This window comes from Agelaius phoeniceus, chromosome 15 (assembly GCF_051311805.1).
Source record: "Agelaius phoeniceus isolate bAgePho1 chromosome 15, bAgePho1.hap1, whole genome shotgun sequence".
NCBI classification, from domain to species: Eukaryota; Metazoa; Chordata; class Aves; order Passeriformes; family Icteridae; genus Agelaius; species Agelaius phoeniceus.
In genome coordinates, this window is record NC_135279.1 from 570,979 (window position 1) to 631,926 (window position 60,948).

The 60,948-nt window shown below is 54.1% G+C and overlaps 1 long non-coding RNA gene across 1 annotated transcript; it reads left to right on the forward strand.

Moving 5' to 3' along the window:
- Nucleotides 1-35,616: 35,616 nt before the first annotated feature.
- LOC143695293 (uncharacterized) lies at nucleotides 35,617-59,887 on the forward strand. Its single transcript, XR_013184405.1, has 4 exons — nucleotides 35,617-35,721; nucleotides 52,352-52,462; nucleotides 53,720-53,848; nucleotides 59,697-59,887. It is a non-coding gene; the product is annotated as an uncharacterized LOC143695293 (long non-coding RNA).
- The last annotated feature ends 1,061 nt before the right edge of the window (nucleotides 59,888-60,948 follow it).

The following is a 60,948-nucleotide window of genomic DNA, read 5'->3' on the forward strand; positions in this document are numbered from 1 at the left end:
CCTCCATCCCTTGGCCCCTGCCCAGGGGTCTGCAGGTGGCCCCAGCTCTGCTGGGGGACAAACCAATGAACCAACAAAACTATTTTTGTGTGATCTAGCTGCATTTTTCCTATTTCTTTTTTTAAAATAACCATGATGGTGTAAGCTCCAGCTAGCAGCACACAGCACAGATGATGAGCAGCATTCCTCTTTGCAAGCTGGTATTTTGAAGTGCAATAAAAACAAGAACAAATTCATTGAAAATGCCCAGGTTCAGAGCATTCTGACCAATCTCCTGAGCAAGGGCAGCTGGTTGCTCCTAATTATAGATGAGAAGAGAAACAGATTTTTCAGTCCCCTGGAGATTTGATGATCTTGGTGTTGGGTTGCAGCAGTTGTGGAGGACTCTGGTCCAGCAGGACTCTCGGGGTGCAGTGGCAGCTCCAGTGCCCGCTGTGAGCCAGAGGAGCTGCAGGCTCCTGCCCTGGATGCTGCACTCCCATCCTTCCCCCCAGGGCTGTCCTGGCATGGGGCTGTTCCAGGCATGAGCTCACCAGCCTGTGCAGTAAATGCAGGTCATTCATTCTCAGCCTGCAGCAAATGCAGTGGGACAGGAAAGGGAGGAGTGGCAGCGTCTGGGCTGTCCCACCTCGAGTTACAGCTTGAGCCAAATGAGAGAGGCAGACACGGCCTGATCCCCATTGCAGTGCTGGTCACGCCCAGCCCTGGCTGTGAGGAATATTCAGGGATTGCTGAAGCACTTCAGCCTCAGAGGATAAAGTATTTCAGCCTCCCTGACCACAGAGAACATCTCTAGTTACCAACCAGAGAAATACTCTTCAAACAAAACCGTGTGTTTACTCCAAAGGTAAGAAGCTCAGGTGGTGGGAGAGTAAGAGCTATTTTTTACTTTTTTTCCCTGAAAAATGAAACAGTCCATTTGTACATTGATTTATCAAGCTTATCCCAACTGTCTTCCAGCCAGGATTCACAATCCCAGCTTTTTGTTTCTCTGCATGCTCCAGCACACAGATACGGCTTTCAGAGTGGAAATCAATACATCTGCAGGACGCCTCTGGTGCTAGCAGAGTCCACAGCTTCTTTGATTAAGCTCTACTAAAGCATAATTATCTGGAACGCCCTGCCATTTCCTTGGCACTGCTCACACAGCTTTCCTACCAGGATGCATTTTATCAGGGCACTGGAGCCCACACAGCACCTGCTGCAGAGAGCAAATGGCCATCCTGGGGCCAGGAAACGCTCCTGGAACACCCAGCTCTGAGCTGAGGGGAGAGCAGAGCTGTGCCTGAGCCTGGCCCTGTTCGGGCTCACCTGGGCTCCCCCTGGTTCCTCCTGAGCCCAGCACTCTGGGCTCTGCTGCTGCTGCTGCTGGGCAGCCCAGGGTGATGCCAGGGGGCACCTGCACATCCCAGCCTCTGCTCAGGAGGGGATGGATCTGGGATGTGCAGGGGCAGCTGCCCTGGCCTTTGGGGGGACACCATGGGCCCGTCCTGGGCTCAGCGCCCTCTGCCAGCCCTGCTGGTTCCCCAGTGCCAGGGGAGCTCCTGCCTGGCAGCCCAGGCTGTCCTGCTCTGAGGCTGCCATTCACACCACATGGCATGGAAACAGAGAACTGCAGTGTGCCAGTGTGCCCTGGCATGGTAACAGAACTGCAGTGTGCCAGTGTGCCCTGGCATAGAAACAGAGAACTGCAGTGTGCCAGTGTGCCCTGGCATTGAAACAGAGAACTGCAGTGTGCCATTGTGCCCTGGCACAGTGACAGAACTGCAGTGTGCCAGTGTGCCCTGGCACAGTCACAGAGAACTGCAGTGTGCCATTGTCCCCTGGCACAGTCACAGAGAACTGCAGTGTGCCATTGTCCCCTGGCACAGTCACAGGACTGCAGTGTGCCAGTGTGCCCTGGCATGGTAACAGAACTGCAGTGTGCCAGTGTGCCCTGGCAGCTCAGGCTTGCTGCAGCAGCAGCAGCAGCCACACAACTGCCACGTTACCATTTCAGCTGAGTCCAGCCTCCCCCTGTTCTCCTCTGCTCCAGGGCTGGGTGTAAAATCCCCCTCCTCTCCTGCACTGCCAGATGAAGCTGCTGCACAGGCTCCTGTGCTGTGCCCAGCCCTGCTCCCCTCCATCTGTGCTGCACCTTCCTCAGGTCCCTGCAGCTGCAGGGGCAGCCAGGGAGTGCCCTGCACCATCCCTGCTCCTGCCCTGCAGCCCTGCCCGTGGCCCTGTTTGTTGTGTTTGCAGACATTTCCCAGGGTGGGTGCTTGGTTCTAAAGCTCCTCACTTGCTTGGGAAGCCCTTTCCTCTGTCCCAGGAGCTGGGTTTGTATGTGAAAGCTGGGGCTGGACCCAGATGAGGCTCCCTGAGCCCTGTGCTGTGCAAGTGCCCTGGCAGCAGCAGGCAGGGCTCTGTGCTGGGCACATCCTCCCGCTCAGCTGGGCTGGGGAGCTCCCTGCCCCTGCCCCTGCCCAGCTGCACATCATCATGAGAGCCCCACTCAGCAGCCCTTCATCCCGGAGCAGAGACACCTTTAAATGGCCCGAGGCAAGGGAGCTTTGCTTGTTTGCTCCCCTGTGCTGGGGCAGCCCTGGGGCAGAGCTGGACGAGCAGCACTGGGGCTGCTCAGCTCAGCTGCTCTGAGCCCACCCAGAATGAAAGCTGGTCTCTGTGCCAGCTGATCTTGCACATCCAGAGCAGCCAAAGAGAACACCAGGAACCTGAGGATGATCTTCAGCAGCCCCTGGTGAAGGTATGTGCAGACAGACAGGAAAGAATTCCCTAAGAACTGCTGGTGGGAAGGGAGAATTTACTCTGCTGTGTGAGGCTGGAAGACACAAGGGCCCAGTTCAATGAACCCCAGCTCCTGCTGGGAGGATCTGTGTGTGCAGCTGGGGACAGCAGGGGCTGAGCAGGGGCTGCGGTGAATGAGCCCTGCAGGGCTGGTCCCAGCTGAGCTCAGGGAGCAGGTCCTGCTGTGTCCCCGTGGGTCACCAGGGGATGCTGGTGGCCCTGCCACAGCCTGGTCCTGCTGTTCCCTCAGGATCCCTCCGCTCCAGGACAGCCCAAGCCCCCTGAAGCTGTTCCTGCCTTCTGAGTGTGCCTTTTAGAAGCTGTTCCTGTCTCTTCCCTTGACTGTAGCCCTCATCATTTTAGGGAACATCAGGTTGTGTTTGGGATATTCAGAGCTTTAGTAGTTTCCTTCTTGGCCTTTTCTCGACCCTTTTCTCTTGGGTGAGTGTTATGCAGGGAGAAATGCCATTTCCCTTTTCACAATTTCTCTAGCTGTAAACACAGTAAATGGCAACAAGCTCTGGTAATTCTGGTTAAAAGCCCTGGAGTCCTGAAGTGAGCCCCCAGACAAGAGATTGAAAAGGCAACAATTAGGGGAGGAGAGAGAGGGACAAAAGGGATGCAAACAGGTCCCTGCTGCAGAAGCAGCCAGTGAAAGCCTCACAGGAGCACGGGTTCAAGAGGCTGGGGGTTTGTGGATGTTTTTGAAATATAAGCTTAATAAATATTAGAAATCATCTCTAGCCACATGCTAGGTTTCTCCACTCTGTTATTTTTTGACATTGGATCTTGGCCCAGATCCTTCATTCAAAGCAAGACAAACTCTGCTAATCCTTGTTTATAGCTTGGGAGAGACAGTACTTTGTGGTGGTTATATTTGTGAGGGATTATTGCTTTGGTCTGTGTGCTTTCAAATGCTGTTCCTTGCTCCTTACAGGCAGCCAGGGACGATTACAGCAATGAGAATGCTCACAGCAGCTATTTCCAATGTCTTTCCATTTGCCAGTGGTTAACTTTCCCATGGCCAAGTAAAAATCTTTGAAGGAGAACCAAGAAGTGTTTTACAGTTCCATGCAACAGCAAAAGCTCTCGGTAGCTGAAGCTGAGGATGTTTGAGACAGAAATGCAGATTTTCTTAGAGGCCCTAGAGCAACTGCTGACACCTGTGGGTGCCCTGGGCCTGCTGGTGCTGCTGGGGGATCGTGGGGTGTCAGCAGCTGCTCCTCATGCCCTGGGGCTTGGAGCCCTGTTTCAAACACTGCACCTCCTTCTGCATCCCTGGGCAGCTCACACCCAGGTACCAGTTCATGGCCATAGCCCATGATGCATTTTGCACAAAAACAGACCTGGGGAGCAAATGCAGGGAGTGACGTGGGCCCCACCTGGCTGAGCCACTCCTCCCCTCAGGGTTCGTAAAGCTCTGGTTGTGCCACAGAAGCTCAGCACCCAGGGATTGCAGAATAATTCGGTGGGTCTGGAAGGAAACATAAACCATTCCTGCTCTTCGAGGCCCTTTTCTCTGGCAGGGTTTGGGCTCATGGGCTCTGACCACTGGGCCAGACCTGGACAAGGAAGGGACAGAAACTGGTGTATTATGGGTAAAAATGTGTTATTTTTCAGAGGCAAAATTCTGTGCTCCTGAGGGTCTCTGAAGTCTGTTTTTGCCCCTTGTTTGGGAGAGGCTTTGAGCAGTTAAATGGCTCCTGAGGGCAGTTTTCCAGAGGGTAGGGAGCAGCAGTGCCACACCATGTCCCGCGTGGTTCTGGGCACGGCTTTGCCCACCCAGCGTTTCCTTGGGAGCCTTGAGGGCCTGGGCATCCTGGTGGGCACCAGGCTGGACATGAGCCTGCAGAGCCAAGGCCTGGTTGGCCAGTTTGTGGTGTCATCCAGCTGGGGGAACAGGCAGAGCTGGGTCCAGTGGAAATCCTTTCATGCAAGGACTGTGCTTTTGTATTGATTTTGTAAAGCACCAGTTAATACAGGAATAATAGCTGGGTGTTTATTCTTAAAAGGGCCAGACTGTTCTGCCAGGAAAACTAGGATTCGCAACAGCCTTGAGATATTTTTCTCATTTTGTTCACAATATCAATGATATTTGAATTAATATTCATGTTGGAATAAAATCTGAGGGGGGCTTGGTAGTAAACCAGTAAACAAAGCAAGGAAAAATGGCTTTTTATGGTTGCATAAAGATGCAAAATGACAGGGAGATCGGGAGCTTGTTTTCTTCTGTCACATCTCCCGAGAAAGCAGAGCAAGTGTTGTGTGCCTGTGTTTTGTTTTGCCTTTGCCCAGGGACATTAATTATCCTCCTGCAGCGCAGGGGTGGCAGAGCTGTGTGTCCCCACGTGGAGCAGGGACACTGGCAGGGCCATGAGCCCGTGCAAGGCAGAGCCAGGCACGCCCTGACCCGGGCTGGCATCAGCTGTGGGGCTGGCAGAGCATGGGCCGTGCTGCTGGGCAGGGTGGGATGGTGCCCAGGGCAGATTAATTCCAACAGAGCTCCTTAGTGCAGAGCAAACGGCTCTGAGGAGTCCTGTATTTGCTGTTGAAGCAAATCCTTACCAAGGAAGGCATTTTACAGCAATTAATGCAAGCTGAACAAGGATTGTTCTTCCAGCTGGTCAGTAGCTATCACAAACCACTGCAGCTTGTTGTTGTTCTTATCTCACTTCCTTCAGGTAGAGTTCTGTGCACTCACAGACTCCCACATTGCTTTGGGCTTGGGAGTGACCTCAAATCCCACCCAGTGCCACCCCTACCCTGGGCAGGGCCACCTCCCACTGTCCCAGGGGTCCCAGCCCTGTCCAGCCTGGCCTTGGCACTGCCAGGGATGCAGGGGCAGCCCCAGCTGCTCTGGCACCCTGTTAAATCTGTTACCCCTCTGCCCTGTGCCTCCTGGCTGCCTTCTGCATGTGCCCAAGGCCATCTGCTCCCTCTGCTTGCCCAGAGGAGAAAGCAGCTGGTGAATTGCAGCTTTACTGTTTGTGTTCCCAGCTTGTACCTGTGGGAGAAGGGAGGAGACACAAAAGTGATGGAGGAGGTTTGTTCTGAAGGATATTATCCTGCTTGTCTTCTACACTTTTTGGGGTTAATGAAGATGATCATATGCAATTTTAGATTGGAAAAGGTGACCTGGAGGACTGGGAGGAATAGGCAATTCCCTGTTTCTCCATCTCTATTTGCTCACCCTTAGGGGTCTCTTTATGAGGTGGAACTGGGCTAGGAACAAGAATCCAGGGTTATGCCATCTGTGCACACCTCTCATGGGATTCAGCTGCTTTTGCTCATTCACAAAGTTAAAAACACCCCAAACCCTGCCTTTTCTTGTTTCTGCATTGAGGTATTGCCCCAGTGCCTTGTTCTTTCTTCCCTGCACTTGGGAGCCAATTAACATACCCCCAGGAAAAAATGGAAATAAGAATTGCAGCCTAGATGAATTTACCCATAGAGCTAATAACAGGTCTGGTTGCTGCTTTTTAATCTGCTTTGAAGAAGAAGAAGGACACTGAAGGAGTTTGTCATGTGGCCACAGGAGAAACCTCCAGAGACCTTCAGGAGAGGAAGCAGCTGAAGATGCTGGTACAGGCACCCAGGCAAGGTGTGGGATGGAGCCAATTGTGCTCCACACAAACCTGACAGAGGCTTCATGGGTGCACTGACAGGCTCAGCCAAAAGCTCCACTTGCCATTAATTCCAGCTCATAAACTGCAGAGCTGCTGCAGACTGTGCTGTGGAGCAAAGCTGCTTCGGGGGCTTCAAGGAAAGCAGTAATGGCCAGAAAAGCAGAAAACAGTTGTAACTGCCAGGAAATGATAAAGCATGCACATCAAGAGCACCAGAGCACAGTCAGAGGGTGGTTAAGAGCTGGGAAGTGCCCCCCAGCTGGCCCTGGCTGTGGGTCAGCAGCACCAGGCTGCGCTGGCACTGTGGGGGCCCTGCTGCACTGGCAGCTCTGGCTGCTGTGCCCTTGGGCTGGGGGCCAGGCTGGGACACCCTGGGCTTGCCTGGGGCTGGGCAGGTGCCTCTCCTGTGGTGCTGCAGGGGAGCCCCAGTGCCTGAGCCCGTCTGGGTTCTGCACCCATTTGGGTCTCAGCTGCACACAGCCTGGGGGGACACTCCCCACTGGCTCCAGGCAGCACATCTGTGCTTCCAGGGCTCCTCAGGGCTATTCCTGACCCCCCTGCTGCAGGGTCCTGCTGGGGCAGTACCAGTGGGGCTGCCCCAGGTGCCTGAAGGGCCCTGCTGTGCTGGGACATTTCCATAACTGGGTTCTTGGGTCCAGACCAGGACTGGGAGCTCTGCACTTCAGGGGTGCTGCTGACAGACTTCTGCAGAACAGGAGCTTAAGCTTCCAACAGAACTGTGCCATACTGGACAGTGAGAGCTACCCCACAATCCCAAAGCCTGGTTCCTGCCTCTGAGGGTGTGCTCTCTGGGAGCTGGCTTTAGCAGTCATCCCTTTGCGTGGTTGTGGCAGAAAATTCCCACCAGCACTGAGGGCAGGGAGGCACCATCCCTTCCTGCTGCCCTTCAGCACTCAGTGCAAGGTTATTGCTGCTGAACAGGGTGAGGAAAGGCTTCCTTTGGGAGGCCCAGGGAAAGAATCCCTGGGGTTTGAGTGGGGGCAAGCAAAGCAAACATTTCCTTCGTGGCAGATGTTCATGTAACTGCTCTGAAATTTGCTTATTTTCATCTTGTGGGATTTCCAGTTTCAGAATTAATTCCCCAGTGTGCAGTCTCGGCTGTCAGAAGCTGGGGTAGAAGAAAAACACAGGTAGGATTTCTCATAGGGGAAAAAAACCCTACTGACTACTGAAAATCTGACTGCCAGTCCTGCCAGTGCTGTCTAGTGTGCTCAGAGTTAATATTTTTTCACCTTATTTCCTCAGAAATATGACTGTTATTTTTTCCCCTGGTTTCATGAAACCAATTTGCATCTGAGATGCATTTTCTGGGACCTCGGCAGTGATGGGACTGGCATTGCCTCTCCAAACAGAGCACCATATGCTTCCTTCTGTGTGTGTTTGTGCCTGCAGAACCCTCCCAGATAATCTCCCCGGCTGAGTACATGACAAAGTACCAGAAAGGCGTTAGCACACAAATGCTGACACTCCTACAAAAGGGGAGAAGTGATAAATGCTTTCCTGTGCAGAGGAAAAGATAAGGATGTATTTTTGGGAACCAAGCTGATGGTTGCAATACCTGCGAGTATTTTTAAATGGAGATTGGGAATGTAAGGGAAGGTAGATAGAGGCTATCATTAAATCTGCATTGGTTTATTTGAAAAACAAACACTGTATGTTTCTTTCAAAGCGTCTCTTATCAGAGATGCAAAGGAATTGCATTGGGGTTTTCAAATGCATCTGAAGATGAAGGGCCTTATTTCCTTTCGCATGAACTTAGCACAAGTGACTCCCAGATCAAACCTGGGGCTTTTCCTCTTAGAAGTGGAAATTCTTGTTTTTCAGTCAGGCAAATAACAACACCAATTTCAGAGAATACACATTATTCAGTCACGCAGGAAAAACCCACCACACCTGAGGAATGGCTTAGTAAGAAAAGTGTTGTTTTTAGAAACCTGCCAGGCTGCGTTGGTCCCAGTTCTGAGGTTTTAGGGCTGTCTGTCCTTTGGGGAGTGCTGTGTGGCTTTGGTGATGTTTGTCTGGCTCTCCTGCCTGCCAATGGCTGGAAATGAGATGTGAGCACACATTGTGATCGGCTTTGGTTTAACCCGAGCAGCTGCTGCAGGGACGCTCTCGGTGCAGTCCCTGCCCAGCACGGGGACAGCTGCTGCTCCTGGCCCGCAGCCTCGGGCAGCTTCTCCCGGAGCCTGAGAAGATCTGTGGGGCCAGGAGCAGCAGTGGGAGCTGTCCTGGGGGTGAGCCCTGCTCTGTCCATCCCCTCCTGGCCAGGAGCAGCAGTGGGAGCTGTCCTGGGGATCACCCTGCTCTGTCCATCCCCTCCTGGCCAGGAGCAGCAGTGAGAGCAGTCCTGGGGATGAGCCCTGCTCTGTCCATCCCCTCCTGGCCAGGAGCAGCAGTGGGAGCTGTCCTGGGGATGAACCCTGCTCTGTCCATCCCCTCCTGGCCAGGAGCAGCAGTGAGAGCAGTCCTGGGGATGGACTCTGCTCTGTCCATCCCCTCCTGGCCAGGAGCAGCAGTGGGAGCTGTCCTGGGGATCACCCTGCTCTGTCCATCCCCTCCTGGCCAGGAGCAGCAGTGAGAGCTGTCCTGGGGTTCACCCTGCTCTGTCCATCCCCTCCTGGCCAGGAGCAGCAGTGGGAGCTGTCCTGGGGATGGACTCTGCTCTGTCCATCCCCTCCTGGCCAGGAGCAGCAGTGAGAGCTGTCCTGGGGTTCACCCTGCTCTGTCCATCCCCTCCTGGCCAGGAGCAGCAGTGAGAGCTGTCCTGGGGTTCACCCTGCTCTGTCCATCCCCTCCTGGCCAGGAGCAGCAGTGAGAGCTGTCCTGGGGTTCACCCTGCTCTGTCCATCCCCTCCTGGCCAGGAGCAGCAGTGGGAGCTGTCCTTGGGGATGAACCCTGCTCTGTCATCCCCTCCTGGCCAGGAGCAGCAGTGGGAGCTGTCCTGGGGGTGAGCCCTGCTCTGCCCATCCCCTCCTGGCCAGGAGCAGCAGTGAGAGCATTCCTGGGGATGAGCCCTGCTCTGTCCATCCCCTCCTGGCCAGCAGTGGGAGCAGTCCTGGGGATGAACCCTGCTCTGTCATCCCCTCCTGGCCAGGAGCAGCAGTGAGAGCTGTCCTGGGGTTCACCCTGCTCTGCCCACCCCCTCCTGGCCAGGAGCAGCAGTGAGAGCTGTCCTTGGGGATGAACCCTGCTCTGTCCATCCCCTCCTGGCCAGGAGTGAGAGCTGTCCTGGGGATCACCCTGCTCTGTCCATCCCCTCCTGGCCAGGAGCAGCAGTGGGAGCTGTCCTGGGGATGAACCCTTCTCTGCCCATCCCCTCCTGGCCAGCAGTGAGAGCACTCCTGGGGATCACCCTGCTCTGCCCATCCCCTCCTGGCCAGCAGTGAGAGCTGTCCTTGAGGATGAACCCTGCTCTGCCCATCCCCTCCTGGCCAGGACTGTGAGCTGTCCTTGGGGATGAGCCCTGCTCTGTCCATCCCCTCCTGGCCAGGACTGTGAGCTGTCCTTGGGGATGAGCCCTGCTCTGTCCATCCCCTCCTGGCCAGCAGTGAGAGCATTCCTGGGGATGAACCCTGCTCTGTCCGTCCCCTCCTGGCCAGGACTGTGAGCTGTCCTTGGGGATGAACCCTGCTCTGTCCATCCCCTCCTGGCCAGGACTGTGAGCTGTCCTTGGGGATGAGCCCTGCTCTGTCCATCCCCTCCCGACTGCCCGGAGGGTGGGCCCGCTGAGCAGTGTGAACGAGTGATGCTGAATGCCCCTTGTGTCCCCACGGGAAGGTGCACAATGCTCATTGACCCTCAGTGAACGCTCTGCTTCCCGTGCAGGGTTAATGGTCGCGCTCCCGGGTCAGTCACGGGCCGGGCTGTCAGCAGCACCACGGGGGAAAGGCTCCTCACAGGAGGTGTTATTACTTTGTCAGATCTGCTAAAGGAAGAGACATCACCTGGGTGTTGGCAGACTACCACGAAGAGCAGGTCAGCGTTAATCTCCACGGGCAGCAGGTAGGGCTGTACAGGTGCTGCTGCTGCTCTTCTGGCCACTCAGTCCTTTGCTAATTATCCAGGCACAGAGCTTTCCCTCCCTCCTTCATTCTGCTCAGCTTCTCCCATCAGGATCGTTTATCTATCACAGAAACACTCCCGGTGCCTGTTAAGAGCAAGGGCCGCAGTTTTACATTTGTAATCTGTGTGCTCTCGGTCCCAGTTTGCCTCCTGCCGCCGCTCATTACCGCGGGCTGTGTTCATGGAGCCACCCGAGGTAACGATGGGTCCTCCAGCTCTTCCTGGGAGCCTGCAGCCCGTTCAAACAAACAGCCTGCTTCTAGGGGTGCCCCAGCCCTGCTGCACCCCATTCAAACAAACAGCCTGCTTCTGAGGGGTGCCCCAGCCCTGCTGCACCCCATTCAAACAAACAGCCTGCCTCTGAGGGGTGCCCCAACCTTCCTGCACCCCATTCAAACAAACAGCCTGCTTCTGAGGGGTGCCCCAACCCTGCTGTACCCCATTCAAACAAACAGCCTGCTTCTGAGGGGTGCCCCAGCTCTCCTGCAGCCCATTCAAACAAACAGCCTGCTTCTGAGGGGTGCCCCAGCCCTCCTCAGCTGCTGACGTGCTGGGGATCATCTGTGGGTGCAGGTGCCGTAGAACCATGGAATTGTTTAGGTGGGAATTCCCTCTAACACCTCTGAGTCCAGCTGTCCCCCAGCACGGCCAAGGCCACCACTAATCCGTGTCCCCGGTGCCACATCCACAGGTCTGTCACACCCCTATAGGGATGGGGCCTCCACCACTGCCCTGGGCAGCTGTGCCAGGGCTGGGCAGCCTTTCCACAAAGGAAATTCTCCCAGTGTTGGAACTGTCCATCTGTGCACGCTCGGGGCACTGATGGGATCACCCTGGAAACCTGAACAGCTCAGCCCAGCACAGGCAGCTCCAGCTGCCAGGAAGGCAAATGTCTGAGCTGCACTGCCAGTTCTGGTGGGCAGAGCAAACAGCTGCTGTGTGAGAGCTGAAAGCAAAGTGGGAACGTGGCTTAGGAATGCTCCCATGGCTCCTGTTCCACCCCTGGCTCCTGCCAGCCCGTGTGGGCGCTGCTGCCCAGCTGCCAGCCCTGGGTCCCTGCAGGTGCCCTGGCAGCCACAGGGCCGTTCCTGGGGGCTGTTCCTGTGACAGGAACATCACAGCAGCGAGGAGAGAGCAGTCGTGTTCTCAGAAGTAGACAATTATGTGAGATGCTTCTGTTTCCATGAAAGACAGCAGCAGCTTAGCCAGGAGCTGTAAAACTTCTTGAGTTCAGAAGTTGCTTCATTAGTGAATAGCCCCAAAACCTCCCTGAGAAGGAAGTAATTTGGGCTTCAGACGAAGCATTCAAGTAATTTGAAATACTTTCATTTTGAAATTAATTTTATTGTAATTTTGGAAGGGTCAAGATGCACAGACTTACCCAAGTACAATTTTCTTCAAACTAAACACTCTGGAGAGTTTAAACAGGGGTTTTACAGTCACAGCAATCCCGTTGTCTGTAAGCACCAGGCATACTAATGAGGCAAAAATTCCCTGAAATAACAGCTGATCTAACTGCAAACTCGCGAATTCTGAGGGTGTGGGGCATAATCTGCCCTGAGTGCAGAGGGAGCAGGTAAGTGGGCTCTGCTGTGCAGTGCCAGGGTGGGGAGCAGGGCTCTGCGGATTTCTCATAGGGGAAATTCTCATGGGTGTGTCCCCTGCTCGGAGCCCTGTGCAGCTTCCCTGGGGCTGGAAGAGCTTTCAGAGCTTTCCCTCTTCCTTGGGAGGGAACTGCCTGCAAAGCCTCAGGCCAGAGCTGCCTGCAGAGCTTTGGGGTGCAGGTCTCTGCTTCTGCCCCCAGGACACGTGAGCCTCCAGAAGCTGAGAGGGGACAAGGGTGTTCCTGCTGCCTCAAACTCTGCAGGGCTTTTCCTCTTCTGTGCTGCACAGTGACGGTGAGTAAACAGCCCTGCAAAGGTGCAAGTGCTGTGTGAGGCACAGGCTGCACAAATGGATCTGTCCCTTCCTTGTGGGGAACTGCCCAGTGCCTGGCAGTGCCTGTGGGCTCCTGCTCGGGCTGGAGGCCCTGGCTGCCCAAATGGATCTGTCCCTTCCCTGCAGGGAACTGCCCGGTGCCTGTGAGCTCCTGCTCAGGCTGGAGGCCCTGGCTGCACAAATGGATCTGTCCCTTCCCTGTGGGGAACTGCCCAGTGCCTGTGGGCTCCTGCTCGGGCTGGAGGCCCTGGCTGCCCAAATGGATCTGTCCCTTCCCTGTGGGGAACTGCCCAGTGCCTGTGGGCTCCTGCTCGGGCTGGAGGCCCTGGCTGCCCAAATGGATCTGTCCCTTCCCTGTGGGGAACTGCCCAGTGCCTGTGGGCTCCTGCTCGGGCTGGAGGCCCTGGCTGCCCAAATGGATCTGTCCCTTCCCTGTGGGGAACTGCCCAGTGCCTGTGGGCTCCTGCTCGGGCTGGAGGCCCTGGCTGCACAAATAGATCCATCCCTTCCCTGCAGGGAACTGCCCAGTGCCTGGCAGTGCCGTGGGTTCCTTCTCCGGGCTGGAGGCCCTGGCTGCACAAATAGATCCATCCCTTCCCTGCAGGGAACTGCCCAGTGCCTGGCAGTGCCTGTGGGTTCTTTCTCTGGGCTGGTGGCCCTGGCTGCACAAACAGATCCATCCCTTCCCTGTGGGGAACTGCCCAGTGCCTGGCAGTGCCATGGGTTCCTTCTCCAGGCTGGAGGCCCTGGCTCATGGGGACAGCTCTGTGAGCCCAGCCCGTGGATCCAGCCCAGAGGCTCCCCCAGGGCAGAGCAGGCCCACTGCTGTCCTGGGCTGTGGCAGGATGATGCCCTGTGTGTCACTGCTGCCGAGGGGCAGCTGGAGCACCGGCACTCCCTGCCCTGTCCCAGGTGAGGGCCATTCCTCAGGGAGCAGAGCTGTCCTGGTAACTACAGCCTCTCCATGAGGAGCTGCTGGCAAGCACTGACGTGGGGGACAATGAGGACCAACTGGTGGCATTTTCTCTCCTAATTTTGGGTTTCTGACAGCTGCTTTCATGCTCAACTCCTCCTTAAAGCTGACCTTTCTACTCCAGACTCCTCCATCCGTTTTTCTGATGGTGCTTGTCTGATTGAGCTGTTGCTGACAAATGTCAGTGGGAAAAAAGAAAACTACCAGAGCTCTTCCATGTCTTGCCTGCTTGAAGCTCCTGCAAGCCCCACTCAGTGCATTTGTTGTGTTATGATGTTACTTCAAGGGTTTGTTTTTTAGGGAAAAAAACCCCTTGGTGTCCTCAATGTCACTGTTTTGGTCACTGGGTCACTGTGCTGCTGTTGGGATGCTGCTGGAAGCACAGGGAGACATCTTTGGGAGCTTGCAGGGCTGCACAGGGATGTGCTTGGGGATGGGGTGTGTTAAATCTGCCCCTTGGCACAGACTGCACAGGGCTGCAGCCCCTCAGTCCTTGGAGCATTTATCCAAGGACAGACATGAGTCACGGTCGCTTCCTCTCGGCACAAGGACATTTAGGAAGATAATAGGTGGGAAAAATAACAGTTGATCCTGAGGCTGAAACTGGAAGCTGTTTCTGAATATAAATTAGAATGTGACCTCAAACTGTCCTGGTTCCTGTCTGCTTGGCAGTGTCTCTCCTTGCCCGAGTCCAGCCTTTGTTTTTCCTTTGTCCCTCTGTCACTTCCGTATTGGAACCCTGTTATTTGTCCTGTGACTGGCACAAAGCTGTGCTTGCACAAAGCTGTGCTTGCACAAACCTGTGCTTACACGTGCAGGACAGTGCAGGCTGTGTGGGTACAGGTGCTGTCCCTCCTGCTCTGTGTGACAGGAAAATCCCCTGTTAATGCTGCGGGGTTGGCACGGGCCTTCCCTCTGTTTGCCATGGGCATGGCCGGTCTGTGTCTGTCATGGAGTCCCTGAAACCTCTCCCAAGGCACAAAAGCAGAACTTTCCATGGATGGGAGGTGTTGCAGCCTCTGCCAGCTCCCTGCTGGTGCAGCCGTTCCCTGGCGCTGCCCAAGGAGGCCATGGGAGCAGGGCAGGGTGGGCACGGGGCCTGGCAGTGCCAGTGTCCTTCACCTGCACACAGCAGGAGGGGTTTGCTCTGTGTGCACAACCCCTGGGCAGGCCCTGGGAATGGAGGGGAAGGCAGGGCTGGTGAGGCCTGGCCCTGCTCTGCTTGCTGAGGCTGCGGAGGGCGGCACGAGGGTGGCAGTGCCATGGAGGGCCTGGGCTGGCCTTGGCAGTCCTGGTGTCATGGAGGGTCTGGGGAAGGTCTGGGCTGGCCTTGGTAATCCTGGTGTCACAGGGTGTCTGGGCTGGCCTTGCCCATCCTTGTGTCACCGAGTGTCTGGGCTGGGCCTGGGCTGGCCTTGGCAATCCTCTTGTCACCAAGTGTTTGGGAGCACAGCCCGGCTCCCCCCGCTCCTGTCACTGGGCATCAGCAGGGATTTCCATGAGCTCCTTGTGCTGCTGCAGTACAAGCAGAGTGTCAGTGCAATCAAACAGTCACCACAGCCCTGCTTAATCAGAGTGTACAGTTTATTTTCCTACATAGTAAATTTGCTATGATCTAGGTCAGTGCTTGCGACACCAAATTCCCCTTCCAGAGTTGTTTGTTACGCTTTAAAACCCCCACAAAATCCCAACTTACAAGGGCTTGCAGACTTCCAGGTTGTAGAGTGGCCCTTGCTGGGTTTTGGCACTGGGCTCTCCAGGGGAAGAGTCTGGATTTCTTTTTCTGGCTTACACTGACTGTCCTTTGTTTTGCCAAGCTCAGGGTACTGAATTTGCTTTTGCCCCCACAATTTCATTAATCATGACCTAGCTCTTGTTTCAAATCAGAGAGATGCGAGGAGAGCAGTGGTCAATAAGCACAGGCCAAAGGAGTAACTAGGAATATTGATTGGGATGGAGGCCTGAGGTAATAAACTGCTGTCTGGAAGGAAGGCTAAATGCACACGGAGGGCCTGGGTTGCTCTTCCCACAGGCTGTTAGAACTGAGTAAGAATTATTTTTTTTTTAATTTTTTTTAATTGAATCACTTTGCGGTAAGGAGTTACCAAATTTTCTGTCAATGATACACTCATTCTCCAAAAGTAGGACTTGGCATTTTTTTCCTCCCTGAGGCTTGGTTCAGAGCAGTAGCCTGGTGTGCTCATGTGCTGCCGTTTGTCCTCACCCACTTTCATCCTAATGTGATGTGTCACCATAAAAATGGGGTGACTGAGCAGCTTCAGCTCTTGGCAACCTGGATTTAATGGAGTTGGTGAGGAAAGCAAGCAGTAAAATTTGTTTCCTTCAGCAAGACTTGGCGTGGCCCCTGGTTTGTCAGCTTGGATTCCTCAGAGCCGTGTCACATCAGGGGACACTGAGCTGTGGGACACTGGGGCAGGGCTGGGCTGTGCCTGCGGGACACTGGGGCAGGGCTGTGGCTGTGGCTGTGGGACACTGGGGCAGGGCTGGGCTGTGGGACAGGACACTGGAGCAGGGCTGGGCTGTGGGACAGGACACTGGGGCAGGGCTGGGCTGTGGGACACTGGGGCAGGGCTGGGCTGTGGGACACTGGGGCAGGGCTGTGGGACACTGGGGCAGGGCTGGGCTGTGCCTGCAGGACACTGGGGCAGGGCTGGGCTGTGGCTGTGGGACACTGGGGCAGGGCTGGGCTGTGGGACACTGGAGCAGGGCTGGGCTGTGGGACACTGGGGCAGGGCTGGGCTGTGGGACACTGGGGCAGGGCTGGGCTGTGCCTGCAGGACACTGGGGCAGGGCTGTGGCTGTGGGACACTGGGGCAGGGCTGGGCTGTGGCTGTGGGACACTGGGGCAGGGCTGTGGGACACTGGGGCAGGGCTGGGCTGTGGCTGTGGGACACTGGGGCAGGGCTGGGCTGTGGGACACTGGGGCAGGGCTGGGCTGTGGGACACTGGGGCAGGGCTGGGCTGTGCCTGCAGGACACTGGAGCTGCAGAGCCCCCGGTGCTGCTGCCTGAACTCCCAGTGTGGTGAGTGCCTCTGCTCACAGGGCTGCACTTGCTGGTGGCTGGAAATGCTCCTGTGGGCTCCTCTGCCCCGGGCTCAGCTCTCTGCAAGGACCCCCCCTTCTGAGGAGACTGGGAGGGATCCCATCAATCCATACAAACAGCTCCAAGGGCTGGCAGAGGACGGTGCCAGTGACAGGACAAGGAGCAATAAACTCAAACACAATGAGTTCCACCTCAACATGAAGAAAAACTTCCTTCCATGGAGGGTGGCAGGCACTGGAAGGGCTGCCCAGGGAGGGGCTGGAGCTGTCCTGTGGTGCAGGACCAGGTCCTGCAGTCAGCAGGGCTGTCTCACACCCGCACCCCTGGGCCAGCCCATGGCCAGGACCCATGGGATGGTTGCTTACTAGTATTATTATTCTATTTTCTATTTGAGTAATTTTTCCAAAAAGGTGTTGTGGCAGTGAGGTACCATCTCAAATTCCAGTGGCTTCTGTATTTTTCTGCAAAATCATACAGCACCTTTTTGCTAATGAGTGTTATGAATAATTAAAACTAAATTGCAGCTCTCAAAAGAGGCAAGCAGAGCAGAGGGAGTGAGCATCTCTCCTTGCTTCCCTGGCATGGAAGTGCCAGAGCTTCACTGTCCATCTCACTGCTCTTCTACAGGAAAAGATTTTAAAGGCTCATGAGCAGAGTTTCAGGAGCCCTCAGAGTCAGGGCACTGAGGGCCTCCATTACTGTTGTGTTCTCAGGGCTGATCTATTATTAAAGCCTCTTGCACTTTGTGCAAACCAATTAAAATGAATAAGTGTACTCTGATCTAATATCCAAGTCACTTTTTGGCACACAATCATTCATCATAAATGCACATAAAACTAGAATTCAATTAATCAGCTCATACAAAGAGCCTGTCTCTTGCTATTTTTTCCTAATACATTTTTTTTTCTTTGAATAAAAATGTAATTGTCAGTGCAAAATATCAAACCAGAGCCACATAACAAATAACTATGGATTTGTAATTAAGCCCAATAAAGCCTAAGATGGAATATAAAAGGCAGAGAGCTAAAATCCAATTAAAACTTATTATGAGAAATACAATGCCAGGATTTTTTTCAGGCAGAGAGCAGCATACTCTGGTCTGTAAGAGAGCCCTGGTATTGGTTTGATAATGAAACCTGAGCTCCGGTTCTGTGAGCGTGCAGCAAACCACAGATGGCAAGAGGAGCCAGGACAGAGGAGGGAGCCTGGAAGGGCCCTCACAGTTATCGGCTCTGTAATCAGAGCAGATCCTTCCTGTGTCCCCCTCCAGGGCTGCACTGGGCTCAGGGAGCAGAAATTAATGCTGGTTACCCAGGCTGGAGCTGGTCCCACTGGTGTCTGTGCTCAGGTGAGGAGGAGGCAGATGTGTGACCATCATTAATGCTGGTTACCTGGGCTGGAGCTGGTCTCACTGGTGTCTGTGCTCAGGTGAGGAGGAGGCAGATGTGTGACCATCATTAATGCTGGTTACCTGGGCTGGAGCTGGTCTCACTGGTGTCTGTGCTCAGGTGAGGAGGAGGCAGATGTGTGACCATCATTAATGCTGGTTACCCGGGCTGGAGCTGGTCTCACTGGTCTGTGCTCAGGTGAGGAGCAGGCTCATTCTCCAGGTGTGTGACCATCATTAATGCTGGTTACCTGGGCTGGAGCTGGTCCCACTGAGCTCTGTGCTCAGGTGAGGAGGAGAGAGGTGTGTGACCATCATTAGTGCTGGTTACCCAGGCTGGAGCTGGTCTCACTGAGCTCTGTGCTCAGGTGAGGAGGAGCAGGCTCATTGTCCAGGAGTGTGGCATTAGTGCAGCTCAAGGAACCAGCATTCATTCCCCAGCCCAGGCTGGAGCTGGTCTCCCTGGTCTGTGCTCAGGTGAGGAGGAGCAGGCTCATTCTCCAGGAGTGTGGCATTAGTGCAGCTCAAGGAACCAGCATTAATTCCACAGCCCAGGCTGGAGCTGGTCTCCCTGGTGTCTGTGCTCAGGTGAGCAGAGGCTCATTCTCCAGGAGTGTGGCTTTGGTGCAGCACACCCAGACAGGGACACGAGGGCAGGGACACTGGCAGGGACAAGGACAAGGTGGCTTCTCCTCGTGAGGAGGAATTTGGTCCCCCAGCCCTCGCTGCCAGCCTTCATCCCTCATCCTCCTGCTGTGCCCGGCCCAGGCACTGGGCTGGGAAGGGATTGGCACCATGGCTGCTGCCTCTGGGAAAGGAGGAAAAGAAAAACCCTTCAGCCTTGTCTGTGACTGACTTCACACACTGGCCTGACTAATCCTTATTTCTCAAACAGAAATGGTTACAAATACAATTGGTTGGTGAGGTCGTTTTTCTTTCACTTTTTTCTGTCCAGTCAGAAAGCCTCTTAGACATGGAAAATAAATGTGTGAAGTTAGCCTAGTCTGAAAGCAACTGGAATTTGTGCTTAAAATGAAGAAAAAATAGATTAGATTTCTCTTCCCAGAATTCTCATTGTTCCAAAATAACTGTAATTATTCCCTTTTTTATTATTGAGTTCTTCCATTGTGTAACACGTAATTCTCTTAACTAGCAAAATATTCCTGGTCTTGCATTTTATTCTGACCCTACCCTTTTTTAAAATAATGATTATAGGTACAGCTCCCATGTGCCTATTTAATGTCTTTGTAGCATTAATGGTCTGTTGAATAATACCCAACTGCATTGTTTATCCCTTTCATTTTGTTAACGCCTGTCACTGCTTTTGCAGCTCGGTGCTTCTTCCTCTCTGGGGCTCTGCTGTGGATCAGCCTGGGCAAGGCTGAGCATGGAGAAGGAGACAGAGCTGGGAACCAACCTCTTTCCTCGCTATGGTTAATGCTTGTCCTGCCACTCCCACAGCTGGGCATCCTGCATTTCCACGGCTTTGTGTTCCAACTCCCACAACGACCAAGGCCCCAGCCCCAGGAGCCTCCAGGACCAGGCACAGCTGCTCCACCAGCACGAGGCAGCCCCCAGGACACGGTGGGTGCAATCTGCCCCTTGCTTTGCTCCAAGGGTAGAAACCCAAAGCGGGGTGGAGTGTCCCCCAGCACAGCTGCACCCCCAAAATGTCTGTTGTGAAGCCTGGGGAAAGCTGGGGTGTTTCACAGGAAAAAGGTGCCTCTTGTTTCCAGTAAACTGACTGTCAGAAATGTCCAGGACATCGTGACCAGACCCTGCCAGGTGCACAGGCTGGAGGCCAGAAGGTGCCATTCCTGTTCCCTGTGCTGTGAGCAGCTGGGGGCTCGGGCACAGGGCTGGGCAAACCTGACCCCTCAGCTGGGCTCCTGCAGCCTCAGCCCCGGGGTGCTGCTCCCAGCCTGGCTCAGGATGGACTGAACAGGACCTGCAGCTGCCCTGGCCTCACCCACTCTCCTGCATGTCCTGAGCATCCAACCCCCTGTGCCTCACCCCTCACTGCTCGGCTCCACGGAGAGAAACCCTCGACTTGGGCACTGCATGGGGGCAGCTGTGTAAGGCAAAAGGCTTTCATGGGTTAAATACTGAAATCTTCTGCTGCCACAATTGGAGACATTTTTTCAAAACAGCTCTTCCGTGCCTCTGAGTGCCTGAAGTGGTTCTGAGCTCCTGGGGAAGTGCAGCCACTCCTGGGGTGAGCCTGGAGCAAACAGGGAAGAGCGAACAGGCACGGACACACAGACTGCTCCTGCTGGCCCCAGCTGGGAGCAGCTCCTAGGAGAGCCTCCACTGGAATTCAGTTATGGCATAATCTCTCTTTCTTTTGCAGTTTTTATTAACAACATCTGTAGCAAAGCAAAAGGGGAATGAGGTGACTCTTCTCACCAGATGACAAAAGGTACCTGAAATCAGAGAGGGAACAAGATCCCAGTTGTGTGGCTGAATTCGAGATGGGAAGAAGACACCCTCTTTGAGTAATTTGGTATTTTTTGTATTGAAACAAAATACTGAGCAGTCAGCCTAGGAACTGTCAAACATAGTTATTTAACAGAAGAGGTAAATAACAAATATTAAAGTTGTCTGCTGGAGGCAGCAGCAAGCAGTAACTCTTGAATAGAGACTGAATCCCAGCGCTCAGCTATTTGTGCCTGACAGCCACATCCACCCCAAAATGTCTTCTGCCATCTATTAATGCACTTGCCACACTCTCCTGTCTCGAATGGTGACCCTCATTTAGCAGCTCTAACCTCAGCCCGTTGCCCTGGTAGTTAATAACATCCCTGTGCAGGTGCTGCTGACGCGTGATCCATCCTGGCTCGGCGGGCCCTTCGTTAACAATTAACAGCATTAACAACACTCTCAGATGGTGTCAGCAGCTCGCTCATCACCGTGGGGCTGTGAGGGGCTGTAATTGGAGCCATCTGTTTGAAGGTTTCTGTTCCCTCCTGCTTGCTGGTGGAGCTGTCGTCTCCTGCTCTTGCTCAAGCAGAGCTCATGCAGGAGAATTCCATCCCAATGTCCCATCTGACCGTGCCCTCAGTGGGGGCACTCATTCCCTGTGTCCTAGCCCCCCAGCCCTTGTTCCCAGTCCCTGTTTATCTCTTTTGGGGACCCTTTGCACACTGGAAGGGGCTCTGAGCTCTGTCTGGAGCCGTCTCTTCCCATGGGAGCAGCCCCAGCCCCCAGCTCTGGGATGAGCGTTGGGTGTTCAGCAGTGACCCCATGGGGCTGGATCCTGGTGACCCCCGTGCTGGAAGGGAGGATTGTCCCAGCCAGGCGAGGAGGTGGCAGGCAGGTGCCTGTCTGAGGCTTCTCGTGGCCATGCAGACAATCCTTCCTGCAGCTGGCTCAGCACTGGACCCAAAAAGCTGCCTGAGAGGGAATCCTGCTCTCAGGTCTCTCTGGCTGGAGAGAAGAGCTCTCCCCCTCCTCACAGGTACCAAAGGCTTTGGCAGGGGAGTGCAGAGCTGCTCAAGGATTGCCCACGGTGGGAATGGCTGCTGGGAGTGTTGGTGGCCTTGGGCAGGACACCTGGGGATGCTCTGCTCTCCCTTGGGAGAATCCCTGAGCCTCCAGCCCCAGGCAGCCCCATCCCCTGAACCCTGAGCAATTATGCATGCGAGCTGCTGCTGCAATTAGCTGCACATGTTTATATTAACATGCAAATAAAGCAGCTTCAAATAAACCAAAATATGAAAATGTCTCTTCATTAGGTTCGGGTTTATGGCATAATTGATTTGGGGGGTGCAAGGCTCTGATTACCTTCCTGATGCTGAAGGGATCCACAACAATCCCACTGATAACAAACCATTAAACACATTCTATTAAATTACTGGTAATTCTGAAAAAGCTCAATATTGCACATGGGTTCATTTAATTTTTATGTAAATTTTATCCCTGATTTTGCAAAGTCTTAATAGTTTAACAGCAGATTAGGCTAAATTATTTTAATTGAATTTTATGTGCATTTTTTCCTTCTGCCTTTAAGGAACCCATTCATAAAGGTTTTTCTTTCAGACATTGTGCACAGAGAGAACTGGATGCTGGTGCCAGCTCTTCCAGCTTCACTGTGGGCCACCATACCCACTTGGATTGAAATCACGTAAATCCAACTGTTGCTCCTTTCACGTGGGATGTTCAGGAAGAAAATGCTGAGTTTGGAAATAGAGCTAGAGGAGAGCAGAAGGAGCATCACATTTGGGAACACTTTTTCCAGAGGGTCAGTACCCTGAGGGGTTTTTTAACCTTCATTTTTTATCTTCATCAGGTAGATTTTGTCACTGTTGAGACTGAGAATTCCTTAGGTATTGTTCGGGTGATGTGCTGGATTTGGTGTTTCTCACTGACCACTCACTTGGAAACAGCACCTCAGCTGCTCCTCAGGGCTGGCACTGCCAGGATCCCCAGCCAGGGGCTCCTGGCAGTGCTGGAGGGGAGCAGAGCCCAGAGCTGGGCCTCAGGAGGCAGCACTGGCAGGGCAGCCCCTGCTGTGCCCCTGTGCAGCCACGGGACAGGCACAGGGACATCCAGGATGGGAGTTACCCTCTTTGGTTCTCTTTGAGCTTTCTGCTTGTTTTTGTCTCTCTTTTTCTGTAGTTATTCTGTTAGTGCGATATTTTAAATGTCTTCACCAAAATAATGTCAGAGGATTTCTCCTTGGGTAAGCGTGCCAACAGTAACTACACCTGGGACAAGTGGAATAAATGCTGCTGGTGCTCCCTCGCTGGTACGGGAGCCATTTCTGCAGTTATTTCAGCTGCTGCTTGGCTGTGGTGCTGGGTCCGGGGGCCCAGGCACACGGGTGGAGGATGCCCAGCTGTTCTGCCCAGATGTTCTGCCCATGGCCACCGTGCTGTCCTTCAGGGCCTGGGAGCACCGGGGACCTCTGGGGTCGTTCCAGGGGAGGAGCTCCCGTAGGGGGAATCACACCTGGAGGCACCTGCGCCCCTGCTGAGGGCCCTCCCTCCCTTTGTGCCTCTGTGAGAGGGAATCTGTGCTCAGCTCCTGTCCCAAGGGCAGCTGGGGGGTTTGGAACGGTGATCTTAAATATTCTCTCTCATCAACCATGGAATCCGACATTCGGGTAGGGCTGCACCTCTAACAGGGCTTGGGCCACAGCTATGGCTGAGTTTTATCAATGCCTCTGAATTATTCAGTGTAAAAAGGCCCCTAATTACCTTAATTGCCGAATGAGTCAGTGCATTGCAGGCACCTGGCACCGGGAGTGACCCGGGGAGAGCCGGGCCCTGCCGGGAAGAGGAGGAGAGGACGCTCCACAGCCCTGGCCCGAGGGAAGCTTTGCTGGCTGAGGTTTGTTTCTTTTCAGCGCATCTATTTCGGAGAGCTGTTGGGATAGCAGGGGACGGTTATTTTTAGAGCCATTTAGAGCGTGGTTTTGTGCCGCTCCTGTTTCCCGGGTCCATTAAGGAGCTCGCCGGGGAAGCCTCCGGGTCCCAGCGCTCCCGAGGATGCTCCTGCGAGCCGGGGATGCAGAGATGGGGAGTGCAGAGATGGGGAGTGCAGAGATGGGGAGTGCAGAGATGGGGATGCAGAGTTGGGAGTGCAGAGATGGGGAGTGCAGAGATGGGGAGTGCAGAGATGGGGAGTGCAGAGATGGGGAGTGCAGAGTTGGGGAGTGCAGAGATGGGGGGTGCAGAGATGGGGAGTGCAGAGATGGGGGTGCAGAGATGGGGGTGCAGAGATGGGGAGTGCAGAGATGGGGGTGCAGAGATGGGAGTGCAGAGATGGGGAGTGCAGAGATGGGGAGTGCAGAGATGGGGAGTGCAGAGATGGGGGTGCAGAGTTGGGATGCAGGGCTGGGGATACTCTCAGGAGCTGCGGGCCGGGGATGCTCTCAGGAGCTGCGATCCAGGACAGAGCCCTGCAGCCCTCAGGGGATGCAGCTGGGAGCTTCGGGCAGCCCCGCCTACCGAATCCTGGGGATTTCTGCTTTGCTTGGCTGGTTCCAAGGAAGCTGGCTGAGGAAAAATCCATTTGAGGCACATGGAGATAATATTTTGAATGTGACATGTGTCCCAACACAATTCTTGTTTTAGGAAGAAAAAATACGACTTTTGAATGAAGTCACAATAAGCAGAATATTTTTAAACGTTCAAGCCAATTCCGGCTAGAATTTGGTTATTTTTCCTCAGGGAGGTACATTCAATTTTAGATGAATTCAGTTAGTTGTGTGCTTTTCAACCACAAAGGCCCCTGCAGACACGGAGGAGCCGGGCTGGGCTCTGGGCAGGTAAAGGCGTTTCACACCTGCACAGGGGAGGGGGCAGACTCAGGAGACATGAAACCTGAGCAAACACAGCTGCTCCAGGAGGAATTCTTGGCAGATACATTTTTCAAATTAAATGTGAAAATATATAAACTAACTTGGCAAAACACAACAAGCTGTGAAGATTATCAGACGGACAGGAGGAAAACTGACTTTTCTCCAGCAATGATTAAAAAGTAAAATGTGAACACCAAAAGAACCAGGGACTTGGGAACGTGATGAATGTGGAAATTAATGGGGTTTGGGCCGTGTTTTGCCTTTTCCTGCCCGAAAAGCATCAGTATGGAGAGCTGTGAGTCTGGAAGCCTGTGCTGAATGCTAAGTCCTGGTACCCAGGGGGATTGGCAGGGCTGGATGTTCCCCAGAACGAGGAGGGGTCACAGAGGGTGTCAGGAGGGAGTTCAGCTCTGCTGGTTGGAGTGTGACATTTGGCTGGCTCGTGCATTTGCTGGGCTTTTTGTTGCGAGCTTCTTTTGTTGGTTTTTTCCTTTGGCTTTTCAGTAATTTTTTAAAGTGCTAATTAGAGAATTAGGAACACTCACCTCCCACACATCAATTTGTCATGTTCTGCTTTGCCACAGTAATTCCAATAAAGGATTTTGTAATCTCCCTGCGATGCAGAATCAGTTTAACACAGACACACCTAGAGCAGAAACGTGTTATTTCATTACAAAGACACAACTGGAAAGGTGAAAACACAACAAAGTCGTGCAGGAGAGCTTGTTTACAAACGGAAACACCTTCCTGCAGCTGCGATGGAAGGGGCATTTTCCTCGGGAAGGGTTCATTTCTGTACCTGTGGGCGGGACGAGCAGAGGGGAGCGCTGTCCCCAGGCTGTGCTGTCTCGGTGTCAGAGCTTTTCTCTAAATCTGCGTCCATTAACGTGGGAGGCAATTCCAGCAGCTGGGAGTGGAGGCATCTTCCCTGGCAGCTGCCTGTGAATGGCACCCAGATACCAGAGTGGGCTCCCAGGGAGGGAGGGAGGCACGAATGGCCTTCACCATTTGCTCACTCTTCATGTTCTGTGTCAGACTTTTAATATAATTTAATTTTGCCGTTGCTTTCTGAAACCTGTCGTGTCTGAAATCCCACATATTGAGAAGGCCTGTTTAATGATGATATATCCAATCTTCCTGTTTCTCCCGTTGTGATATTAATTCTTGAGAATGAAAATTAAAAAGAAGCAATGAATGTTATTTCAGTAAATTTACTGGAAGCAATTAAACTACAAACACTTTTTTTATGACTGCAGAGTGTAGCCAGTATTAGGAAACATAATTTTTTCCCTCTGCTGACTATATTTTCCCCTTCAAGCAGAAGTTGAATCTATCTATAGAAATGATGGTCTTTTTCAGAATTTTTTCCTCATCTAATTGAGTGTTGCTTTTGTACTTGTATCTTGAGCAATGTTAAATCCCATCCTCTGAGCCAGAAAATCTTCTCTAGGTGTGAAGGTCATTAATTTTAATTCAATAGAACTTTTTGACACTTGCTAGAAAATGAGGATAAGTCTCAGTGAGTTTCATTAAATAAACAGAGCAAATTAAAATTCATAATTCAGCCCAGAGCAGATGAGAATCATCCCAAGGAATGGCAGTTAAAGGGCAAGCAGGGCCAGCCTGGGTGGGATGGAGGGAGGGGTGCTCAGTGCAGAGCTGCAGAAACCTCCTGGTGACAGAGCAGCACCTGGGGAGGGACCTGGAGCTGCTTGAGCCCCTCTGGAGCCGGGCTGGGAGAGCTGGAGGTGCTCCCCTGGAGAGGAGAAGGATCCAGGGAGAGCTCAGAGCCCTGGCAGGGCCTGAAGGGGCTCCAGGAGAGTGGAGAGGGACTGGGGACAAGGATGGAGGGACAGGAGCCAGGGAATGGCTCCCAGTGCCAGAGGGCAGGGATGGATGGGAGATGGGGAATTGTTCCCTGGCAGGGTGGGCAGGCCCTGGCACTGGGTGCCCAGAGCAGCTGCAAAGCTCCAGCACAGATTTATTCATGAGATTTGAAGTGGTTCCCTTCAGAGCAGCAGACGCTGATTTCTTTCCAGGCTGGGCTGTGCTTTATGGGTCAGTGACTCCTTCCCAGTGCTGGGGGAGAGGCTGAGGGGCTGGGGGATGCTCAGGAGGGAAGTTAGGGGGTGACACTGAGGGGTGACACCAGGGGACAATGCTGGGGGACACTCAGCTGCCCCCTGGTCCCTCTGCCCAGCTGGAAGCCGCTGGCTTTCTCCAATAAACCACAGGGTCCTTCCTGCCACTGCTGGTTCCTGGTTCGCTTCCCTCACCGCCCCAAGGCTGATTGCCCTGCCTGATGGACCCTGTTACACCTCCTGTGTGCAAGGCTGGTTCCTGTGCCTGATGGACCCTGTTACACCTCCTGTGTCCAAGGCTGGTTCCTGTGCCTGATGGATCCTGTTACACCTCCTCTGTCCAAGGCTGGTTCCTGTGCCTGATGGACCCTGTTACACCTCCTGTGTCCAAGGCTGGTTCCTGTGCCTGATGGACCCTGTTACACCTCCTGTGTCCAAGGCTGATTGCCCTGCCTGATGGACCCTCCTGCACCTCCTCTGTCCAAGGCTGGTTCCTGTGCCTGATGGATCCTGTTACACCTCCTGTGTCCAAGGCTGGTTTCTGTGCCTGATGGACCCTGTTACACCTCCTGTGTGCAAGGCTGGTTCCTGTGCCTGATGGACCCTGTTACACCTCCTGTGTCCAAGGCTGGTTCCTGTGCCCGGTGGATCCTCCTGCAGCTCCTCTGTCCAAGGCTGGTTCCTGTGCCTGATGGACCCTGTTACACCTCCTGTGTCCAAGGCTGGTTCCTGTGCCTGATGGACCCTGTTACACCTCCTGTGTCCAAGGCTGGTTTCTGTGCCTGATGGATCCTGTTACACCTCCTCTGTCCAAGGCTGGTTTCTGTGCCTGATGGATCCTGTTACACCTCCTGTGTCCAAGGCTGGTTCCTGTGCCTGATGGACCCTGTTACACCTCCTGTGTCCAAGGCTGATTGCCCTGCCTGATGGACCCTCCTGCACCTCCTCTGTCCAAGGCTGGTTCCTGTGCCTGATGGATCCTGTTACACCTCCTGTGTCCAAGGCTGGTTCCTGTGCCTGATGGACCCTGTTACACCTCCTGTGTGCAAGGCTGGTTCCTGTGCCTGATGGACCCTGTTACACCTCCTGTGTCCAAGGCTGGTTCCTGTGCCCGGTGGATCCTCCTGCAGCTCCTCTGTCCAAGGCTGGTTCCTGTGCCTGATGGACCCTGTTACACCTCCTGTGTCCAAGGCTGGTTCCTGTGCCTGATGGACCCTGTTACACCTCCTGTGTCCAAGGCTGGTTTCTGTGCCTGATGGATCCTGTTACACCTCCTCTGTCCAAGGCTGGTTTCTGTGCCTGATGGATCCTGTTACACCTCCTCTGTCCAAGGCTGGTTCCTGTGCCTGATGGATCCTCCTGCACCTCCTCTGTCCAAGGCTGGTTCCTCTGCCTGATGGATCCTCTTGCAGCTCCTCTGTCCGCTGGGGGGGTTGGTGGCTGTGAAAATCAGAGCAGTTAAATATCCGGGATTGGATTAGCACTACAGGGGCTGCCTTCCAGTAAAGTCTGGTCTCCTTTGCCAGCGATCCTTTCACTCCACACTGGCAGGAGCAGCTCCTCTAAGTGGTTCCTCTGCGCTTTGGCATCTCTGGTTTATTGGATGAATAATGCACTAGGCTGCATGCAGCTTCTTGCCCCTGGGAATTCTTACATATCCTTCATGTGGAAAGTTCTTCCAGCCCAGCGTTTTGGAAGCAGTCTCTCCTGCTGCCCAGCATGGGGACAGGCAGAAAACACTGCACCAAAATGAAAAGATAAAGTCTGGGGGTCGCTTGACTTCAGCCTCTTTGGGTTTGAAAAATGTGGTTCAGTGTTTCCGGGTGAAGTTTGATATTCTCTGCAAGAGAAACGAGCTGCTACAACAGCTCAATGTCATCATGGAATTTTTTAGTAATGACGTTGCTATTCCTGGAAAATAAATGGAGCCCTCAGCACCTTTGCTGTGGGTGACATCGGAGCAACATCTGTAATTCTGCACCTCCTCTGGCGTCGCTGGGAACTGCTGAAGCAGCTCCCGGCAAAAGCAGCCTTGGATCAGCAGCTTGATATTTATATCTTGGCTGGGACTTGTGTTTGCTGGGATCATTTGTCTCTGCAGAACAATAGCTGTAGTACATGAAAATACATTTTCTACCCTTCTCCTTGGCCCCCGGTGCTGATGCCACCTGAGCTGCCCGTCCTGCTGCCACCTCCCTTTGCAGGGCACTGCCTATTGCTGCAATTTAATTGTCTTTTTTTGGCTTTTGTTACAATGGAGGAAAAGAAATAATTGTGTGGTTCCAGCTGAGCCAAAGGCCGGCCAGTCTGCTGCAGCTTGGGTTCCTCCAGGTGGGAGGATGAGCTTGAGGGGCAGGGGCACGAGGGGCAGGGGGCACTGCCCACCCTGGGGCAGGAGGAGGGGCAGAGGGCACTGCCCACCCTGCTCTGATATTTAACTGCTCTGGGCAGGAGGAGGGGCAGGGGGCACTGCCCACCCCGGGGCAGGAGGAGAGGGGTGGGAAATGCCCACAAATCAAGCCCTGCCCACGGAGCCTGGGCCCCCTGTGCCAGGGGACACCTGGCAGGAGGCCACAGCATCCCTGAGGCTGGAAAAGGCTCCAAGGTCGGGCCCAGCCTTTGACCCCTCCCCACCTTGTCAGCTCCACCAGACCCCAACCCTTGGCTTTTGTCTGGCTTCAAAGAGTCTGGATTCACTTTTTCAGTACAATGAAATTTAAAAATAATTAAACTGTAAGCTGGGTGAATCAAAACTATCATCTGAAAATGCCAAAGCAAACTGCTTCGAGTTTGTGAAAGATTTTTCATGTTAATTTACTAAATATTTTGATCAACTTGAATTTGATTTGATTTGTTGGTTCTGTTTTTTGGGTTTTTTGGACACAGAAAGGGATAAAAAGTTTTAGCTCAGTTGTTCACTGAGTTCCAGTTAGGCTTTAACAATTTAATGCTAGAAATCTAAAAGTATGCCCAAACATTTCACTTGCAACAAGTAAATTTTAGAATTTGTTCTCATAAAATAGTTGGTTGCCTGGAATCCAATTATGTTGGCTTGGTTTATTTTTTGTCTGGCATTTTGTCAGGTTTTAAATGACCCACTGAGCCATTGATTTGCTGTGTGAAGTCTCTTTGTCTGACAGGAGAACAGCATTTGCTCCACAGCAGGACTCGACTGTCAATAATCAATAATTACAGAATTTTAGAAATGCAGATTTGTTTCTCTACAACTGAAATAATTTTAACAAAAGTCTCTTGAAATACAGGAGAAAGGAAAATTCTCAGCCTGCCGGGGCCCTGGGGCAGCCTGAGCCCCAGCAGTGCCAGCTCCTGGGCACCACAGCAGGGCACAGGGCACAGGGGGGTAGCACTGGCACACCTGGGAAGGTTTTTCCCCCCAGGGTTTTGTGGTTTGGGGTTTTTGTGCTGGTGTTTGGGTGAGCAGCTCCTGCCAAGGGGGTGCCTTCCCTGGAGGGCAGCTCTCACTGCACAGAGCTGTTGAGTGGCCTTGGAAATGGTGGGAAGGTGAAATGGTGTTGGAAAGGGATCACCAGAAGGGTTGAACAGTTGGTGCTGTGCAGAATGAGATCTTGGTGTGAGGGTTGCCTGGTGTGCAGAGGAAAGAGCTCCTGCCCAGCCTCCCCTGGGGAAGGGGCTCCTCTCTGGGATGGGCTGGCCAGGCCTGGTGTCCCTGGAGCTGTGGGTGAGCAGCAGGTGAGACCTGGAGAAGTGCAGGAAAGAAAGATTTTCTGCTGGAATTCCATGGGCAGGTGGGGAGCAGACAGCTCTGAGCTGGGGCTGTGGACTCCCCATCCCTGGAACCCCTCCCAAGGCCAGGCTGGTCAGGGCTCGGAGCACCCTGGGCTCTGGAAAGGGTCCCTGCCCATGGCACGGGGTGGAACGAGATGGACTTTAAGGTTTCTTTCAGTCCATTCCCCTTAATTTTGAGTTAATTAAGTCATTAATTTCCTTTAAGTATTTGGGTATGCAGGATGGAATGCAGAGACCTGGGTGCAGCCTTTCCAATATTGTTTGAAGATGGATTACAGGTTTTTGGCCTCTTAAAAATGCTTCTGTAGATTTGAGCAGATTCATTCTTGGCATGACTCTATTAACTTACAAGTGTTATTATCAAGAGCACCAAAATGCCAGCAAGCTGTGGGTGACAACGAGCCAGGGACGTACAACAGAAGTGATTAAGGAGCTTGAGGAACTCAGAGGGAAAGATTAAAAGAACAAAATGTTTAAATTGGATAAACAGCAACAGTGGCTGTGATAATCAGCTGCTGGTGTGTGAGGGGTGCAAGTGCCAAGAGCATAATTTTAAAAGGGATTTAGCTACAAGTGGTGTGAACTTAGGATGGGGATGAGACTTTGTTGTGTTATTATCCAAGCTGTTGGAGCCAGGGCCAGCTGGGAGCCCTGCAGGAAGGTGGGGCAGGGTGGGCTGCCCAGTGTTCCACCCCTCCTGCAGTGCCCTGGGGCCTTTCCCAGCGCAGCCTCGGGGCTGCAGCCCTGCACAGACACCTGAGGAGGTGAATGGGGCCTGCAGCTGCTCTTGGTGCTTTAATGTTACTGCACAAACCCCCCCCCATGCCAAAACAGCTCTGTGGCACTCACAGGAGGGGGGTGGTTCACTGGAGATTGCCAAGGTGCAGTAAAATACCCATTTCTGCTGATCTGATGTCCAGAGACCAGCAGTGAGGAGGGCAGGGCATACCCCTGGGCATGGCAGTGGGGGGCACCTTCTGCCACCTCTGCCACTCAGGGTCTGGGTCTGGGCCAGCCCGGGGCTCTCCCTCTGCTCCTGGTGAGATTTGAGTGCCAGCAGTGCCCTGAGCTGGCCCTGGGCCTGGGGTGAGCCTGGGCCTGAGCCTGAGCCTGGGATGGGCCTGGGCCTGGGCCTGACACGGGGGCTCAGCCAGGCAGTGATGCTCCCACTCATGGACCCCAGCCCAGCCCAGTGTCACCTGCAGGGTGGGCTCAGGGGGGCTCAGGGCACACAGGGGGGGCTCAGGGCACACAGGGGAGCTCAAGGTGGGCTCAGGGCACACAGGGGGGGCTCAGGACAGGCAGGGTGGGCTCACGGTGGGCTCAGGACAGGCAGGATGGGCTCAGGGCACACAGGGGGGCTCAGGGCACACAGGGGAGCTCAGGGTGGGCTCAGAGCACACAGGGGGGCTCAGGACAGGCAGGATGGGCTCAGGGCACACAGGGGAGCTCAGGGCAGGCAGGGGGGCTCAGGGTGGGCTCAGGGTGGGCTCAGGACAGGCAGGGGGGCTCAGGGCACACAGGGGAGCTCAGGGTGGGCTCAGGGCACACAGGGGGGCTCAGGACAGGCAGGGTGGGCTCAGGGTGGGCTCAGGGCACACAGGGGGCTCAGGACAGGCAGGGTGGGCTCAGGGTGGGCTCAGGGCACACAGGGGGGCTCAGGACCACCCTGTGCCCCTGTCCCCAGCCCAGCCCGCTGTGACATGCAGGGCTCTTTCCTGCTCGGGGCTGCCCGGCTCGGCAGTGAGCAGATAAGCATCTTTAACGCGAATGGTAATCGGCATTCTGAGCAGGGCGAGATGAGAATTAGCTGCCTGTCTAGTGCTTCTCTGTTTATCTCCAAATGTCAGCACTCGGCGCTGCACGTTGTGATAGGGAGGATCTGCTGAGGGAGAGCAGGGATTGAATCCGGCTGCAGGGACAGCAGCTCCCGAAAATGCTGCCCCAGGTCCGGGGGGACAGCGGGGTGAGGCCAGAGGGAGGGAAAATCCTGTCCTGACAAACCCCAGGGACAGGGCTGGACACAGGGCTGGACATGGGGCTGGACATGGGGACAGGGCTGGACATGGGGCTGGACATGGGGACAGGGCTGGACACAGGGCTGGACATGGGGCTGGACATGGGGATGGACATGGAGCTGGACATGGAGCTGCACATGGAGATGGACACAGGGCCAGGGCTGGACACAGGGCCAGGGCTGGATACAGGGATGGGGCTGGACACAGGAGCTCTGCACCCGAACTCAGGGCAGGGAAGGCTGCTGGGGCTGAGAGCTTTGAGCTCAGATGCTCCTTCTGGCCCTGAGCTCAAAGCTGCCTCCTGCAATGTCAGCACAGGTCCCTGCTGGAGCAGGAGGTGGGGGGGTTCTGTCCCTCACCGATTTTCCTCTGGCCTTTGCCATGCCTTACACTGGCAATGACAGATTTGCACAACTTCTGGGGGAGGCTTGAGGGGATATCAGCAGCCTCACAGGCTCCCAAGGATGTGAAATCACAATTTCACAAGGTCCCTCTGTTACTCTGGGGAAAGTTTTGGTTCAGTGTGTTTGCGTTCCCCTGGCAGGAGCAGGGTTGGATCTCTGGTCGTTTAACCCAGAGCTAGGAGCTGGTGTTGGATGAAGTGCTGCAGCCTCTGGGTGTGCTGGGAGCTGGGAGTGTCCCCTTACAGTCCCATGGCCCTATGGGGACCTGTCCCCACAGCTGGGAGCTGTGAGTGTCCCCTTACAGTCCCCATGGCCCCGTGGGCTCTGGGCCCTGGCTGTGCCAGCATGAGCAGCCCCAGCCCTGCTCCCCCGGGGCTTTTCACAGCATTTGCTTGCTGTTCTCACACACACAGACCTCACTCCTCTCCCTGTGGTTTTCAATCCCCACTCCCAGTGGGCTGATTTATTTTTAATGCCTGTACAAGGCTGGAACTTTCTCCCAGGCTCTGCCATCCCTGGTACCAGCCCAGTGGTGCTATTTTTACCAGGAGCTGAGAAATGCCAGCACAGCACTGAAAATTTTATCATGCCAACTGTGCAGCTGTATCTCCTCAGATCTTTGTTGCGTCACTGAGCTTCAGCTCGGGCCCTTCCTTGCTGGCTCTGTGTTTCATTATTTACAACACACATTTCCTGACCCAAAATCAGCCTCTCAGCTCTCCCAGGTCCCCCAGCTGCTCTGAGCCCCTCTGGAGGGGGGCAGGTGATGCTCAGACTGGGAGATGTGTCCTGTCCCAGTGCTGGTGGAGCCTGCAGAGAGAGGGACACTGAGGGCTCCGTTCCATTCTGAGCAGCCCCTGTGAGGCAGGATCAGCTGCAGCACAGCTCAGGAACCCCTCTGGTGTCACCTGCCCGTCCCCCTGTGCCCTGGGGCACCTGTGACCAGCCCTGGGGCCCTGGGCTGTGCCTGCTGCTGGCTGTCCCTGTCCTGCCCCCACCAGCTGCTGCACAATGTTCTGTTCTCTCCTCGTGCTCCCATTGCTCATGCTGCGTGTGCAGTGCTGTGATCAGCACTCCCTGGGGACTGCTCCTGCTCCTTCCACCTTCCTCTCACCTTCTGTAGTCCCAGCATTTCCATCTTGGCAGCAAAAAATAGAAAGACCAAACAGAAAGCAACTTTTCCCTGTGAAATCTCTCCAGCAGCCCCTGGCATGAGCTGAAGACGTAAGAGAAGAGGTTTGTGACCCTGTGGTGTGGGATGGGAGCAGAGGGGGCTGTGCTGGGGCTGCTCAGGTCACAGCTGAGGGTCCCACTGCCAATTCACAGAATAACAGCGTGCTTTGGGTTGAAAAGGGCCTCAGGCACTCCTTGCAGTCTAAATGAAGGGGAAATATTAGGCCTTCCTCCCACAGCTGGGTTTGTAAGGTAATGATATCATGAAGATTCAGTTTAGAAGGCAGGTGCCCTTAAAGCCAGTAGGAAGCTGTTCTGCTGCCAGGGCAGCCACTGTCGTGTCTGCAGGTTCATTCTGTTGGAATGTTAAGGGCAGTGAAGGGGGCACTGTGCACTTTTGATGTTATTGCTTCCCTTATCCATCTCTCCTGTTCCTCATGCCCATCTTGAGGCAGAGCTGCCCTGGGCAGCCTCCCAGGCTCCTGGATGGGGCCATGGCTCTGCTGGGGCTGGGCACTCCCCCTGGACCTTCCAGAGTGCTGAGCTCCGGAGGCTGGGAGGGACAGGGGAGTTGTTTAATCGGGTGATGGAATGCAAATGATGAAGGAGTCGGTGAGGAATTGAGTTCTGTGTGCATGTGCAACCTGCAGAACGTTCCTGTCACGAGGCTGATTTATTACAGAGCTCTCACAGAGAAGAGGAGCCACAAACAGCAGGGATGAGGGGCTGCTGGGCTCTCCTGGGGTGTATCAGACCAGGATCCATGTCCAACAACCAATTAATGTCAGGGAAAACTGCACGAGAGGGGAGCGGAGGGAAAGAGTTCGAGGAGGTTTTCTTTAAGAAATAAGAGTAAAAGCAGTCTTTGCCAGGATTAAGGGGAGTAAATTAAAAGGTCAGGATTAAAAGCTGTGTTTTGGAAATGTTTATAGCAGGATTTTCTCACCCAGGGGTAAGAAAATTCCAGCAAAACAAGCTCTGTGGTTCTCTCATTTCTGTGCCGTGGTGGGGAGCCCTGGTCCTGTCCAGCCCAGGGGCAGAGCAGTGCAGGCTCCCCTGTCCCCTGTTGCTGCTGCCTGGAAAAGCTCTCGGGCTGGCCTGGGAGGGCTGCCTGGGGCCCTGGGGCTGTCCGTGCCCGGGCTGGGTGTGGATCACCACTGCCCGGGGCAGCTGTGCTGGCCCTGCTGGCCCTGGGCTGCTCAGCTGGGGCTGCTCAGCTGGGGCTGCATTGCTGGTAACAGCAGTGGTAACAGGGCTGAGCTGGGGCTGCATTGCCAGGCTGGGTAACGGGGCTGAGCTGGGGCTGATGCAGCCCTGGGGGTGATGCAGCCCTGGGGGTGATGCAGCTGGACCTGCATTGCCAGGCTGGGTAACGGGGCTGAGCTGGGGCTGATGCAGCTGGACCTGCATTGCTGGGTTGGGTAATGGGGCTGAGCTGGGGCTGCTGCAGCCCTGGGGGTGATGCAGCCCTGGGGGTGATGCAGCCCTGTGATGCTGCTGCAGCTGGACCCAGCCGCTGCAGGGCCTGCATCGCCCGGGCTGGGAAATGGGGCTGGGCAATGGGGCTGGGCAATGGGGTTACATCACCCAGGCTGGGCAATGGGGCCAAGCAATGAGGCTGGGAAGGTTAATGGGGCCGGGTAACGGGGCTGGGCAATGGGGCTGGGCAATGAGGCTGGGCTGGGTGACAGGACTGGGCAATAGGGCTGAGTAACAGGGCTGGACTGGGTAATGGGGCTGAGCTGGGTAACAGGGCTGGCTAATGGGGATGTGTCACCCTGGGCTGGGTAACAGGGCTGGCTAACAGGGATGTGTCACCCTGGGCTGGGTAACAGGGCTGGCTAACAGGGATGTGTCACCCTGGGCTGGGTAACAGGGCTGCATCCCGCTCATCATCCCGCTCACTGGGGCCTGACCCCCCTTGGCCCCCCCATCTGGGTGGGACACAGGCTGGGCAGGGCTCCCTGCAGCTCTCTGGGGGCTGTGGGCAGTGCCAGCACTGGGGGAGCAGCAGCTCCACGAGCTCACATCCCTTCCCTTTCCCCGTGGCAGCAGCAGGAAAGGAGGGAGAACAGGAGAAACCTGAGTGCTGATCTCCTCCCCTTGCCTTCAGGTACATGTTTCAGAAATTATTTGCTTCTGTACAAACCCTGGGTTTTATAGCTTTTTATTAAACAAAACCTGCACATAAGTTTCAGCTGCTTTCCTGCCTTGCCTAATCCCAGTGTTTTGGTACAGATAAATCCTGGATAATTAGCTGCAGCTCGGGCAGCCTGATGGGAATGGAATGAGAGCTCTCCCCAGCAGCAGTGGGCCTGGGGCTGGGCTCTGGCCCCCTTAGCCTGGGTTAATTTGGGTTTGGGGGGCAGAACAGGGACAGCTGGGCAGGGCCTGACCTGTGAAATGCATTTTGAACAGATTTGTGATTGAACTCTGTGGTTATTCATCTTCTGTGTCGTATTATCTCCTTTTTCTTTTAAATCATTTGTGCTTAAATTGATATTTTATCTGTAAACTGAGTATTTAGCACAGAGTTTATGGGTTTTCATTGCAAATCACAGCAGTAAGACATCAATCATTTGCTATCGTAGTTACACATTTTTGCTGTCCTATTTACACATTTACAGGGACTTTGCTGGTGCAGGAAGGGCCTGGCCTCCAGTCCAGCCCTGGGCCTGGCTGAGCTGTCCCAGCACCTGCATGGGATGGGCACAGGCCTGTGAGTGTTTGCTCTGCCTGCCTGGACATCCTCGCACCCTTCCCAGGGATGGGGCACGGGGTACCAGCAAGCACAAGAAGAGAGAAATGGCAGCCCTGGTGCAAAGGGCAGGGCTGCCCTGATCCAGGCACACATCAAAGCCTGCAGCCATCAAACCAGCCTGGGCCAGGGTTCAGCGCTGCATTTCCACTTCAAACTAAGCAAGCTTAATCTTGTCCAAGGAAATTCTGTCTCATCTAGATATACACACACGTATGAGAGAAAAGAGGGAAGAAGGACTTGAGAAGCAAATGTGTCATTTCTTGTTTGTGGAGCAGGAAGGTTCATTTGCTCTTCACTGGGGCAGGTTTCTGTAACCCCAAACTCTCTGTAAGGAACATCTCCTGCCTCTCCACAGCTCCTGCCTGAGTCCCCAGCCACCCCTGCATTCTGCATTAATGCTGCCCATGAGTACCATGGATTTTACTTACTCTCTACCCAAGAAGGGTTAAAACATTCTGTGCCTCCGTTTCAGCTCTGATTGAGTTGAAAATGAGAAGTTCCAGAAAAAATTAATTTCCTGGTAAGGAAAGGGATTGTGTGAGTGACCCCTCTGGGCTCAGGTGGTTTAATTCCCCCGTGCAGTCTCTCTGGGTGGGAGAGCTCAGGCTCAAAGGAAGAAGGGAATTCTGTTATAATAAGAACATGGCAGAGCAGCTGATAACATTATCAAAGAGATGAAACTTTTGCAAATGCTGTTTTGCCCTTGCCTTCCTTTTCCCAAAGTGAAAATGAATCATGAGGGAGGACAAAGCCTGCACCCTCTGGCAGCCTTTCCTTCAGGTTTGCTTTGGTTTCTCTGCCGTGATGTCCATGAATTCTGCCTGCCTGAGAGCTCAGGGAATAAATCCAGCAGTACCTTGAGCAGGAGTGGAAGCCAGGTTATTTCACCTGTGTGTGGCTCTGAGGTTCAGGGGCTGGGTAATCACTCCCTGCTCCAGCCTCTCCTTTTGTGCAGCCCCTTTGCACCTGCACGCTTCCAGAGGTCTGCACAGGCACTTGTAAAAGAAGAGAGCTTGAAGAAATGATGTGGATAATTTGGGTTGTTCAGCTGGAGCAGAGGCCAGAGCTCACCTGGGGCTGCAGCTCCCATCTCTGGGGCAGGGCCAGGGCAGGGTCAGGGTGGATTTTGGGAAAGGTTCTTCCCCAGAGGGTGCTGGCACTGCCCAAGAGGGCTTGGACAGCGCTCCAGGGACGCTTTGGGGCTGGGCAGGGACAGGAGCTGGGCTGGATGATCCTGGGGGTCCCTCCAGCTCAGGAAATTCTGTGTGAACAGTTCTGAGTGGGGTGGTGGTGCTGGATTCACAGCTGGACTCTTGATAGTCTAGGAGGTCTTTTCCAGCCTTGGTTCTCTGTTGATTGTGTTGAGGAATGTGGGATTTTCTTGTGTAGCCACTGTAAGCACATGGCTTTTGTGTCCTCAGGTGTTTGCAGGATTCCTGGGGGCTCAGAGGAGAATGGTACCATTTTCCTTTCCCAATGTGCTCCCAGTGATGGCTCTGCCACAGCGTTGTCTCGGCAATCCAGGAACAGCAGTGGGGAGGAGGGGATGCTAAATCTTCAAAATGAAGCTGAACAAAAAGTGAATGCATTCCAGCAATAATTGCTTTCTGTACGCAGAGATAAGCTGCCAAAATAACAAGACTGTCATTTGAAATGCTGCTTTCCTCCTACGAGGAGCTCTGGGCTGATCCTCAGCTGGAGTAAGAAATAATGGGATTCCTTGGGAGCAGCAGGGCTGGGGCACTTCCCATCAGCTGCACATGGGGCAAGTCCTGCTCAGGGTGTGACCAAACCTGGGACAGGTGTCTGAGTGCCCAATCCTGGGATTGGAACAAATCCTGGAAAGCTCCTCTATGAGACACAGTCCTTGTGCCAGCCCCACAGTGGGAGCTGGCTGATGTCTCCAAAAGGAGGAGAGAGAAGGCACTGCCAGCAGGGTCTGGGTCTGCCCAGCGGAGAGGGAACTGGCTGAGCACAGATTGTGATGGGGGCAAAGCAGGGATGCAGTGAGCTGAGAGCATGCAGGGTGCAGGGACATGCAGGGTGCAGGGATGCAATGAGCTGTGAGCATGCAGTGAGCAGGAACATGCAGGGTGCAGTGATGCAATGAGCTGAGAGCATGCAGGGTGCAGGAACATGCAGGGTGCAGTGATGCAATAAACTGGAAGCATGCAGTGCCCCCAGGGATGCAATCAGTGTGAGCATGCAGTGTGCAGGAATGCAATGAGCTGTGAGTGTGCAGAGTGCAGGGATGCAATGAGCTGTGAGGGTGCAGAGTGCAGGGATGCAGTGAGCTGTGAGTGTGCAGGGATGCAGGGATGCAATGAGCTGTGAGCAGGGATGCAGGGAGCTGTGTGCACGTATTGTGCAGGAATGCAATCAGCTGTGAGCAGGGATGCAATGAGCTGTGAGAAGAGCACAGCCTCCATCCTCTCTCCCAGGCACAGCTTTTCCCTCGGGAAGGGGCTCCCCTGTGGCTGAACTCAGACACGCTCCGTGCCTGCGTCCACGTGGTCCCAAAATCCTGGCACTCTAAAGGAGGGCTGGGATGTTTTCCTAATCCTTCAGCTGCTCCTGGATCAGGCTCCAAACTCCCAGGATCCTCACTTGTGCAAATTACTCTCCTGTGTTTTGAACCACAGGAGAATGCTGCATTCCTGAGAATGGAGCATCCCTGGGCAGGCCACCCCCAGGAACAGATGTCCAGAGCTCAGGCTGGCATTGCCCAGGTTGTTAGAGACACAAAAATGCCAGTGTAATTGAAATGATTTTAAAACATGCTCAGTGTAATGCACAGGATGGGGGCGAGCAGGGCTTTTTCCTAACGCACAAATCCTCTGCATAAAAATGAGTTGGAAATACCAGCGATGCGTGGAGCAGAAATCAAAAGAACTTGTGTTTGGCTGCCCTGCTTCAATCCATCTCCCTCAGTAATTGAATGTATCATCCCCAGAGGAGAGGGGAGCAGCTCACCTGCTGCAGCTCCTGCATTAATTGGCACAAATATTGAGAGTGTCTTGGGAAAAGACATTTGGGGTGGGGCTGGTTCTGGTCAGAAATAAATGAGTGAGGAATTGTAAATACCCGGTGCTGAAGGGTCTGGAGCTGGAGGCAGAGGCTGTGCCTGGCACAGGACAGGGACAGTCAGGATTTACCTGGTGCTGATTTCTGTGTGTGGGGGCCCTGCTCCCCCTGGCAGGGGTGGGGAAAGGCACAGAGGGGTTTGCAGCCTTGGGGCTGCTACTGCTCCATCCTCTCCTCTTTCCTGCTGAGCCCCCTGGCTTTGCCATGCAGCCTCTCAGGCCCTCTGAACGTTCCCACTTGAAGGAAAGCAGAATTTCCCAGTGTTCTCTCAATGCAAAGGCTTCTCTGGTCTGTTCTTTTGATGTGGCTTTTGCTGGTGGAAATCTCTGACCTTGCTTTACAGCCCGGGGAGCCCAATGAACCCAGAAGCTGTCGGTGAATTTGTCTGCGATGGGAACTGCATTTGAATTGGGAGCAGTGGCTCACAAGTTTACTGAGAGGAAACGGCCCCAGGCTGCATCAGGGTCAGGGCAGGCTCAGGGTGGGCATCAGCAGGAATTTCCCCATGGAAAGGGGGCTCAGAGTGGGCATCAGCAGGAATTTCCCCATGGAAAGGGGGCTCAGGGTGGGCATCAGCAGGAATTTCCCCAGGGAAAGGGGGCTCAGGGTGGGCATCAGCAGGAATTTCCCCAGGGAAAGGGGGCTCAGGCACTGGGGCTGCCCAGGGAGGTTGGGAGTGCCCTGGGGACAAGGAGGGCACAGCTGGCACTGGATGGGCTGGGTGGGCACAGCTGGGAGTCCATGGGTGGGGAAGGCACAGCTGGCACTCACTCCATGGGCTGGGAGGGCACAGCTGGCACTGGATGGGCTGGGAGGGCACAGCTGGCACTCACTCCATGGGCTGGGAGGGCACAGCTGGCACTCCATGGGCTGGGAGGGCTCTTCCAGCCCTGAATCCCCTGTATTTCTGGCCTTTCTCCCTGCAGGATGCAGGAGCTGGGGGTGGCAGCCGGGGGCTCTGGAGGTGGCAGAGCCCTGGGCTGGGATTTTCTGGGCTGGGATTTTCTGGGCTGGGGCTGGAATTTCACCCCTTTGCTGGGGCAGCCCTGCTCTCCCCTGGGCTCTGTGCCTGCCTGGGGGGATTTGGCACTGCCAGAGCTGCTCTGCTCTGCTCCGGGGCTGCTCCCTGTAACCTATTAGTGTTCCTTATCAACATGCTGTTAATATTAATTGGTTCAGAAATTCTAACTCCAGGAGGGCAATGAAAATGCAATTATGGAGCTCGCAGATCCGGATTCCCCAGCCCGGAATCTCATTTCTGTGGTGGATTGCAGCCATGGAGCTGTGATTATGGTGAGAGAATAGAAAATAAATCCCATCCAGGATGTGCAACTGCAGCTCCTGGAAGGGCTGCTGAGGAATTTCAGTGGATTGCTCTGCAAAACCCTGTAGTGGCTTCTGGCAGCTTTTGTTTTGCTGGTTGGTGTGAGGGTGGAACAGGAGGTGCTCAGGAGAGCTTCAGCCACATGTGCAGGGGTGATTCCAGGAGTATTTGTGATCTTTGTATCAGTAAAACACTGAATTGAAATCACTGAAAATCTGCTGTTTTCTTTATGCAAACATTGTAATCACCTAATCCTGCAAACTGGGCTTGATTCAAAACTGGTCTAATGTGCAGAATTTTGGATGATGCTTAATTATTAATTGGTAAAATGTTTTTTAGTTTAATTTCATTAATGTTTATAGAATATCTGCATATAGTGTGCTACAACAGAAAGCAGATTCTTGCACTGCATAAAAAATGCAGAAAATATTTTGGTTAATTTTATGACCTTTACAAAACCCCACAGTTTGACCCCTGGCAGCTGGGGGTCTGGAATATGATCTTTAACAACTGGATTTATGACTTCCTCAGTGTTCAGACCTTTCTTGTAGCTGTGCTTCAGCAGTTCTTGGTGGTGTAATCAATAGAAGAGATAAACTCAGTGCAGACAAATGCAGCCTGGATTTTGTGATAGACTTTGTTTTTCCTGTCCCACGAGGATGGTTCTGCAGGTCAGGGTCGTGCTGGGAGCCTTGGTTCCCCTGGAATGTTCTGGTTAACAGGAGGGGGAAGCTCTGTCAGTGTAAAACCTGCCTTTCCTGGCATTTCAACCTCAGGAGGCTCTTGTGGGGCTCCAGGGAACCCCAGGGGCAGCCCCAGGCTGTTCCCAGGACACCTGGGGGAGGTGAGGGCTCACATTGAACCCCGGGGCAGCCCCAGGGGCTCGTTTCACACCAGCAGCCAGAACCACCTTTTTATTCCTGCTTGGGGGAAAATAAAAATTATTTTGTACTGAATTGGCACAAAAACAAATCTCCAAGTACTAAAAAGTTGCTTAAATCAGAGGCTGAGAGATGTTTTATTGGTTTGTTTATAGTCCAAGCCTATAAAGGAGGCTGGAGGCAAACGGAGCAGAATTCAGTCACTGAGGTGCCTGGCAGCAGCAGCTGGACAAGAAGACACCACTTTTGGAGAGTTTTAAATGCCAGGAGGTGGAGTTTGTTACCTTTGAGGGTGAGCCCCTCTCCCTGGGGAGCAGCACTGGGCTGGGCACCTGCCTGCAGGCATTTTGGGGGTGCTGCCCCATCCCTGTGCCCCGGGAGGAGCAGCAGGCACAGCCAAGGCCCCCAGCATGCTGGGGTCAGCCCAGGGGCTCCGGGCTCACCCTGCCATGGGCAGGGCTGTGCCAGCACCTCCTGCCATCCCCAGGGCTCCTGGGACAGCCTGGGGCAGCCTCAGCTCGCCCGGCCTCTCTCGGAGTACGAGGTTTTGCTGATTATGGATGTTCACAGGAAGCTGAGGGGCTGTCACTTATTTCACTTATTTGCTGGTTTAAAGATGTGTTTTGGAGACCCTGAGAGAAATCGGAGGGCTCTGAGTAGCTGGGGCCCCACGCTCAGTAATAGGATTTGGAAGTGATCCATCTCCTCTGAGCAGAGTGTGCCAGTGGCTCCTTCCTCTGCTCCAGCTCCCTGCACGTGCCATCAGCATGAATAAGTGATGGCCAAGAGATTAAACACGCCTTTGATGAGGCTGGGGACAGCAGCTCTGCGCTGAGCGTGTCGGTCTGAGCCTGCTCTCCTGCTTCCTGCACTGAATGAGGCGCTGTTTCCTGGGTGTCTTTGATTTTAATAATGCTCAGTCAAATATTCAGTAGACTGTTAACTGGGGAATAGCAAAACGAGTTTAATCTTGTCAGATCAGCTCTGGAGAGAGCTCAGTATTTGTGGACTTCGTGGTTCTTACATAATTTATTATAAAGTCATATTTTATACATCTGTCTTACATGGGTTCATCTCCAGTAGAACCCACTGTAGGAGGGAGGGATGGATGGATGATGGATGGATGGATGGATGGATGGATGGATGGATGGATGGATGGATGATGGATGGATGGATGGATGGATGGATGGATGGATGGATGGATGGATGATGGATGGATGGATGGATGGATGGATGGATGGATGATGGATGGATGGATGGATGGATGGATGATGGATGGATGATGGATGGATGGATGGATGGATGGATGGATGATGGATGGATCATGGATGGATGGATGGATGGATGGATGGATGGATGGATGGATCATGGATGGATGGATGGATGGATGGATGATGGATGGATGATGGATGGATGGATGGATCATGGATGGATGGATGGATGGATGGATCATGGATGGATGGATGGATGATGGATGATGGATGGATGATGGATGGATGATGGATGGATGATGGATGGATGGATGGATGGATGGATGGATGGATGATGGATGGATGATGGATGGATGGATGGATGGATGGATGGATGGATGGATGGATGGATGGATGGATGGATGAGGAATGGATGGATGATGGATGGATGGATGATGGATGATGGATGATGGATGGATGGATGATGGATGGATGGATGATGGATGGATGGATGGATGGATGATGGATGGATGGATGGATGGATGGATGGATGATGGATGGATGGATGGATGGATGGATGGATGGATGGATGGATGGATGATGGATGGATCATGGATGGATGGATGGATGGATGATGGATGATGGATGGATGATGGATGGATCATGGATGGATGGATCATGGATGGATGGATGGATGATGGATGGATGGATGGATGGATGGATGGATGGATGGATGGATGATGGATGGATGATGGATGGATGGATGGATGATGGATGGATGGATGATGGATGGATGGATCATGGATGGATGGATGGATGGATGGATGATGGATGGATGATGGATGGATGGATGGATGGATGGATGGATCATGGATGGATGGATCATGGATGGATGGATCATGGATGGATGGATCATGGATATGGATGGATGATGGATGGATGGATGGATCATGGATGGATGGATCATGGATGATGGATGGATGGATGGATCATGGATGGATGGATCATGGATGGATGGATCATGGATGGATGGATCATGGATATGGATGGATGGATGATGAATGGATGGATCATGGATGGATGGATCATGGATGGATGGATCATGGATATGGATGGATTACCTGGCCAGGGGAGCTGCTGCTTCTCTTGAGGTGCCAAAGCCTCTCCCTGGTACTGCAGTGAGATGTGACCCCTGCTCATCCTGCACGACCTTTCCCCCTCTCCCTCCCTGCTCCAGCAGCCACATCCACCTGCTGGGTATGGTCATGGTCCTTGTGCTTGACAGACCTTGGTGCTTGACAGATCTTCCAGTCTGACTTACTTGGGCTTGGATTGGAGGCCAGTAGGCAGAAGTTGTCTGCTCCCTGTGGTTCCAGGTAGGCAAACCTGTCTCCTCGTGTTTCTCTGGATTTTAAATACCAGCAAATTGGAGAAATGTAACAAAATCCAATCAACTTAATCAGGGTCATCAAAGGCTGTGATTGGAAACCATAACCCAAATTTGCAGAAAGCAGAGGAGGCACAGCTGCTCTGAAAACCATGTCACAGTGGTTTCAGACCTTTCAAGCCAACATCCTTTCTCCTCATGAAATGTCATTATTGCTGAAGTGACACTCCAGGTCCTAAGGGCCGTGTTAGTGCTGGCACAGGCACTGACAGAGGGGGCACACCCCATGACAACCCCTGGCAGTCCCAAGGGAGGGCTCCTCTCCACTGTCCCCTCCCCAGGGGCTGCTCTCCTCCTGCCTGGAGAGACACCAGGGAGGGGCTGGGGGTCCCTGGGCATGGCCTTGGCAGGGGACAGGGGCAGTGGGACCATCTGTGCCCAGGGAGCAAGCTGAGTACACGTCCCTGCCTGGCACAAATGGTCAGCAATGGGTACCTGATTAAATCCTCAGGGAAACTTCTGTGTGACCCAGGAACCCCGGCTTGGAAACCCCACAGACAGCGAGGCCATTGTCCATGCCCTGCTGCCTTAACACTGCCCAGCTCAGACAAGAGGAGGAGAAGCTGCCCCTTCCCCTGCCAGTCCTGGCTCAGATCTGATCCTTCACACTGGAGTTTGTGCCCTGCTGTGTGTTCCTCCAGCCTGGGCTCTGACCCCTCATCCTGCATCATTGGCACATGGTAGAGGGGTTGTTTTATAAAACAAACCAAAAAATGCATTTTCCCCTGCATTTTATAAAAAAGCATAGTTTAGAGTCAGGTCTGTCAGTCACCAAAGAAATATTTCTGTTGGCCTAAAGTCCTGCTGCTACTTCTATTGCATTCTGATCAGGAAAGCTGGAGCCTCTGCAGGGAGAGCAATCTTTAATCCATCCATCCTGCCTGCCAGCCTTGATCTGAAGGGGCCACTGCCAGTTTGGCTTTGTTTTCCCAAACCATGGGACCACGTGCAAATTCTGCCAAATTAAACTTGTCTGAAATGTCACCAGCATCCCAATTCCATATATGTTCTTTTAATGGGATCTTGCTGGAGGCATTTCCATTCCCTGCATTTGCAAAGCCCCTTCCTTGATGCTTCCGAGGCAGCTGCGCCTGGGGCAGAGCAGGGAGGGGTTTCCATGACCAGAGGTCTCTGAGGATGCGAGCTCTGCTGGGAGGCACCTGCAGGACACTGAGGAAAGCACGGAGCTGGCTGGGGAGAGGCTGCAAAAACGACTCTGGTTTGAGCAGGGGGAGCTCAGGGCTCCAGCCTGAGGGCGGCTGTTCCTTGGCAGAGCCAGAGGAGAGCTGGGGCACAAGCCCTGCCCTCAGGAAAGGGAACGCAGTGCACTAAAGCATCCCTCAGCTGCTGCGTGTGCCCTGAGGGTGCTCAGTGCCTCTGTGAGTGATCTCAGCTCTAATGACCCGCGATTAGGGCAGTACCTGAGCAGGAATTCCTGCTGCTGACGGGCGATTGCTCTCCAGCTGCAGCAGTTCCTGCCTCATCCCTGTTTGTGTCAGAGCAGGCACGTATTTCCCCTCTTCCCAGGCAGCAGCGCATCTGCTTAATTATTCTGCTGCTGTAGGGATAATAAAGGGATGGAGCCAGGCAGGTACCTCGTGCTTCTGGAAATCTGGGCACTAATGAGATTTTCTGCATGGGCAGCTTTGGGCCAGTTGTGGTTCTGTGCTCAGTTTCAGAAGGCGCTGGCATCAGGCAAAGCCTTTCCTGAGGTTCCACGAGAGCTGGCTGAGCAGCTGATGCTGAAAGCTTTTCAAGGAAATGTAAATGTACAGCAACACAACTCTACACCAAGGGTGTCTTCAGGCCAGGGCAGAGCTCAGGGGTGCAGATGCCCAGGCATGGAGCTGCTTTTCTCCACCAGAGCTGCCCCTGAGGAGCTGCTGGGCAGTGACTACAGCTGGGGAAACCCTGCCCCCATTCTGGAGACTGAACAGACACTTTGGATAGAAACCAGGAGATGTCCTCGGGAATGGGCTGGAATAAGGAGGGAGGGCCTTTTTCTGTCAATCTGTGTCCCTCTCTCCAAGCTGGGAGGGAGCAGGAGGAGCTGTGGATTGCACAGGGTTGGCCAGACAGGGCAGCAGGGATGAGGGCACACTCCCCTCGGGTCCTGAGTGGCATTGCCCGTGTGGCATTGCCCCGTGTTACACCCCCTGTGTGATGTGTGATATTCCCAGTGTGACACTCCCTGTGTGACACCCCTCGTGTGACATCCCCTGTGTGACATTCCCTGTGTGACATCTCCCATGTGGCATTGCCCCGTGTTACACCCCCTGTGTGATGTGTGATATTCCCAGTGTGACACTCCCTGTGTGACACCCCTCGTGTGACATTCCCTGTGTGACATCCCCTGTGTGACATCTCCCATGTGGCATTGCCCCTGTGGCACTCCCTGTGTGACATCCCCCGTGTGGAATCCCCTGTGTGGCATTTCCTGCCCTCCATCTGCCCCGGGGCTGTCCGTGGCAGGCCCAGCCATGGTGGCTCCGCTGCCAGGAGCAGCTCCAGCCCCACCTGTCCCAGCAGCAGAGCCCTCTCTGGTGGCTCTGGGGGCAGCCAGGGATGCTGCCGGGTGTTGTTCTCTCCTGTCCCAGTTTCTGTGTGGCTCCCGGTGGGCATTTCCCCTCTGGTGGCTCTGGGGACAGCCAGGGACGCTGCTGGGTGTTGTTCTCTCCTGTCCCAGTTTCTGTGTGGCTCCCAGTGGGCATTTCCCCTCTGGTGGCTCTGGGGACAGCCAGGGACGCTGCCGGGTGTTGTTCTCTCCCGTCCCGTGCCCATCCCGGTTTCTCTGTGGCTCCCACTGAGCATTTCCCCTCTGCCCCCCCGGGCTGTGCTCCCCAGCCCAGCTCTGAGCCTGCCTGCTCTGGCCATCCCCCCTTTGTTGGCTCCTTCTGCTGCAGAAGGACTGGGTTCTGTATTTTGGCTGAATGTTGGTGGTTCTCAGCAATTTCTCTTTTTTTGGCTTTCTGTAGGATTTTTTCCTGCTCTTTCCAATAGCTCTCCATCAAATATGATTAATCTGGACTTGATTCTTTGGCTGCTTTCCCCACTCATTCCGTGGTGGGATTGAAACACGTTTATTGCAGTATTGGGGTGGGAGGAACTCTTGTTATTGTTGATGCTTTACCTGTTCTTTGGAGAAAACACTTTCATCTCCAGCACCACCAGACTTTTATAAACATTAACTGTGTTAATGAGAGTGAGAAAAGAAATTGCATTTGTACCAACAGTGGGAACAAAATGTGTAATTTCTCCATTAGTCGATCAGGTTTGCTCATGTAAACAACATGATTAAATTTGTCTGCGTGCATCGTGCTATATGAATAATAATGATCATTAAAAAGCCATGCAAGGCCCGAAGATAACGAGGCTGTGCTCGGGCAGAGCTCGGAGGGGGTGCAGTGCTGCAGCAAACAGAGCCAGGCTGGATTTGTCAGTGCCAGAGCCAGCCTGGCCCTCGGGGCCGTGGGGCCATCGGGGCTGCCGGGGTCCCCAAGGCTGAGATCCCCCAGCCCAGCTCTGAGACAGGACTTAGGGCTGGAGAAAGGGACAAAACCTGGCTCTGCAGGGACTCTTCTCCTGTGGAAAGAGTTTGACACAAGTGGAAGGCTTTGAAGTGGAAACCTGCTTCTTGTTCAACACAGGGCACAGGGGACAGCAGAGGGGATAGGACAGGGACAGCGAGGGGACAGGACAGGGACAGCAGAGGGGACAGCAGAGGGGACAGCAGAGGGGACAGGACAGGGACAGGAGAGGGGACAGGACAGGGACAGCACTGGGATAACCCAGGGACAGCAGAGGGGACAGGACAGGGACAGCAGAGAGGACAGCCCAGGGACACGATGGGGATAGCCCAGGGCTCAGCAAAGCCCAGCAAAGCTGCCCTGTGTGTTTGGGCTGGATCTGAGCTCCCTGGCCCCAGGGATCTGGAGGCTGGGGGTGTTTCCCAGCCCCTCTCTGGCCACTCCAGCTCACACTGAGCACTGTGTGCTCTGAGCCCTTGTCTGAAAGAGCCTTAAATAAAAGAGAGGAGTGCATGAAGTGATGGCTGGAGGGCATTGGAACGTTACAGAAATTGGGGATATTTGCAATGGCAGCACTCAGCTGGAGTTTGATGTGATAATATCTGTGTTTCCATCATGGAAAACAGGAGCACAACTTGGGGCTGCTTTATCCTTTTTTATCCCCCAAGACTCCCAGCCTGTAACAGCTGAGATGCAGATGTGGCTGTGCATGGTCTGGGGGCCAGGGGCTGTGGCAGGGGGTCCCCAGGGCTGCCAGAGCATCTGAGGCTGCCCCAGCCCTGCAGTGCTCCCTGGGTGACAGTCCCTGTGTCCCTGTGTCCCTGTGTCTCTGTGTGTCCCCATGTCCCTGTGTCCCCGTGTCCCTGTGTCCCTGTGTCCCTGTGTGTCCCCCTGTCCCTGTGTCTCTGTGTCCCCGTGTCCCCATGTCCCCGTGTCCCCGTGTCCCCGTGTCCCCGTGTCTCTGTGTCCCTGTGTGTCCCCATGTCCCTGTGTCCCTGTGTCCCTGTGTCCCTGTGTGTCCCTGTGTGTCCCCGTGTGTCCCCGTGTCCCTGTGTCCCTGTGTCCCTGTGTCCCTGTGTGTCCCTGTGTGTCCCTGTGTCCCTGTGTCCCCGTGTCCCTGTGTCCCTGTGTCCCTGTGTCCCCGTGTCCCTGTGTCTCTGTGTGTCCCCGTGTCCCCGTGTCTCTGTGTCCCTGTGTCCCTGTGTCCCTGTGTCCCCGTGTCCCCGTGTCTCCGTGTCCCTGTGTCCATGTGTCCCCGTGTCCCCGTGTCTCTGTGTCCCCGTGTCCCTGTGTCCCCGTGTCCCCGTGTCTCTGTGTCCCTGTGTCCCCGTGTCCCCGTGTCCCCATGTCTCTGTGTCCCTGTGTCCCCGTGTCCCCGTGTCCCAGTGTCCCCGTGTCCCCGTGTCCCCGTGTCCCCGTGTCCCCGTGTCCCTGTGTCCCCGTGTCCCCGTGTCTCCGTGTCCCCGTGTCCCCGTGTCCCCGTGTCCCCGTGTCCCCGTGTCTCCGTGTCCCTGTGTCCCCGTGTCCCCGTGTCCCCGTGTCCCCGTGTCCCTGTGTCCCCGTGTCTCTGTGTCCCCGTGTCCCCATGTCCCTGTGTCCCTGTGTCCCTGTCCCCGTGTCCCCATGTCCCTGTGTCCCCGTGTCCCCGTATCCCCGTGTCCCTGTGTCCCTGTGTCCCTGTCCCCGTGTCCCCGTGTGTCCCCGTGTCCCTGTGTCCCCGTGTCCCCGTGTCCCTGTGTGTCCCCGTGTCTCTGTGTCCCTGTGTCCCTGTGTCCCTGTGTCCCTGTGTCCCCGTGTCCCTGTGTCCCCATGTCCCCGTGTCCCCGTGTCCCAGTGTCCCCGTGTCCCTGTGTCCCTGTGTCCCTGTGTCCCCGTGTCCCCGTGTCCCCGTGTCCCTGTGTCCCTGTGTCCCCGTGTCCCCATGTCTCTGTGTCCCCGTGTCCCCATGTCCCTGTGTCCCTGTGTCCCTGTCCCCGTGTCCCCATGTCCCTGTGTCCCCGTGTCCCCGTATCCCCGTATCCCCGTGTCCCTGTGTCCCTGTGTCCCTGTCCCCGTGTCCCCGTGTGTCCCCGTGTCCCTGTGTCCCCGTGTCCCCGTGTCCCTGTGTGTCCCCGTGTCTCTGTGTCCCCGTGTCCCTGTGTCCCTGTGTCCCTGTGTCCCCGTGTCCCCGTGTCCCCGTGTCCCTGTGTCCCCGTGTCCCCGTGTCCCCGTGTGTCCCTGTGTCCCTGTGTCCCCGTGTCCCCGTGTCCCTGTGTCCCCGTGTCCCCGTGTCCCTGTGTCCCTGTGTCCCCGTGTCCCCATGTCCCCGTGTCCCTGTGTCCCTGTGTCCCTGTGTCCCTGTATCCCCATGTCCCTGTGTCCCTGTGTCACTCGTGGCACCCCCGAGGGTCCAGCAGCTGTGCCAGGACCTGCCCATCACACAGAGCCTGGGAGGAAGGTCTGTAATGCCTCCAGGAAGGAAATACCCACACGGACGTTCCCTGGTGGATTCCCTTCCTTTAGGATGTTTGTGTAAATAAAATTATTTGTTTGGGAATCCAAGAACTCCAGGGATGCCTGAGGGCTTGCTGCAACTGCTGGGAATTGAGACTTTGATCAGAATTCTTCTCAAACTCTGTAACAAAGGACAGGGAAGGTGCATTTGGGCTCTGGGGCTGTGCAGCTTTGGGGTTGCCCTGACAGGAGAAGGGCTCAGCACTCCCTGCACTGCCCTGGGGGCAGCTCCTGTTCGGGGCTGTGAACCCAAACCTTCAGAGGCAGTGAGGGCCCTGTTGGGCCAGCATGAAGCACACCAACAGCAAAGGCTGGAGCTCACTCAGGGTTCAGCTGTGGCTGTGAGCAGATTGTTGTGTGAGATGAGCAGGAATTGGTGTCCCCAGCATCCAGCCCAGCCCAGCCCAGCCCAGCCCATCCCTTCTGCCTGGGGCCCCTCTGGGGGCTCTGAGGGGTGGGCAGGGCCCCTGTGGCACTGCCAGCCCCTGCCAGGGCTGCCCAGGCTGCTGGGGCACTGTGCCCACGGGGCTCTGGGCTTCTCCTGGGCGGGCTCAGCTCTGGCCCTGCTGCCCAACCCCACATTTCTGCCATCTGTCACCCTGTCCTGCTTTGAGTGCATCTCCCATGGGATAATCACAGCAGCCGAGCAATCCCAGCCCTCCAGGGGATGCCAGCCCAGCCCTGGGCCTGGGGCAGCACCTCCTGCATCCCTGGCAGTGCCAAGGCCAGGCTGGGCAGGGCTGGGAGCCCCTGGGGCAGTGGGAGGTGCCCCTGCCCTGGCACTGGGGGGATTTGGGGTCCCCGAAGCTGCTCTGGGTTCTGGGGCTGGCAGGAGGGTGAGCCCAGGCTGGGCTGTGTGTGCTGCCATTGGGGTTTGCACCCTCTGGAGCAGCCTGGGGGGCAGCTCAGAGCTCCAGAGCAGCCCCATGTGCACCGTGGAACTGTGAATTGTCTCCTCTGGAAGGGGTTCATTAGGAAGATTAATGAGGTGTTCTTTTCCCCTCCCTCACTGTCGTGCTGCACAGGGGCCACAGTAATTTTCCCAGCTGTGCACAGCAGCCATTGCTCCTCCCCAGGGCTCCAGCAGCGCTGCCTTGTCATCAGTTCAACTGCTCCATCCCAGCAAGTGCTATTTGTCAGCTTAATTAGCCCTAAAGGAAGCACTCCTTCTAAAACGAGACAACAGTTTTGTTTTTCCCTGAGAAAGACATAATGTTCTTAGCAGAGGCAACTTGTTTAAATGAAGGAGCTTTTCAGCTGAGTTTTGTGTCGTTTTCAGGCTGCTCCCCAGCTTGCTGTGCCCTGTCCCCAGGAGCCAGCAGGGCCACACCAGTGCTGGGGCTGGCCAGGCACTGTCACCTGCACGAGAGGCCAAACCCTCCCTGAGAGCCTGCCCAGGCTGGGCTCTGTCCCTGAGAGCCTGCCCAGGCTGGGCTCTGCCCCTGGGCTCTGTTCCTGTGCTCTGTCCCTGGACACCCTGGGCTCTGTCCCTGGGCTCTGTCCCTGCCCAGGCTGGGCTCTGTCCCTGGGCTCTGCCCCTGGGCTCTGTCCCTGCCCAGGCTGGGCTCTGTCTCTGGGCTCTGTCCCTGGGCTCTGTCCCTGGACACCCTGGGCTTTGCCCCTGGGCTCTGTCCCTGGACACCCTGGGCTCTGTCCCTGGGCTCTGTCCCTGGGCTCTGTCCCTGGACACCCTGGGCTCTGTCCCTGCCCAGGCTGGGCTCTGTCCCTGGGCTCTGTCCCTGGACACCCTGCCCAGGCTGGGCTCTGTCCCTGGGCTCTGTCCCTGGGCTCTGTCCCTGCCCAGACTGGGCTCTGTCCTCCTGGCCAGGGCTCAGCTCCCCAGGATCCCTGAGGTGGGAAAGGACCCCCAACGCCAGCGAGTCCCAGCTGTGCCCCATGCCCATCCTGTCCCCATGCCCGAGCCCCAGGTGGCTCCTCCAGCCCTTCCTTGGGGCCTTCCTTCCTGCAGCTGGGCTGTTTCTGTCTCTGGTTTATTGCAGAAGAGTTCGGAATTGCTCATTTTGCTGTCACTCCAGGGTAGAACCTTCAGAAGGAAGCCAGGAGAAGCCACAGGAATCCTGACTGGGTGTTGGATGTTTGCCCCTGACACGTGTGACCACCAGAATCACTTCAGCCAAAACCAGCTGGTGAGTGAGGTTTTAGATAAAATTAAACTGTGTGGGAGCTGTGGGAGGGGTGGAACCTGATATCATAAATAATATAACCAGTCAATAACCAATAGATCTGTGCCCCTATTGCTCCAATAGAATTCCTTCTTCAGAAAATGACGTGATCTTTTAAAAAATCCCAACAACTCCCCAAAAACTGTCCTTAAAAAACCCAGCTCTACCTGAACATTCTATTTCAGTCAGGAAAATGTCTCCTCAGTTGCAGGAGCTGGGCTGTAATTAGGATCACAGCTCTGCATCTTTCTCTTATTTATGATTATTCACACTGGATGTAACAATTGACTTCCACTCAGGGGTTTTTATGGTGTGCTTAAAAATCCCAGGTTTTCAGCTGAGGTGGCTGCTCTGTGTTTTCTGTCCTCAGCAATTATGGGCCAAGGTAGAGCTGCTGTAATGAATGTGCACGAGGGGAGGAGAGGGGCAGGAGCTGCCTCTGGGTGCCCGCCAGAGGGGAATCAGCAGCAGGGGAACCCAGTCCTGAGTTCTGGGGTGCTGGGAGCATCACTGCTTGTTCTGAGTGTTGGGGGAGGGATGGGAGTGCAGGGAATGAGCTCTGGAGTGAGCCAGGCTCTGCCTGCAGGCATCAGGAAAAGCCAAAATCCCTTGGCCAAGAGGCCTCTGAGCCCACCTGGAAACGCTGATTTGCCCTGCTCTGGCCCCTGGCTGAGCTCTGCCCCTTTGACTGGGGGCTCTGGCCCTTTGGGGCTGGGGTTCTGCTCCTCCTCTTCTCTTTTGCTCCTTTCCCCTCCTCTCTTTATCTCCTTCTCTCCTCGTTGGATGTCCCGGGCAGCCCCAGCCCCGGGGGTGCCCCTGGGTCAGTTCCCCTCAGCACCGTGCTGTTAATTGCTTTAATGATGCGCTGGAAACGCGATGCCAGCACAATTTAATTTAAGGGATCAATACCTCGTTAGCACATCACAGCTACACCTCCATTTACACCAGGCTACTCTCCCGTGCTGGAGCCTGGCCCCAGGAGCTGTGGGCAGGGTAACCATGGCACAGCATCACTGGCTCAGCCCTTTCGTGTGTGCCCCTTCCCCTGGGGCAGGGCTGAGGAGCGCCCTGGGCACCAAACCCTGTGCCAGGCTCCGGGGCACAGCCCAGCAGCAGCCCTGGTGACAGGGACGGGCTGTGCCCACAGCCAGCGCTGCTCTGGGCTCACTGTCTGTGTGTCTGTGTCTGTCCGTGTGTCCGTCTGTGTCTGTGTGCACACAGAGCAGCGTTTGGTGTGGCTCAGGGGGACACATGGGAGCAGGAGCAGCAGGGACAGCTGGAAACCTCCCAAGCACTTCCAAGAGAGCTGAGCTGCAGCAAGAGCCTGGCTGGGAATGCCTTCATTCCTTGGTGGGTACCACACTCTCCTTGCTGCTGCCTCCCATGCAGGCGCAGCCTTTCATTGAATTATCCCTGAGGGATGCAAACAGAGCCCTGCTGGGCAGCCTGGGCAGGCTGAGGGAGCAGGGCTGAGCCCTGCATGGGGGCACTGCCCAGACACCTGCAGCACAGGGGGCTCAGGGCTGGCACTGGGGCCTGGGCAGTGTCCCTGTGTCACCCTGTCCCCTGTGACACAGAGGGCTCAGGGCTGGCACTGTGGGCTGGGCAGTGCCCCTGTGCCACCCTGTGCCACCCTGTCCCCTGTGACACAGGGGGCTCAGGGCTGGCACTGTGGGCTGGGCAGTGTCCCGGTGCCACCTACAGTCCCCTCTGCAGGGCCAGCATGGCACAAGGAACATGCCCAGGTACCGTGGGCTCAAGAAGAGCTTTATCCCAATTATTATAATGTTTCTTTCAGGAGTTTTCACTTGCCCAGTTCAGGAAATGCCCTGGGGAAAGCACATCCATGTGTGCTCCAGTTAAAGCTGCTTTGCCCCCCATTCCCCACGCAGCTGCCCAGGCTCCAGGCCCTCAGGAGGTCCCTGGGGTGCCCCCATGCAGATCAGAGTGCCAGGGGTGCACCCCAGGCTCCCAGCCCCATCCCCAGGTTCTTTATCAATAACCTGCCCCCCCAGGCCTGCGCTGCCCACTGCCATGGAGCTCTGCCTGCATTAACCAATACATCTCCACAGAACCCAGAGAGTGGGAAGTGCTGTTATTCTTCTTTTATGGATGGCAAAATTAGATGCAGAGAGGTTAATAGCAAGTCTAATTGGACAATAATTACCCACTTACCACACTGAAAATTAAGAAATAATCCTCCCATTGTCGTTACATCAGCAGAACAAGGCGAGAGCAGCGCTCACGTCCTCCCCATCCCACCACTCAGCCAAACAGCTGACATGCAAATGAAAGCAAAGGGAGCACAAGAACAGATAAATAAATTGTTCTTTCCTTGTTTAACATCTATTTTGCACCCCTGAGTCACTCAGGATAGAAGAAAATTATTAAATTTCCTCTGGATTCTATTAGGACATGACAAAACAAAGGCAAGCTCCATTTGTAGAACACATCTGTTGGAAAAGAAATGGAAGAAATAGGATTTAATTACAGCTATGGACTGGTTTCACTTCATTTTTCTGGGGAGGAAAAAATGTAGGATAAAAATTTCTGCCTTAAAAAAGAGCAGTGCTCTGATAATTCTGTCTCTCCTTATGTTTTGTCTTTCCTCTACCAAGTAATAGCATTGTACCAATGGCACCCCCTGTATTGATTTAATACTCTGAATATTGGGTCTTCACTGACTCAGTTTACAAAGGGAGATTTTCTTCCAAGTCAGCACTCAGAAGCTGCTTTGATAAGCACTGAAACTCCAATTTCAGTGTTATGAATGAAAAGAAATCATAAGACACACTGGAGAAAATGTTTTAGTTTATTTTGGGTTAGCATTTGAATTTAAGTCTTCCTTTCCTTTCCTTTTTTTAAATGAAAATATCTGTTTGGAAGATGACAGTTAAAAACCCATTTGTGATGAAATGGGCTGACTTCAGATTGCCATGGGAAATGAGGAATTCAGCTGGAATTTTGATTTCAGGGGCTGAGGGGCCTCAGCACACACCAGATGTGAGGCAGGCCCTGGCTGTGCATGGGAGCTCCAGTAAATCCTTCAATGCTTTCCTCGGGTGACTGCAGGAAATCCCTCATGGAGCAGCCTGGAGCCTGCTCTGGGCCAGCCTGGGAGGGGCTGCAGTGAGTGGGGAACTTCAGCATCCCTTGGTGCCACCCTGCCATGGCAGGGACACCTCCCCTGTCCCAGGGGCTCCCGTTCTGCCCAGCCTGGCCTTGGCACTGCCAGGGATGCAGGGCAGCCCCAGCTGCTCTGGGCACCTGTGCCAGGGCTCCACCCTCACAGGGTTCAGTTCCCAATTCCCAATATCCCATCCAGCCCTGCCCTCTGGCACTGGGAACCATTCCCTGTGTCCTTCATGTAAGAGTTAATCACCAGTGGCTCTAAAAACCAGGCACTCAAGCATGGTAGAGTTTTAAAAACTTTGTCTCTGAATTAATCTGAAAACGTGGGTGAAGTCCCAGAGCCTCCTGTGAAAGGCTGGGTGCTTTCAGAAGTGTTCCCTGCAGGAATGGCTCAGCCAGGGCCCTGCAGTGAGCTGGGATCCCGTGCAGCTGCTGGGGTGGAGCTCCAGGGTGATGCTGCTTGAACAGAGCTGTTTGTGGGCTGGGCTGGGATCGGCACCGCTGAATTCACTGGGGAGGAAACTTAGGAAATTCAAAAGAAACAGAAAAGCGCTTTTCAGGTTTTTGCCAAAGTCTGCACCAGCCAGTAGAAAATCATCATCTCTATCTGGTTGTGAATTGTGTAGCACAGATGTGGCTTCAGATTAAATCCCATAAAAGCAATCGATAAATCTGCAGAAATCCAGTACCTGCAATTAAATTCTCCAGAGCTGCTCTCTAAGTACACAAATTGGGAGCTCAGAAAGGACCTCTCCCTCTTGATGCATCATTTTTTTTTTGCTGTGAATGCTCTTCCTAATGAAAAATGATGGCAAACAAAAATAGATTTTCTGTCATGGGGGTAATTGTTCTTTTTCTTAGTGCACTCCAAATATTTCTGTAAAGCATCATCTGCTCTTTAAACACATATTGTAGAACATCAATGGAAGTCAATACCTTTCGTCAATGAGTAAAATATTAAAAGTAATGAGCTGACCTGTTTCTTATTTAGCTATTGATCCTGCCTCTCTCAGGCTGCTTTGCCTGAAATGTGCAGTGCTGGGGATTTGCCTCAGAGTCAGAGCAGCAGGGCTGGGGCACTGAGCCTCTGCTCTGAGTGAGGGGTTTGTTCCATGGCCATTCCCATGCTGCTGGGGGAATTAAATGTTTCTTGAATTGTCTTGTAAAACAATCAATGAGGTGCTGAAAGGTAGGGGCTCCTACTGATTTTATTTACACTGATGTTGCTGTTAGTGGGGAAATGGTGCTTTGGGTGTATAGATTTTAATTAAGGCTGTGAACGACCTCCCCGAGATACAACTAAGATTGGAGGGAAAAATTAATTTTTGTGAGTCTGAGCTGCCTGTTTTAGTAACTGTGAGGATTAAAAATGGAACTGGAGATTGAAGATGCAGCTTAAATAAACAGTGGAGTATTTGAAGTTACATACAGTGCTGCTGGAGGTGAACTGGGTGAGTGGCTGGCCCAGGAGGGGAAGGGAGGGAAGCAATGGTTGCCCCTTTGGTCACACTTGTGAGGCCTGACGTGTGCAATTCACCCTTAAAGGGATTGGTGTGATGTGGAAATGTTCCTGTGCTCCAGGAGCCCCTGTGCTCACCAGAACATTATCAGCCATTCTTCTTTTTTGGTTTATTTTACCTAAACTTTTATGCTTTTATACACCAGGATTGTTTTCATACCGCACAAGAATTAGAGATATTTTTAGTGGATTTTCATTATTATTTGGGTCAAGACTTCCAGTGGTGAAGGCCAGGCTGTGATTTTGGGTTAACCCTTTTCCTGCCAGCACAGACGGTGCCTCAGCCACAGCAGCTGCCATCCCTTGTCTTGGCCAGCCTGGACCTGCTCCAGGAGTGTGGACACCAGCTCAGGCAGACACTGCTGCCAGCCAGTCCAGAAATATCCCATGGACAGAAGGGATCAGGACAAGGTTGCTGTCTGGGGGTTTGGACTCCCTCCCATCTGCTGTCAAGGTAAAGTCTCTCCTGATGCTGCAGAAACTTTCAAATCCCCAGCAGAAACCATGTGTGAAGAGGGGGAGTTATTGGCAGTTTAGCAGTGATAGAGCAGGAGAGAGAGTAAATGTTAAATGCACTTTACTATACAACAAATTTTCAGTTTATGGCATCCCAATACATCAAGAAATGTTGCTCGCTTCTGGCCAGGAAAGTGCCATTCATTTTGCTATTCATATTGCTTGGAAAAGAAGTGCTGTGCTCATGGTTATTTACAGTGTCCCAGCTCTGGGAGAGGCTGCTGAGCCCCCCTTCCCTCTGCTGGCCACAGAACTCCTGCCCTTTCCCAGCCCTGCTGCGAGGCCAGCACGGGTCCTTCCCCCAGGCCCTGAAGTGGCCTTGGTGTGCCCTGTGTGTCCAGGTGGATCTGGACAAAATGGCCAATTCTCGAGTGTGTTTGGCTCTTGGGGCAGATCGGGGCTGAGGGCTGTCACAAACACAATGGACAAAGCACAGTCCCTCCCTGGAGCCCTCTGCAGAAGGGTCTGTGTGCCCCATGGGATGAGGACAGCAGTGAGAGCCGTGGCTGGGGCAGGATGCTCATCCTGGGGGACCCCTCTGGAGCCAGGGCAGGATTCACTGCTCGGGAGTGTTGCTGGCAATTACTGGAGTGAGAGAAAAGTGTTGCAGGCAGGGAGGAGCAGGAAGGAGCAAGCAGCCCCTCTGAGTGTGCAGAGGAGTATCTGGGTTTTACAGCTGCACACAGCATCCATCAAAATGCCACCTGCACACCCTGGCTGTACCTGGAGCTGCACACATCCCCTGAGCCCACAGCATGCATCAAATACACACTTAATGCAGCAGGCTCTGCCTGTGCAGCCAGGAGGCTTAAAAAGTGAAGTACAGAGGGTGTGTGTGCAATGCCTGCTCACAACACAGGAAAAGGGCTTCATTTCATCAGAGCCAGCAGCTTTCACTTTTACAGCTTAGCAGGTGTCGTTCTAAAGCGCTCAGGCTGAGTTCAGGCGCTCTCAGGAGTCCTTTGGGGCACCTGCAGGTCCTTGCAGGGTGTTCAGATCAGGGCAGGCTGAGTGAGGGCCCATGCTGGGGGTTTGAAGGGGTCTGGGCACAATCAGGAGGGGCCTCAGAGCTCCCCCTGCTCCCCCTGCCCTGGGCAGGGACAGGCCCAGCAGAGCAGGCTGCCCCAGCCCTGTCCAGCCTGGTGTCCCTCTGCACAGGCCAGCCCTGAGCTCTGTCTGTCTGTCCGTCCGTCCCTCACAGCCCCCGGGCTGAGCTGGGCAAACGGCAGCAAAGAACAGGCTATTTTTATTTCTGTGTGCATCAAATCCTGGTTTTATAACTTATTAATGATGAATTGATCTCAGGAGATATTAACTCTGTATTTACAGAGTGTTTAGACATGCTGGGGGCTGTTTTAAATGTACCAGCTGCTCGCTGCTGATTTAAGTACACAGATGTTCTTATTAGCATAACATTCCAATTCGATGCCCTCCTTATCTGCATCCTGCCAAAGCACAAAAACAGCAGCTCCACAGCCTGGGAGCTCCAGGCAGGAACAGCCTTTCCTCTCCCAGGACCTCATCAGCTCCTCATGCCATGGCATGGCCATGCTGTGCCATGCCGTGCCATGCCATGCCATGCCATGCCATGCCATGCCATGCCATGCCATGCCATGCCATGCCATGCCATGCCACGCCATGCCATGCCATCCCATCCCACCCCATCCCATCCCACCCCAGGCCCCCAGCAGGTGCTGGGCATGGGCAGAGGGGGATTCTTGGGGTGATTTGGTGGAGCCACCTGTTTGCAGCTGTTTGCAGCTGTTTGTTTGCATATTTTTATTGGTAGGTGTTTGTTTGCAGCTGTTTGCAGGTGTTTGTTTGCAGGTGTTTGTTTACAGCTGTTTATTTGCAGCTGTTTATTTGCAGCTGTTTATTTGCAGGTGTTTGTAGGTGTTTGCAGGTGTTTGTTTGCAGGTGTTTGTTTACAGGTGTTTGTTTGCAGGTGTTTATTTGCAGCTGTTTGTTTGCAGCTGTTTGCAGCTGTTTATTTGCAGGTGTTCTTCTTTATTTCACCCTACCCACAAACAGGAATGGTACAAAGTGTCACCAGGAAATCTCCACTCCTTCTAGCTTGGCCTTCCAGAATGTGGGAACAACCGCCTGGACTGATGAATATTTGAGGCCAGTACCCAGTTTTAACCTAATTTTTTTAAAACCTTTTTTTTTAATTGGCCTTCCCGCATGCTTTATGACTGCTAAAGGCCTTTGGTCCCCAGCCCTTGTCTCACTGGGACATTTTATATTTATATATATATTGATGAATGTATATAGATGTATATATATATATATATATATATATATATATATATATATGTATGTGTGTGTGCGTGTGTATATGTTTATATGCATGTATACCTGTGTACATATATATATATACACACATATATGTATTTATATATACATATATTTTAATATATTTATTAATATATACGTACATACATATATATTTTTATATATTTATACATATATTTATTTATGTGTGTGTGTGTGTGTCTGTATCCCACAATTATATATTTTTGCTCTCAGTTCTGGCTCGCAGGAGCTTTGGGCCGGCCCTCGTGGCTCTGCCTCTCCCTGCCCCGTGTCCCCGCCTGTCCCCGCTCCAGGGACCGAGCACAAAGGGAGCCCTGGCTGGCTCAGCCCCCGCCGGGGCACTCACTCAGGGCTGATGGGGCACGGGAGCAGCCAGGGCTGCACATCAGAGGATCCCCGGAGCAAACTGCACCCAGGAGGCACAGCTCGAAGCACCCCCCTCTGCTCGGCAATGAGGAAAAGCATCGTAAACAGCAGAGAGAAAATTTTTGCCTGGTGACTGCAAATAAGCACCCAGCAGAGCTGTTAAAAGTTGCTTGCTGAAGAGAAAAATATGATTCTTCCAGTTTTATGGGCCGTGTTCAGATAGCTCTTACTCCTGCGCCATAAATCCAATTTTCACATAGATTAAATGGAAAGGCAGCAGAGGCTCTGCTGAATAATGCACGGCTCGGGTCCTGGTGGGTCTGTGAGGGGCAGGGACTGATCCTGCTGCTGCTCACCCCTGGGGCTGCTCACAAACACCCTGGGGCTGTGACCGGGCATTCTGGGGCTGTGATGGGCACCCTGGGGCTGTGATGGGCACCCTGGGGCTGCTCACAAACACCCTGAGGCTGTGATGGGCACCCTGGGGCTGTAATGGGCACCTTGGGGCTGTGATGGGCACCCTGGGGCTGTGATGGGCACCCTGGGCTGCTCACAAACACCCTGGGGCTGTGACCGGGCATTCTGGGGCTGTGATGGGCAC